The sequence below is a fragment of the Somniosus microcephalus genome, chromosome 8 (assembly GCF_052327205.1).
Source record: "Somniosus microcephalus isolate GS21.2 chromosome 8, FLI_Smic_1.0, whole genome shotgun sequence".
NCBI lineage: Eukaryota > Metazoa > Chordata > Chondrichthyes > Squaliformes > Somniosidae > Somniosus > Somniosus microcephalus.
The window spans coordinates 186,058,169-186,130,257 of NC_140994.1; positions in this window are offsets into that span (position 1 = coordinate 186,058,169).

Genomic DNA, 72,089 nt, shown 5'->3' on the forward strand with positions numbered 1-72,089 from the left:
CTGAAAAGGTTAGATGAAGAGGGGTGGGAGGAGGATCGTGTGGAGCATAAATGCTTTCATAGACCGTTTGGGCTGAATGGCCTGTTTCTATGCTATAGACTTAATGGGCCAGAAATTCGCGGCCAGAAGCGTGAGTACGGTCGGGGTACTCACGCATCTGGCCGTTGAAAATGCCGGCGTTCAGCAGGAACAGCGCATGCGGGGAACGCCGGCATTTCCAGACCCGAGGTCTATTCACAGCGCGTGCGACTGCACAGGCAGCGCTTGCGCAGTGAACTTTGTGGATTTCAATGATGGATTCAGTGAGGGTAAGTCCTCAGAAGTTACACTTGAAAAAAGCAAGTGTAAAGTTGTTCATTGGCTGCGGAGGAAGATATATTTTATCATGGAGCTTCTGAAATGCAATATTTTTGTTTGGGAAAGGGAGGGAAGTTATTTTAAGAAATTTTAAGTAAGTTTTAAAGTTTAAATTTTTTTCTTTTAAAGGGTTTTCAGAACGGTAGGTAGAAGGAGCAATTGTGGCTGTGTGAATGGAATGTGAGAATGAGTTATGTATGTATGTCCACATATATTCCTTTACGTATATGTTAGTATGTTTTATATTCCTTTACTAATGTGTATGAATGTATGTTTTTAATTATGATTTTCCAATAAGTTACTTTCTCTGAAAGTCATAATTAAATAATACATTCATACACATAAGTAAAGGAATATATACATAACACGCAAAGGAATATATACAGACATACATACTTTCAGAAGCTCCACGATAATAAATATCTTCCTCCGCAGCCTCTGGAGCAACTGTACCCATGCTTTTTTCATGTGTAAGTTGTAATGACTTGACCTCACTGAAAGCATTAATGAAAGCGGCGAATTATACTGCGCACGCGCTGCCTGTGCAGTCGCACGCGTTCTGCCTCTAAACCCCTTCGTTCAGAGGACAGGAAATGCCGGTTTTCCCCACATGCACTGTGCATGCTGAAAACCAGCATTTCATCCGGCCAGATGCGTAAGTACCCCGACCGTACTCGCGCATTTGGAAGGGAATTACTGGGCCAACATTTTACATGTCAATAAAATGAAAAATTTAACAATTGCACGACTTGCCCCCTCGCATCTGCGACTGAGGGTCCAAGGAGGTGCATTGCGCAAGAGGTCATCATCGTACGTATCCTCACACTGTTCCCTTTGCGGAACTGTATGAAGTGGTGGAAGGATTTATGGCCGTGATTAACGCTCATTCCGTGACCGTAACCATCTTTGAACCAGCCATTAGGGTGGTTAGTCCTATGGCGGGAGGGTTTTACGGGCTCCCACAACCCATCTGAGGGGGGGGGGCCACCAACACCCACGGACGCAAGTATCCCGCTGGATGTCCACCCAGAATTTAAAGTTGGAGCTCCGACTCCACTTGCCGGGACTGTCTGGAGTGGGGTTCAAAACCCTACTTCTGGCCCAGCGGCGGGGATGCTTACTGCTACGCAAAAGGCCCACTCCGCACAAAAGGTGACACCCATATGTTTCCTGCGCCTTTTCCCTCCCCGTGACTGGAGCCCTATGCTGCCATTTCACGTTGCTAATCGGATTGGGCCTTTGTCATAGCGGTAGGATCCCCGCCGCTGGGCCAGATCAGGGTAGGGTTTCGAACCCCGCTCCAGACAGTCCCGGCAAGTGGAGTCGGAGCTCCGGCTCTAAATTCTGGGTTGACATCCAGTGGGATATTTGCGTCCGTGGGTGTGGGTGGCCCCCCCTCCTTGTATAGCTTGTGGGAGCCCGTAAAACCCTCCCGCCATAGGACTAACCACCCTAATGGCTGGTTCAAAGATGGTTACGGTCACGGAATGAGCGTTAATCATGGCCATAAATCCTTCCACCACTTCATACAGTTCCCCAAAGGGAACAGTGTGAAGACACGTATGACGACGACATTGCGAAATAAATAAATGGAATTTAAAAAATTCTTTTAGGGCTTTTAAAAGTCTTTAAATTGCTTTAATTCTCTTTGAAACTACTTCAGATTACTCAAAATAATGTAAACATTTTAAAAAGTTTATAAAAGTTACCAAAATCTTCAAAAAACTTCCAAAAACCTATTTAAACTGCTGCTTTGCATGTAAAAATGCTTAGCAGCTTGACAGAAACATTGGGGGCGTGTCCAGTGAAACTGAGACCTCAAGGGGCGTGTCTCACTTACACTGCACGCTCCTGGCTTCGCGCTGGCTGCACTCCTGGGCGGCGTGACGTCATACGCTGCCCGGGACTCTTCTTTTTCAAACACCAAGTCTAGGCGTCCCTGGAGCTGATCGGCAGTAGCGCGGGGTAAGTGCATATACGGGGCTTGCACGCGCGGCAAGCCCCGTTCACCAATTTCTGGCCCAATGTAACTCGATGTAAACCTTTTTCACCATATAAAAATAATATGGTGATGTTAGTTGAGGGAGGAATATTGGCCAGTACTTCTGTTCTTTAAATAATGCCGCTGGATCTTTAATGTCCATCTGAACCAAAGAACAGGTAGACCAAATTTTGGCTTAATGTCTTATCCTCTGAAAATACAGCATTCTCTCAGTACCGCACTCAATTGTTTACTCAAGTGTCCAACTCAGAAGGTTATGGGTTCAAGTGCAACTCCATGATTTAAGCACACAAAAACCATGTGCATAAGTCCCAGAGTATGACTTTAATCAAATGACCTCCTGAATCAGGCAATAGTATTGTCAATTGAGCCAAAATAAATGCAATGGGAGCAGGAGGGGAACAGGAGGAGGCAGTTCAGAGGGTGTTAGCCAATGTTTTTGCAGGGAGTAGATTTAGTTGGCTACTGCATACCTGAACTAAAAACTGCTCTCAGTGTAGTCTAGGACAACTTTGAATTAAGGTGCACCAGGTCATTTATGCCCCCATTACTTTACAGGGTATGCTGCAACTTCAAGTGCACAGCTAGAGGCATCCCTGCAGGATGACTGACCCAGTACCAATGTCATTGGAGGCATCATGAAATGTCAATGACAGCAATGATAAATGCCATTGGCACATCTGTCAGATGCATCATTTTCAACACAGACATTGGAAATGGTTCTGTAATATAAACAAGGCATCAGCATTTCAAAAGGATGTCACATTCAGCAAAAAAGCACATCAATCTGATGTCCTTATGCAATGCTAAACTCAGCTCAAAGAAATTCCAGACTTAATTCTAAAGTCTGACTTGGATTCTCTGTATCACTCACAGTATTGGTGTCGGCCGTGGCTCAGCGGGTAGCACTCTCTGAGTCAGAGGTTGTGGGGTCAAGTTCTACTCCAGAGACTTGAACACATAATCCAGGCTGACGCTCCAGTGGAGTACTGAGGGAGTGCTGCACTGTCAGAGGTGCTGTCTTTCAGATGAGACTTTAAACCGAGGTCCAGACTGCCCTCTCACTTTGCCCATTCAGATCCCATGCACTATTTTGAAGAAGCGCATGGCAGTTCTTGGTCAATATTTATCCCTCAACCAACATCTAAAAAGCAGATGATCTGGTCATTTATCTCATTGCTGTTTGTGGGACCTTCCTGTGTGGAAATTGGCTGCAGCGTTGCCTGCATTACAAAAGTAACTACACTTCAAAAGTATTTAATTGGATGTAAAGCAATTTGGGACTTCCAGAGGTTGTGAAAGGCGCTATATAAATGCAAGTCTTTCTTTTTTCTTTCTATTGCTTTGTTTTACTGTAAACATTTATGGGGATATTTCAAAATACACAGAATATATACATTCGAGCAAGAAAGAAAAATTCCAAGGGGAGGACCCACCATCCGTGGTTAACTAAAAAAGTTAAAGTAAGTATTAAAATTAAAGAAAAAGCATATAATTGTGCAAAGATGGGTGGCAGGTCAGAAGATTGGACAGAATATAAAAAACGGCAAAGAATGATTAAAAGATTAATAAAGAGAGAAAAATGAGAGTATGAGAGAAAGCTAGCTAGAAATATTAAAACAGATAGTAAGACTTTCTATAGATATTTAAAAAAGAAAAGAGTTAACCAAGTGATCGTTGGTCCTATAAAAAGTGAGTCTGGGGAATTAATAATGGAAAATAAGGAGGTGGCAGTTGAATAGGTATTTTGCATTGGTCTTCACTATAGAGGATGCAAGTAACATAGAAACATAGAAACTATTGCATCTTGACCGAACAGTAATGAATAGAGGAGACGGAATGTACCTTTTACTATTTACTGAGTAAATGGGTGGACATTACAGCACATTGTCTGCATGGCAGAACCCGAAACTGAAAGTGAAAAACAAAGGCCCCAATTTTCGGCTTGTGTGGGAAATGGTCGGATTTCCCCGAATGTGAGGTTTCTGACACACATAAAAAAGTGTCAGCCAGCCACACGCAATTTTCCCTCAATTGGCCAATTAATTCCCAGCATGTGGGAAGCCTTGCTAATTGTCTAAATCGAGTCAGAAATCCCCACAGTATGATGTCATCATTCGTGGTGCTTTCAAGGTCCATGACAAGCACTGCATCCTCTGAAGGCTTCCAAATGAACCATACAGGATGGCAGAGGAGCCTGCAGCAGCTGTGGGCAGTGCCAGACACTGAGCTGCCTTCAAATTCGACGAGGCTTCACTGCAGGCATTATTGGATGGGGTTAGGGCCCACAGGGAGGTCCTCTTCCTTAGGTCAGGGAGGAAGAGGCCTCCCACTGAGACCAATGCTGCATGGATGCAGGTGTCAGCAGATGCCAACTCGCTGGGAGTCACCAGAGGAACCTTGGCATTACATCTGTAACTCCTTCCTTTACTCCCCCACAGTACCATCCAGAGCCCCCGTCCTCACTGTGGAGGAGGAAGAGGCTGTGCAGCCAGACTCCTCAGAGGAAGCTCCAACCTCTGAGGGTGCAGCGTCAGCAGAAGTAAGCGCACCCAGCACCAGCGCAGACACTCACACCTCGGGGGGACCTTTGGGACATAGAGTAGTGTTGTCACCTGGTGTTTCACAGCTGACAAGTGAGCCTCAGCAGATTCTGGAGACAGGGACAGCAGTGGAGAGTCCTCGTCGGAGGGCGGAGGGCTCTGCCAGCTCAGCTCAGCTGCGCTGCATCTCGACCCTCTGCCTCTGGGTCCATCCGCAAGAGAAGAGGTGATGGATCTCCATGCACAGATGCAGGAGTCTCTGGCAGGTTTTGTCTCCAGGGTCGCTGTGAGTGTGGAGCGAATGGAGGAGTCCATAGCGACCATGAGCAGAGCCTTTGTGGAGTCATTGGTGCATGAACGCAGCACCATGGAAAGGTTGGCAACCTCCATGGAGGTGATAACTTGCCAGCAAACGGAAAACATGGTGAGTGCTCATAAGAGAATGACATCTCTTGAGGAGCGTTGGCCATCTGTTGAACAGAGAAACCAGATCTTCATGGAAGTCCTTCTGAGTAGGACTGCCAGTGCAGAAACGGGTCCTACTGGCCCCCTAAAGCGCAGCAAGGTGCTCTCAAGCCACTTCCAAGCGCTGGCCCCTTCTGGCTTGTGCAGCTTCAGGTGAGTGAGCAACAGCCTGGTGCTCCTGGTAATCATCCTGCTGTTCCTGGTTCTGCTGCTGCCACCTCTGCTGTTGGAGATCCTCTAATGCCAGGAAGGGAAGGTGCCAAAGGCCTCCCATGCTTCTAGCAGATGCCTCGGTTGAGGAGGTCCTGAGTTAGGGTGGTGAGAGGGGCTTCCCAGGAGCTCACACTGAAGAAGTGTGTGAGGCTCCAACTTTCTGCAGTTGCTCCTAAGGCTTCAAATAGTTCCCCCAAGCCTTGATCAACAAGGTCCTGCAGCCTGCAAATGCTGCCTCTTTAAATATCTTCAGCCCTCAGCGACCTGCTGCTGCAAGCAAGCAAGCCAGCTGTTTTCACGCCAGCTCTCATCGGCGGGGTTCCCCGCAGGCGGGTTTCAGGTGGGGAAAGCCCCACAGTCGCAACGGCACGGGAAAATTGTCCTTAACAAGGTGATCATTGGTGATTAGTGTGCCGACGAGCAGTCCCACCAGCGGTGGGCGGGACTGAAGCGGTGCGCGTGGAAACGGTGGTCCGAAAGTCGGACGGGGCGGGGAATCAGGCGGGGGGGGGGGGGTCCCGACCCGCTTTTTCCGCGATTTTCGGACCACGGCCGCATGAAAAGGCGCCCGACAGCTGCCCAAAAATCGGGGCCAAAGTAAAACCGAGCCCCCCAGCACCCCCTTCAGGTAACACCCGGGAACTGGGACAAACTTAATTGAAGCAAAACTCAAAACACAACACTCCTTTCCCCCAGATAAAACCCCTTAGTCCTCCAGGCGTCTGGGACGGAATCTAACCCGACTTGAGCGCCGCTGGACAGGCATAGTCGGGGTGCCACTGCTAGCCGCAGGAAAACCTTCCTCCATGGCTGATGACTCCGTGACACCTTCTGTCGATGTGGCTTTCGTCGTTGTTGCAGGAAGCAGGCCGTCACTGCCTGGCAGAGGTGGCGGAGACAATGGCCTAGCCTGTGACGTCTCTGTTACTCTCACCGGAGTATGACCCCGTAGCTGGTCTACGTGGCGTCTGTGTAGCTGGCCATCAGGTGTACGGACGCTGTATGACAGGGGACCCGTGGCCTGCTCCACCACGGCAGGCATCCATTTGTCTCCTCCTGCATAGCAATGGGCAAACACAGTCTCTGATGGCTCGAATTGTCTGGCGGTGCCCTGGCGCTTCTTAGCCAGCTCTTCTTGCTTTGTGTGCATCTCATCCCTGTAGTCCGGGTGTAGCCGGTCCAGTGCAGTCGCCAGCCGGCGACCCATCAGCATCTCGGCAGGACTCTTCCCCGTTGCTGAGTTTGGTGTGGTGTGCTGTGATAACAGGAACCTGGCCAATCTGGTTTGCCAGTCCCCCACCGATATCCTCACCAGTGCCTCTTTTGTGGTTTGCACCATCCTCTCTGCCTGCCCGTTAGAGGAGGGGTGATAGGGCGCTGTGGTCACGTGGCGGATCCAATTTCTGCCTGCAAAAGCCTTGAACTCCGCTGACGTGAAGGCTGCTCCATTGTCCGAAAGCAGCACGTCGGGGACCCCATGTGTGGCAAACAGCAAACGCAATGCATTGATCACTGCACTGGATGTCATAGAGCTCATGATAGCCACCTCCAGCCATTTTGAATGAGAATCCACCACTATCAAAAAGACCTTCCCCTGAAATGGCCCTGCAAAGTCAATGTGGAGTCTTGACCATTTACGAGTGGCCCACTCCCAGGGGTGAAGGAGAGCCTTGGATGGGCTATGGCGAGTCAGCTGACATGTCTCACAGCTCTTTACCACCTCCTCCATGTCTCGGTCCAACCCCGGCCACCAGACGTAGCTTCTCGCCAACGCCTTCATGTGCACAATCCCAGGGTGTGAGCCATGCAGCATTTTCAGCACCTCCTCTCTTGCGGCGGCAGGAACCACCACACGGCTTCCCCAGAGCACGCAGTTCTTGTGTGCAGACATTTCATGGCGCCTCTGAACGAAGGGCTTGAAATGATCCTCCTGGACCTCGGAGGGCCAGCCATGCAGCAGCCAGCGTAGCACCCGTGATAAGACTGGATCTTTCTGTGTGAGGCTGCCAATCCGCTGGGCATGGAGTGGGGCCTCCGGAACCTCCTCCAGTAGCAGCACCTCCAGGGGTGGTGGCGTCTCAGCCATCGGCTGGTTCAAAGGCAAGCGACTCAGAGCATCAGCATTAGCCAGCATCTTCCCAGGCCTGTAGCAAAGTTCATAACTGTAGGCCCCCAACATCAGACTCCACCGAAGCATACGCGGTGATATGATCTGGGGCATGGGCTTGGAGTGATGCAGGAGCCCCAAGAGTGGCTTGTGGTCTGTGTAGATGACGAACTGTCTCCCTAACAGGTACTGGCTGAACTTCTTTACCCCAAATATGATGGCTAGGGCCTCCTTGTCAATCTAAGCGTAATTACGTTCTGTTGTTGAGAGTGTTCTTGAGGCAAAACTGATAGGCGCTTCCCGGCCATCTGGCTCTATGTGACCCAACAGAGCTCCCAGCCCGTATGGTGAGGCATCACACACCAACACCAATGGCTTGTTTTCATCATAGTGTGCCAGAACCTTATCTGCTTGTAGCAGTTCCTTTGCCTGTCTGTAGGCTGTTTCATGAGCTGAGGTCCAGTTCCACACTGTTCCTTGGTCTAACAGCCTGTGCAGTGGCTCTAAGATTGTGGCTTTGCCCTTGAGAAAACAACTGTAGAAGTTTAACAGTCCAAGGAATGCCTGCAGTTCGGTCTTGTTCTTGGGGGTGGGAGCGCTCCTGATAGCCTCCACCTTCTCCGTAGCCGGATGCACACCGTCTTTGTCCACTCGGAATCCCAAGAACTCCACCCCATTGGCAGCGAACACACATTTCTCCTTCTGAAGGCGTAGTCCTACCTCAGCCAGCCGGCGTAGTACTTCCTGCAGCCGCTCATCATGGGCTTCCTGTGTCTTGCCTGTAATCAGTATGTCATCCAAGTAAGGCTGAACTCCCAGAAAACCAGCCAACATGGTGTCCATGAACCTCTGAAAGATTGCCACAGCAGTAGACACCCCAAACTGCAGCCTTGTGGCTCGGAAAAGTCCTCTGCGGGTGTTGATTGTCAACAGCTCGGCTGACTCTTCATCCAGGACCAGTTGCTGGTATGCTTGCTTGAGATCCAGCTTGGTGAACAGAGTGCCTCCAGCCAGTGTTGAAAACAGCTCTGTAACTGTTGGTAAGGGATACACATCTGGTATCACAGCAGTATTAACCGTACATCTGTAATCTCCACAGATTCGCAGGCCCCCATCCTTCTTTGCAATGGGCACGATAGGGGTGGCCCAATGGGAGTTCTTCACTGGCAAGAGAACCCCTTGGTTCACCAGCTTATCCAGGGCCTCATCCACCTTCTTGCACAACGCAAAAGGAACTGGTCGCGCCTTGAAGAACTTAGGCGCTACCCCTGGGTCCACTTCGATTGAGACTGGCGGTCTCCGACAGGCCCCGAACTCACCAAAAACCTCTTCATAGTTCTCCAACATAGGCACTATGGGCTGTCGTTGTACCGTGTGTACTCCTGTCACTTCAATACCAAGGGGCTCAAACCAATCTCTGCCCAGCAGGCTTGTGCCCTGCCCTGCCACCACATAAAGTGGAAGTGTGTCCTTGACTGCCTGATACTTAACTTCCACATGAATCATACCCAGCACCTGGAGTTGAGCTTGGGACCACTGCCGTAGCACGCCACTGACCTGAGCCATCGCCGGGGGTTCACTTGGCCACAGCCTATTGTAAGTCTCTGCACTTACCAACGAACACACTGAGCCTGAATCCACCTCCATGCAGAGTGGTGCCCCATTCATGATCACATTTGCCGTGTATCCCCACCGTCTGTGGGGTAGCTGCTCAGCTTCCGTGGTATACACTGTGTACTCATCGTTGTCCTCCAGTGTCAGGGTGTGTGTCTGCAATGCTTGTGTTGGCTCTGCTGCAGCAGCCTGAGCTTTCTTCATGCAGACACGAGCTATGCGTCCTCTTTTCTTACAGAAATGACATACCGCTGACACAAATTTGCATGTAGTGGAACCATGGAGAGCCCCACAGCAGAAACATTTTCTTCCTGTCTCTTTAGTTGCCTCCATGTCTCTCGCAGCAGCAGCTGCATGTGTGGTCTTGTGCACCTCCTCGGCGGCCTGAGATGGTGCTGCCTCTGTACGGAGCATACGTGTGTTCATCGATGCAGCCTCTGCTGCTAAAGCCTTCTCCTCGGCCAGCCGGAACATCAGGGCCTTCTCCGCTAACAGCTGTCTCTGCAATGCCTAGTCCAGCACTCCACACACAATCTGATCACGGAGCATATTGTCTAACTGGTCACCAAAATTACAATGTAATGAGCGTTTCCTCAACTCAGCAATGTAACTTGAAATAGATTGTCCAGGCTGTTGTTTACAATTGTGAAAATGGAAATGCTGCACAATCTCTGAGGGTTTTGGGTTAAAATGTTTCTGCAGCTTCTCAATCAAATCAGCACAATCCACCTCACTAGGTTTACGAGGAGCCACCAATGAACGCAGGACGGAGTAAGTAGCAGCTCGGCATACACTTAGCAACACTGAGCGCGTCTTCTCTTCTTTATCAATATTATTGGCCTCAAAGAAACACCCCAGTCTTTCTGTGTATTCCTCCCATGAACTGTCCTTATCCCCAGGGAACTCTTCAATACGTCCCAAGGTCGTCATAGTTTTAATGTGCACTGTCCCTTTAAGATCCACGGACTTTTTTCTTTTTTTAAAAAAATTATTTTTCTCCTCCGGCCAGAGTTACGGTAGCTACACTCACGGTAGTTGCCTGGCCCGCACAATACTCTGTCCGCCATCTACGTTGCAGCTAGCCAACTATCAAAATGCCGTTGAGGTTGCTAGCTGAGTGGCCCGCTCGTCGCAATTTCCAATATCACAGCTGTAGGTTCGCATGTCTATCTCCGTCCTTCTAGAGAGTTCAACAGCCGCCTCATCGCCAGTATTGCATCTTGACCGAACAGTAATGAATAGAGGAGACGGAATGTACCTTTTACTATTTACTGAGTAAATGGGTGGACATTACAGCACATTGTCTGCATGGCAGAACCCGAAACTGAAAGTGAAAAACAAAGTAAAACCGAGCCCCCCAGCACCCCCTTCAGGTAACACCCGGGAACTGGGACAAACTTAATTGAAGCAAAACTCCAGACACAACAGAAACATAGAAGATAGGAGCAGGAGTAGGCCATTCGGCCCCTCGAGCCTGTTCTGCCATTTAATGAGATCATGGCCGCTCATCCAAATTCAGTACCCTGTCCCTGCTTTCTCCCCATATCCCTTGATCCCTTTAGCCTTAAGAAATATATCTAACTCCTTCTTGAATATATTTAATGAATTGGCCTCAACTGCCTTGTGTGGTAGAGAATTCCACAGGTTCACCACTCTCTGGGTGAAGAAATTCCTCCTCATCTCAGTCCTAAATGGCTTACCCCTTATCCTTCGACTGTGACCCCTGGTTCTGGACTCCCCCGCCATCGGGAACATCCTTCCTGCATCTAGTCTGTCTAGTCCTGTTAGAACTTTATAAGTTTCAATGAGATCTCCTCTCATTCTTCTAAACTCTAGCGAATATAAGCCTAATCGACTCAATCTCTCTTCATACATCATTCCTGCCATCCCAGGTATCAGTCTGGTGAATCTTCGCTGTACTCTCTCCATGGCAAGAACATCCTTCCTCAGATAAGGTGACCAAAACTGCACACAATACGCAAGGTGTGGTCTCACCAAGGCCCTGTACAACTGCAGCAAGGCATCCTTGCTCCTGTACTCGAACCCTCTCGCTATGAAGGCCAACATACCATTTGCCTTCTTAACCGCCTGCTGCACCTGCATGCTTACCTTTAGCGACTGGTGCACAAGGACACCCAGGTCTTGTTGCACTTCCCCTTTTCCTAATCTATTGCCCACCCAGCTTTGTGTCATCTGCAAACTTGGAGATATTACATCTAGTACCCTCGTCTAGATCATTTATATATATTGTGAATAGCTGGGGTCCTAGAACCGATCCCTGCGGTACCCCACTAGTCACTGCCTGCCACTCGGAAAAAGACCCATTTATTCCAACTCTTTGCTTCCTGTCTGCCAACCAGTTCTCTATCCAAGACAGTACCATACCCCCAATCCTGTGTGCTTTAACTTTGCATGCTAATCTCTTATGCAGGACCTTATCGAAAGCCTTCTGAAAGTCCAAATACACCACATCCACTGGTTCTCCCTTATCTATTCTACCAGTTACATCCTCAAAAAATTCCAGTAGATTAGTCAACATCCCAGAAAAAGCTTTAAATCAGGAAATGGAAGGGAGGGAGGAACTCAAGAAAATGATAATCACCAGGGAAGTGGTACTGAGCAAATTGTTGGAGCTGCGGGCTGACAGGTCCCTGGGTCCTGATGGACTTCAACCTAGGGTCTTAAAAGAAGTGGCTAGTGAGATAGTTGATGCATTGGTTTTAATTTTCCAAAATTCCCTAGATTCGGGGAAGGTTCCATTAGATTGGAAAATAGCGAATGTAACTCCTTTATTCAAAAAGGGAGGGAGACAGAAAGCAGGAAACTACAGGCCAGTTAGCTTAACATCTGTCATAGGGAAGATGTTAGAAGCTATTATTAAAGACATTATAGCAGGGCACTTAGAAAAGTTCAAAGTAATCATGGTTTTGTGCAAGGGAAATCATGTTTGACCAATTTATTGGTGTTCTTTGAGGAAGTAACATGTGCTGTGGATAAAGGGGAACCGGTGGATGTACTGTACTTAGATTTCCAGAAGGCTTTTGATAAGGTGCCACATCAAAGTTTATTGCGGAATATAAAAGCTCATGTGTAGGGGGTAACATATTGGCATGGATAGAAGATTGACTAGCTAACAGGAAACAGAGAGTAGGCATAAATGGGTCATTTTCTGATTAGCAAAATGTAACGAGTGGTGTGCCACAGGGTTCAGTGCTGGGGCCTCAACTTTTTACAATTTATATAAATGACTTGGGTGAAGGGACCGAAGGTATGGTTGCTAAATTTGCTGTTGACACAAAGATTGGTAGGAAAGTAAATTGTGAAGAGGACATAAGGAGGCTACAAAGCGATATAGATAGGTTAAGTGAGTGAGCAAAGATCTGGCAAATGGAGTATAATGTGGGAAAATGTGAAGTTGTCCATTTTGGCAGGAAGAATAAAAAAGATGCATATTAGCTAAATGGTGAGAGATTGCAGAGCTCTGAGATGCAGAGAGATCTGGGTGTCCGAGTGCACGAATCGCAAAAGGTTAATATACAGGTTCATCAAGTAATTAGGAAAACTAATAGAATGATCAGTAAGTTCGCAGATGACATGAAAATTGGTGGAGAGGTAAATAGCGAGGAGGGAAGCCGCAGGCTACAGGATGATATAGATGGGATGGTTAGTTGGGCAGAACAGTGGCAAGTGGAATTTAACCCTGAAAAGTGTGAGGTGATGCATTTTTGGGAGGACTAACAAGACAAGGGAATGCACAATGAATGTGTTGTGTCCTCTTGTGTTCTTATTACTATGTAATACAGACACTTTTAGCTCATTTTAGTTTACAGCTTTTACTCAGTGCTTTCATGATGTTGCTGCCGCATGGTGCGGAGTGATACAAGATGTCTGACCTTGCCCTGTGCACTGCCTGACACAGTGTGCCACATAGCAGTATAAATGCACTAACCATAGTTCCATATAACAAAGTAACAAGTAGTTCCATTTAACGATGTGATAATATAACGATGTAACATCCCTCTTTCTCAAAACACTAAAACATGAAATTTAATTTAATTTAAAAAAATATTATATCTAAACTATTATTATCAAATACAAAGAATCATGAGTTTTCTTTTCTTATTCGCGATATCGCTCAGGTGGTTGGATGTTGTCCCACCATCTTGTGGATTTGGTGGTGACCACTCCTCTCTGCAATGCTTTGGTGTGTTCCGCTCTTCTTGTTGTTGTTGCTGTCGCACTTGGAGTTGGAATGTGCATGCTCGTGGTTGTTTGATTTGTGGCGCTTGTTTCTGGCATTGTACTGCTTGTAGTAGCTGGTGTTGTCAATGTTGCTGATGTCTGCTGCCTAACCAGTTCTGATGTGGAGTCTGTTCCGTCTGTATTGGTTACCAGGTTCGGTCTCTACGAAGTAGGATCTTGGAGTATCAGCTTTTCCAATGACCTTGGCTGGATTCCAGGTTTTCAACACCGGGTCTTGCACATGCACTGATTGCCCATTCAGCAATTCTGGTAGCATCTTTGCATGTTTGTCATAATATTTGCCCCCGTCGACTTGTGCTTCTGCCAGCTTCTGTCTGAAATCCTCCTGGTCCTGGGGAGGATGTATTTTTGCTGGTAGGGTAGTCTTAAACTTCCTCCCATTCAGCAATTCCGCAGGTGATTTCATGTCTGCTTTCAGTGGTGTTGATCTGAGTGATAGGAGGGCAAGGTCTTGGTCTTCCCCCATCTCACTACTTTTGATGAGAGTTCCCTTGACAGTCTGGATCTGTCTTTCGATGAACCCGTGTCCCCTTGGGAAATGTGGGGATGTGGTAACTATTTTGAACCCATACTTTTCTGCCAGAGCTCTGAATTCGCTCAATGTGAACTGGGTTCCATTGTCACAGATGACCTTTTCCGGGATTCCTTGTCCAGCAAAAAAGCTCTTTGCAATTCTGGTGGTAGTTGTGGCTCTCAGATCTTTCATCCTTCTCACAAAAGGGAACTTGGAATAGTAATCTGCCACTATGAGATACCATTCTTGATTGCACATGAAGAGATCTGCCCCAACATTGTGCCATGGTCTTGACGGTATTTCACGAGGTATCATCTCCTCTTTCTGTTGTGCATTTCTGTATTTCTGGCATATACTACATGCAGAAACCATCTGTTCGATATTTTTGTACATGCCTATCCAGTATACAGCTGATCTGGCTCTCAGCTTGCATTTCTCCATTCCCATGTGGCCTTCATGTATTAGATGGAAAAGTTCTGTCTGCATCGTCTTTGGCACGATGATCCTCGATCCAGCAAGGAGAATACCGTCTTCTACTGCGATATCGTCTCTAATCGTCCAGTATTGATGAATTGTCGCCTGTACCTGCTGGATTCTCTCCGGCCACCCCTGTATCACTTGTTGTGTGAGTAGTTGCAATTCCTCATCTTTGCTAGTCTCATCTCTGATTTGACTGAGCTTTGTAGGGGTAACACTGACAAGGTGGTGGATTTTTACTGTTATACCCTCCACCTCGTATTTCTCATATGGTGACAATCGAGACAACGCATCTGCTAGCACCATTTCCTTTCCTGGCTTATATTTAAGCATGAAGTCATAGCTTTGGATCCTTAGAAGTAGTCTTTGCAGTCTTGCAGGTGCTTTGCACAGATTCTTCTTATAGATCCGTTCTAGTGGACGATGGTCACTCTCTATTGTAAACTGCCTTCCATACAGGTATGTATGGAATTTCTCGCATCCATACACTACTGCTAATAGTTCTCTTTCTATGTTGGCGTATCTCGTCTCGGCTGACATCAAGGCCTTTGATGCAAAAGCTATTGGCTTTCCTTCCTGCACAAGAGCTGCCCCTAGTCCTCTGGTAGAAGCACCTACTTGCAGATTGACTGGTTTTTTTCTGTCATAAGATGACAGACTTGTTTCTTTGCACAACAGTTCTTTAAGCTGTTTGAAATTCCTTTTGTGTGATTCAGACCACTGGTATTCCGCATCTTCTTTCATTAGCTCTCTGAGATTTGTTGTATGTTCCGACATGTTTGGGATGAAAGAACTCATGTATTGTATCAAGCCGAGGTAACTCCTCAGCTCTTTCTTATCTTTGGGTGGTTTCATTTGAGCAATCGCCGCAATCTTCTCAGGATTTGGCTTGACTCCCTCTGGTGTGTAAATCATACTGAAGAATTGGCATTCCTTGACTTTAACTATGCAGTTATCGGCATTTAACTTGATGCCAGCCTTCCTGGTATGCTCCATGGCCTCATGTAGGTGCATAACATGGCCTCTTTCATCTGCTCCATAGATCTGAATATCATCAGCTATTCCTATAGCTCCTCCACAGCCTCTATATGTCTCGTCTACTTTCTGTTGAAAGATATCTTGACTGACCTTTAACCCGAATGGTAGCCGCAGGAATTTGTAACACCCAAATAGTGTGTTGAATGTTGTCAGTGTTGTTGATTCCTCATCCAGCTTCACGTTCCAATATCCATTTCTGGCATCTAGTTTTGAGAAAACCTTGGCTCCTGCCAGTGATGGCATAACCTCCTCTAGCGTTGGGGTGGGATAGTGGTCCCTCTTTATCGCCTGGTTTAGATCTTTGGTGTCCAAACATATTCTGAGACACCCGTTTGGCTTTTCTCGTACCACAATTGAGTTTACCCAGTCTGTGGGTTCAGTGACCTTTACGATCACTCCCTTTTCTTCCATCTCATTTAGCTCTCTTTCATGCTTTGTCTTCAGCTCAATGGGTACTTTTCGTGGAGCATGGATAACGGGCTTTACCTCTGGATCGATGGTGATGTGGTATTGGAAATCTCCAAAACATCCCACTGTATCATCGAAACATTCCGGATACATGTCTATCAAGTCTTTTTTACTCTTGATTTGTTGGTGGTTCTCCAGCGGGGTGTTGCTGTCTATCCTCAGTGACGTTTTCATCAGCTCGTGATTCACTGAGATCAATCTCAACTTCTCACAGCTGTTTAATCCAGGATCGCTGGCCCCTCAGTGTCGGTGACATAGAACATGCAGTTGATGTTCTTTCTTTTATGTGTCCCTTTGACAAGGTTATTCCGAGTTGTTTAATCTCACTCCCCCCGTATGCTGTCAGCGTGACATTACTTGCCTTTAAACAACCGTTTTTCGGGTAGCCATCTTCTCTCAAGTTTTCGGGAAAGATCTGCTGGTACAGTCTCAATGGGAGAACGTTGCTCTGAGCCCCTGTGTCCAGCTTCAACTTTAAGTTGATGGTTGTGGACTGACCTTTGATCCTCTTTTCGATTTGGATGATGGTGTGCAATTCTCTCCTCGGAGTATTTTTCGCTCTGGACATCTCGTGAAGCTGTACCTTTATGGTTTCGATGTTTAGTGTATTGTCGTGACCATATTCATCATCATCCTGCTCATCCATGGCATGGATATTGTGTTTCTTTCTCTGGTTCTGCTGTCTGCCTTTGTTTTTGATGTATGTTCCTTCTTTCTTCATTCTACACCTCTTTCCCCAGTGGTTTAGTTTGCCACATGCATTGCAGCTTGTTCCATATGCTGGACATTTCCTCCTGTCTGCATAATCGTGCGGTCTTCCACAGTTTCTGCACATGTTTCTCCCGTTGTCATATGCATATCTTTGTGTGTTGTACTTTTCTCTCACTGTATCCACTCTGTTGTCCGTCTCAGAAGCCATCCGCATGTCAGCCGTTTGAGAAATCAGCGTTCTCATTTGCTGCTTCATGGCTTCATGAGCTCTCACAGTATCTATAGCCTCTGTTATTTCGAGCTTTTCTTTCCCTAGCAGGGCTTTTTGTACCTCTGCATGCGCTGACCCCCATATCAGCTGGTCCACAAGCCTTTCCTCCATTTCCTTAAATGCACACTTGCTGGCTTCATTTCTCAGCCTTGTTAAGAAATTGTCAACTGTTTCACCGAGTTCCTGTCTTAGACTCTGGAATTTGTATCTGTGTATACGGTAATTGGATTTAAGCTCTAGATAGTTGCTGAATTTCTTAAAGATTGCCGCAGGGTTTTCCTTTTCCTCTTCAGTCAAACTCCAGCTATTATACAAATCTAGACCTTTTTCTCCTGCCCACAACAGAATGTAACTAACCTTTTGCTCGTCAGCAGTACCCTTCAGGAAGCTTTTGAATGTAAGGTCACATTTCTGTTTGAACTTGCGGAATGCTTCTATTATATCGTCGGCTTCCCAGTTCATGAGGGGTTGTATTTGCGCAGTCAGTGCTGTGGCAGCCACCATCTTAGTTGCACGTACAATTCAAACTCAATCACGCAGACACTCATGATCAGCTCATATATTCACTTTTTGTGTTGTTCATAGTTCGTATGGCACAAGTTGTACTCACTTATACCGCTGCCACCATGTTGTGTCCTCTTGTGTTCTTATTACTATGTAATACAGACACTTTTAACTCATTTTAGTTTACAGCTTTTACTCAGTGCTTTCATGATGTTGCTGCCGCATGGTGCGGAGTGATACAAGATGTCCGACCTTGCACTGTGCACTGCCTGACACAGTGTGCCACATAGCAGTATAAATGCACTAACCAAAGTAGTTCCATGTAACAATGTAACAAGTAGTTCCATTTAACGATGTGATAATATAATGATGTAACAGAATGGTAAGACCCTAGGAAGGACAGAGGATCAGAGGAACCTTGGTGTGCATGTATATAGATCCCTGAAGGCAGCAGGACAGGTAGATAAGGTGATTAAGAAGGCATATGGGATACTTGCCTTCATTAGCCGAGGCATAGAATATAAGAGCAGGGAGGTTTGATGGAGCTGTACAAAACGTTAGTTAGGCCACAGCTGGAATACCTTGTGCAGTTCTGGTCACCAAACTATAGGAGGGATGTGATTGCATTGGAGAGGGTGCAGAGGAGATTCACCAGGATGTTACTTGGGCTGGAGCGCTTCAGCTATGAAGAGAGACTGGACAGGCTGGGGTTGTTTTCCTTAGAGCAGAGACGGCTGAGGGGGGACCTGATTGAGGTGTACAAAATTATGAGGGTCATAGATAGGGTAGATAGAAAGGAACTTTTCCCCTTAGTAGAGGGGTCAATAACCAGGGGGCATAGTTTCAAGGTAAGGGGCAGGAGGTTTAGAGGGGATTTGAGGAAAAACTTTTTCACCCAGAGGGTGATTGGAATCTGGAACTCACTGCCTGAAAGGGTGATAGAGGCAGGAACCCTCACAACATTCAAGAAACATTTAGATGAGCACTTGAAACGCCATAACATACAAGGCTACGGACCAAGTGCTGGAAAATGGGACTAGAATAGACAGGGCTTGATGGCTGGCGCGGACACAATGGGCCCAAGGGCCTCTTTCTGTGCTGTATAACTCTATGCCCTCGATTTTCATTGAGCCATGGAGGCAGGCTTGGAGGCATGCGGGGGGTTAAAATCGCAAAAACTGGTGGGCGGGACCCCCCCCCCGGCCTGGTTCCCGACTCCGAGCAATTTTAACTCAGTCACGTCTGATGGTCCCGAGTCCGTCCCGCATCCAACAGGCGGGACTGGTCGTTAAGGCCCTTAACAACCTCTAAATGGCCTCTATAATCGTATTTTGAAAGGCCCTTATGAATTTAACCCTTTTCCCACATGAAACACGCCTGGTGGGAAAAACAAACTTGAAACCTGCTGGGAGCACTATTCGATTGCTGACTATCAACTGCAGGTCAACCATTAAAGAGGAGATTTGATCAGCCATGATTTGCAGGTGGCAGGACTTAGTGGTCTGAAGTCTGGGGCAACTTTTAGAAGGCTTAACCACACCTGTGGAAGGTTGGAGCCTCACACCCATCTCCAGTGTGACCTCCTGGGAAACCCCTCTTGCCACCTTCACTCAGCGCTTCCACAACGGAGGCATATACCAGAAGCATGGGAGCCATTTATTCCCTTCCCATCTGGGCATTAGAGTAGCTCGAGCACCAGCCGCGGCAGCAGCAGAATCAGGAACAACAGCAGCACCAGCAACAGCAGCAGCAGGAGCGCCAGGCTACTGCTTTCCCAGCTGAAGCTGCACAGGCCAGAAGGGGCCAGCGCCTGGAAGCCTGTCGGCGCAGGGGATACCCCCCAAACAGGGTCTACCTCAACATGTGTGAGCAGCAGTGCCAAAGGTGGCTCTGACTTTCGCGAGAGGTAGTGACTGACATCTGCACAATGCTACAACAAGACCTGCTGCCCAGACGACCAGATGGACAACCATTACCAGTGGCCATCAAAGTCACCACCGCAATCAACTTTTTTGCCTCAGGCTCAATCCAGGGATCAGCAGCAGACATCAGCGGCATCTCCCAGGCGGCCACACACACTTACATCACGCAGGTAACCGATGCCCTCTTTGACCTCGCGCACAATCACATCCATTTCACCAAGGATCGAGTGTCACGGCGCGAATGGTTGGATTAGCTAATCTGGCAGGCTTTCCAAGGGTGCAGGGCATCGTTGACTACACACATGTGGCCCTTAGGGCACCCCATTGCAATCCAGGTATTTTTGTCAACCGCAAGGGCTTCCACTCCCTCAACGTTCAGCTGGGGTGTGACCATGAGAAGGAAATTTTGCATTGTTTGTGCCCTGTACCCTGGCAGTTGCCATGACTCCTTCATACTGTGCCAGTCTAGTGTGCCTCCGCTATTCAGTCCGCCAGACCAACTTAGCGGATGGCTACTTGGAGACAAGGGCTATCCCCTGAGGATGTGGCTAATGACGCCGTTGAGGAGGCCAACCAATGAAGCTGAGGAGCGCTACAACTCCAGCCACATTTCCACCAGATCCATTATCGAGCAAACCATTGGTTTGCTGAAGATGCGCTTCAGATGCCTGGATAGATCAGGTGGAGCCCTGCAGTACTCAGCAGCCAGGGTCTCCAGCATTGTCATGGTTTGCTGTGCACTTCACAACATGGCACAGCGTCGTGGCTTACAGATTCCTGAGGACCAAGTGGCTCCTCACATATCCCCCTCAGATGAGGAGGAGGAGGAGGAGGAGGTGAGCGAAAACGAACATCCTGCAGAGGCCCATCAACCAGCGGCAGCATTACGCGAGAACATTGCTGCCCGGGATGCAAGGAATGGACTCATCCTGGCCAGATTTGCTTAGCCTAGTCAATCAAACACTTTTGCCTCACTGATTCTCACCAGAGCTTTGCCAATGGCCAAGAACCAGAGGATTCCTAGCATTCTGACCACCATACTAACAGATGCAAGTATTCCTAAGGCCTCAATGTGGAAGTCCCAATAGCGAAATGACAGACACCACAACTGCAAAATTTGCCATCAGAATTTTTATGCTCAATAATGACGTGATGGCATTTATACAATAAACACAAAATTGCACCCAAGTGACTACCCTTGTGACTATTTGAGCAGAATTTTCCTCTTACGCGTGCTCCTATATGGTGTCTCCCCTGTGGCTTCAGCAGATGTGGAGGCCCCTTGCTCACTTTCCTGCTGCTCCTGTCTCGACACCTTTGGCGAGCATCCTCTGGGGTTGCGAACCTGTGAGGGCTCGTCAACAGTCTGCTGCTCCTGCAGCTGTGCAGTGGCTGAAATGTCTATCTTACTTGGGTGTGGACTCTGGTGGGGCTCTGACCGAGGGCTCTGCAGTGGCATGGAAGTGTGAGTGCCTGGAGAGGAACCCCCACTTCCTTGAGGTCTGCCACCAACCTCCCTCTCATGGGTCAGGTCCCCCTCAGCACCTGCAAGTGGCTGGAGAGCACCTTGCTGCACATCAGGGGGGCCATGGGGACCCGTATCTGCAATAGCAGTCCTACTCAGAAGGACTTCCATGAAGGTCTGGTTTCTCTGTTCAATAGATGGCCATCGCTCCTCAAGAGATGTCATTCTATTCTGAACAATAACCATGTTTTCCATACCCTGGTGACTAAGCTCCACCATGGCCATAGCCATCATCTCCTCTACCGTAGCAATCCTCTCCTCTACGGCAGCCAGCCTTAACATGGAGGTAGCAATCGTTTCCACGGAGGAAGCCATTCTTTCCGTGATGATGCATTCATGTGCCCATGACTCCACAAAGGCTCAGCTCATGTTCACTATGGACTCTTCCATTTGCTCCACACTCACAGCGACCCTAGAGACAAAACCTGCCAGAGACTCCTGCATCTGTGCCTGGAGTTCCATCACCTCTGATCTTATGGATGGACCCAGAGGCAGAGGGTCGACATGCTGCTGAGCCGAGCTGGCAGAGTCCTGCGCCTTCCGAATAGGACTCTCCACTGCTGTCCCTGTCTCCACAATCTGCTGATGCTCCTTGTGAGCTGTGATACACTAGGTGACAATACTACTCTATGTCCCGAAAGCCCCACCGAGTTGTGAGTGTCTGCGCTGGTGCTGGGTGCACTGAATTCTGGTGATGCTGCGCCCTCAGAGGTTGCAGCTTCCTCTGAAGAGTCTGGCTGCTCAGCCTCTTCTTCCTGGCTAGGGGGGATGGATGCTTGTGATGGTCCTGTGGAGGTTTGAAGGAAAGAGTCAGAGATGTGATGCAAAGGCTACATGTACATAGCTTTTTGCACATGCTCATCAGTCCATCTGTTAAACTTCACAATCATTATCAGGGACTCATGCAATCTCAAAGAGAGAGATACATAGAAACATAGAAACATAGAAGATAGGAGCAGGAGTAGGCCATTCGGTCCCTCGAGCCTGCTCCGCCATTCAATGAGATCATGGCTGATCATCCAAATTCAGTACCCGGTCCCTGCTTTCTCCCCATACCCCTTGATCCCTTTAGCCTTAAGAAATATATCCAACTCCTTCTTCAATATATTTAATGTATTGGCCTCTACTGCTTTCTGTGGTAGAGAATTCCACAGGTTCACCACTCTCTGGGTGAAGAAATTCCTCCTCATTTCTGTCCTAAATGGCCTACCCCTTATCCTTAGACTGTGACCCCTGGTTCTGGACTCCCCGACCATCGGGAACATCCTTCCTGCATCTAGTCTGTCCAGTCCTGTCAGAATTTTATAAGTTTCAATGAGATCCCCTCTTATTCTTCTAAACTCCTGCGAGTACAAGCCCAATCGACCCAATCTCTCCTCATATGTCATTCCTGCCATCCCAGGTATCAGCCTGGTGAATCTTCGCTGAACTCCTTCCATGGCAAGAAAATCCTTCCTCAGATAAGGCGACCAAAACTGCACATAATACTCCAGATGTGGTCTCACCAAGGCCCTGTATAACTGCAGCAAGACATCCTTGCTCCTGTACTCAAACCCTCTCGCTACGAAGGCCAACATACCATTTGGCTTCTTAACCGTCTGCTGCACCTGCATGCTTACCTTCAGCGACTGGTGCACAAGGACACCCAGGTCTCGGTGCACTTCCCCTTCTCCCAATCTATTGCCATTCAGATAATAATCTGCCTTCCTGTTTTTGCCAACAAAGTGGATAACTTCACATTTATCCACGTTATGTTGCATCTGCCATGCTTTTGCCTAATCACCCAACCTGTCCAAATCATCCTGGAGTTTCCCAGCATCCTCCTCACAGCACACACGCCCATCCAGCTTTGTGTCGTCTGCAAATTTGGAGATATTACATCTAGTTCCCTTGTCTAGTTCATTAATATATATTGTGAATAGCTGGGGTCCTAGGACCGATCCCTGCGGTACCCCACGAGTCACTGCCTGCCACTCGGAAAAAGACCCGTTTATTCCAGCTCTTTGCTTTCTGTCTGCCAACCAGTTCTCTATCGAAATCAATACCTTGCCCCCAATCCCATGTGCCTTAACTTTACACGCTAATCTCTTATGCGGGACCTTATGGAAAGCCTTCTGAAAGTCCAAATACACCACATCCACTGGTTCTCCCTTATCTATTTTACCAGTTACATCCTCAAAAAATTCCAGTAGATTAGTCAAGCACGATTTACCTTTTGTAAATCCATGTTGATTCAGTTCCAGGGAGCAGCGAGGCGAGGAGCGTGGTATAAAAACCGACATGAGGCCCGACCAGTTCCAGGGAGCAGCCAGGCGAGGAGCACAGTATAAAAACCGGCGCGAGGCCCGACCAGTTCCAGCGAGCAGCGAGGCGAGGAGCGCGGTATAAAACCGGCACGAGGCCCAATCAGTTCCAGGGAGCAGCGAGGCGAGGAGCGCGGTATAAAAACTGGTGTGAGGCCCGACCAGTTCCAGGGAGCAGCGAGGCGAGGAGCGCAGTATAAAAACCGGCGCGAGGCCCAACCAGTTCCAGGGAGCAGCGAGACATACCAACTCAGCAGCGGGGAGAGAGGTAAAAAGTAATCAGTGTGATGTCACCAGGGAGCAGGTAAGTGATTGGTTGGTGAGTAGTTCTCTATTTTTTAAACTTTAACTCTGTGCTTTATAGTTGCTAAGGTCTTTCTGGTATAGCGGGAACTGTTGGTAAACCATACAAGCGCCCTAGAGTTTATCTTTAATTGGTGGTAGTGAATTAATTTAAATTAATTAAAGGGTAAGTCATGTCAGGACAGCCCAGCCCCGTGTTATGCTCCTCTTGCTCTATGTTGGAATTCAGGGGTGCTGCCTCTGTCCCTGACGACCATGTGTGCCAGAAATGCATCCAGCTGCAGCTACTAGCAGACCGCATTGCGGCGCTGGAGCTGCAGATGGATGGGCTTTGGAGCATTCACGATGCTGACAGGGTCATGGAAAACACATTTACTGAGTTGGTCACACCGCAGGTAAGGGCTGCACAGGCAGAAGGGAAATGGGTGACCATCAGGCAGAGCAGTAGAGGCAGGCAGGTAGTGCAGGGGACCCCTGTGGCCACCCCCCTCTCAAACAGGTATACCGATTTGGATACTGTTGAGGGGGATGACTTACCAGAGGAAGGCAGCAGCAGCCAACTTCCTGGCACCAGGAGTGCTTCTGCTGTTCAGGAAGGGAGGAAAAAGAGTGGGAGAGCAATAGTGATAGGGGAGTCTATCGTAAGGGGAACAGATAGGTGTTTCTGTGGCCATAGACGTGACACCAGGATGGTTTGTTGCCTCCTTGGTGACAGGGTCAAGGATGTCACTGAACGGCTGCAGGGCATTCTGAAGGGGGAGGGTGAACAGTCAGAGGTTGTGGTTCACATTGGGACCAATGACATGGGTAGGAAGAGGGATGAGGTCCTGCAGCAAGAATTTAGGGAGCTAGGTAGCAGATTAAAGAGCAGGACCTCAAAGGTTGTAATCTCTGGATTACTCCCGGTGCCACGTGCTAGTGAGTATAGGAATAGGAGGATAGAGCAGATGAATGCATGGCTAAAGAGTTGGTGCAGGAGGGGGGGCTTTAGTTTCCTGGATCACTGGGCCTGCTTCTGGGGAAGGTGGGACTTGTACAAGTCGGACGGGTTGCACCTGAACCAGAACAGGACAAATATCCTTGCGGGGAGGTTTGCTAGCACTGTTCGGGGGTGTTTAAACTAAAATGGCAGGGGGTTGGGAACCTGAGCAGGGAGACAGAGGAAAGGGAAACAGGGATAAAAGCAAAAGATAGGAAGGAGAAAAACAAAAGTGGCAGTCAGAGAAAACAACGGTTTAAATCAAACGTGGCCACAGTAAATAATAATTCTAATAGGTCTAAGAGCATTAACAAAACAAGCCTGAAGGCTTTTTGTCTTAATGCGAGGAGCATTTGTAATAAGGTGGACGAATTGGCTGCGCAAATAGAAGTAAACGAATATGATTTGGTTGGGATTATGGAAACGTGGCTCAAGGATGGCCAAGACTGGGAACTCAACATCCAGGGGTATTCGATATTCAGGAAAGATAGGCAAAAAGGAAAGGGAGGTGGGGTAGCATTACTGGTTAAATAAGGGAATAATACAATTGTAATGAAGGATATTAGCTCTGATGATGTGGAATCTATATGGGTAGAATTGAGAAATACTAAGGGGAAAAAAACATTAGTAGGAGTGGTATATAGACCTCCAAACAGTAAGGTGGAGGTTGGGGATTGCATTTAATGGGAAATTAAAGAAGCGTGCAATAAGGGCACAGCAGTCATCATGGGTGACTTTAATCTACATATAGATTGGGCCAACCAAATTAGTAACAATACTGTGGAGGAGGAATTCCTGGAGTGTTTACGGGATGGTTTCCTGGACCAATATGTCGAGGAACCAACCAGAGATCAGGCCATCTTAGGCTGGGTATTATGTAACGAGAAAGGATTAATTAGCAATCTTGTTGTACGAGGCCCCTTGGGTCAGAGCGATCATAATATGATCGAATTCTTCATTAAGATGGAGAATGAAGTAGTTGACTGAGAGACTAGGGTCCTCAATTTAAATAAAGGAAACTACGATGGTCTGAGGAGTGAGTTGGGTAGGATTGATTGGGGAATGGCACTCAAAGGGTTGACGGTGGATAGGCAATGGCAAACATTCAAAGACCGAATGGATGAGCAACAGAATTTGTTCATCCCAGTTTGGCATAAAAGTAAAACAAAAAAGGTGACTCAACCGTGGCTAACAAGGGAAATTAGGGATAGCATAAGATCCAAGGAGAGGGCATATAAATTGGCCAGAAAAAGCAATAATGCTGAGGATTGGGAGCAGTTTAGGATTCAACAAAGGAGGACAAAGGGATTAATTAAGAAAGGGAAAATAGAATATGAGAGTAAGCTTTCAGGGAACATAAAAACTGACTGTAAAACCTTTTATAGATATGTGAAGAGAAAAAGATTGGTGAAGTCAAGCATAGGTCCCTTGCAGTCAGAATCAGGGGAATTTATAATGGGAAACAAATAAATAGCAGTCCAATTAAACACATACTTTGGTTCTGTCTTCACAAAGGAGGACACAAATAACCTCCCAGAGATGCCGGGGAACATAGGGTCTGATGAAAGGGTGGAACTGAAAGAAATCAGTATTTGTAGGGAAATGGTGTTCGGAAAATTGATGGGACTGAAGGCTGATAAATCCCCAGGGCCTGATAATCTACATCCCAGGGTACTTGAGGAATTGGCCCTAGAAATAGTAGATGCATTGCTGGTCATCTTCCAGAACTCGATAGACTCGGGAACAGTACCCATGGATTGGAGGATAGCTAATGTTACCCCACTATTCAAAAAAGGTGGTAGAGAAAAAGCGGGCAATTATAGACCGGTAAGCCTGACATCGGTAGTGGGGAAAATGCTAGAGTCTATTATAAAAGATGTAATAGCAGAGCACTTGGAAAGCAGTGACAGGATCGGACAAAGTCAACATGGATTTACAAAAGGTAAATCATGCTTGACTAATCTACTGGAATTTTTTGAGGATGTAACTGGTAAAATAGATAAGGGAGAACCAGTGGATGTGGTGTATTTGGACTTTCAGAAGGCTTTCGATAAGGTCCCACATAAGAGATTAGCGTGCAAAATTAAGGCACATGGGATTGGGGTCAAGGTATTGACTTGGATAGAGAACTGGTTGGCGGACAGAAAGCAAAGAGTTGGAATAAACGGGTTGTTTTCTGAGTGGCAGGCAGTGACTAGCGGGGTACCGCAAGGATCGGTCCTAGGACCCCAGCTTTTCACAATATATATTAATGATCTGGACGAGGGAATTGGATGTAATATCTCCAAATTTGCAGTTGACACAAAGCTGGGTGGGAGGGTAAGCTGTGAGGAGGATGTCGTGATACTCCAGTACAATTTGGACAGGTTGGGTGATTGGGCAGAAACATGGTAAATGCACTGTAATGTGGATAAATGTGAGGTTATCCACTTTGGTGGCAAAAACAGGAAGGCAGATTATTATGTGAATGGCAATAGATTGGGAGAAGGGGAAGTGCAAAGAGACCTGGATGTTCTTGTGCATCAGTCGCTGAAGGTAAGCATGCAGGTGCAGCAGGCGGTTAAGAAGGCAAATGGTATGTTGGCCTTTGTAGCAAGCGGGTTCGAGTACAGGAACAAGGATGTCTTGCTACAGTTGTACAGGGTCTTGGTGAGACCACACCTTGAGTATTGTGTGCAGTTTTGGTCGCCTTACCTGAGGAAGGACGTTCTTGCCATGGAAGGAGTGCAGCGAAGGTTCACCAGGCTGATACCTGGGAGGCAGGAATGACGTATGAGGAGAGATTGTGTCGATTGGGCTTATACTCACTGGAGTTCAGAAGATTGAGAGGGGATCTCATCGAAACCTATAAAATTCTGTCAGGCCTGGACAGACTAGATGCAGGAAGGATGTTTCTGATGGCCGGGGAGTCCAGAACCAGGGGTCACAATCTAAGGATTAGGGGTAAGCCATTTAGGACTGAAATGAGGAGGAATTTCTTCACCCAGAGAGTGGTGAACCTGTGGAATTCTCTGCCACAGAGGGCGGTGGAGGCCAGTTCATTAAATATATTCAAGAAAGAGTTGGATATATTTCTTAAGGCTAAAGGGATCAAGGGATATGGGGAGAAGCCAGGGACAGGGTACTGAATTTGGATGATCAGCCATGATCTCATTGAATGGCGGAGCAGGCTCGAAGGGCCAAATGGCCTACTCCTGCTCCTATCTTCTATGTTTCTATGTTTCTATGTTTCTATCCTGTCACTGTTTTCCAAGTGCTCTGCTATTACATCTTTTATAATGGACTCTAGCATTTTCCCCACTACCGATGTCAGGCTTACCGGTCTGTAATTCCCCGTTTTCTCTCTACCACCTTTTTGAATAGTGGGGTAACATTAGCTACCCTCCAATCCATGGGTACTGTTCCAGATTCCATCGAATGCTGGAAGATGATCAGCAAAGCATCAACTATTTCTAGGGCCACTTCCTTAAGTACCCTAGGATGTAGATTATCAGGCCCTGGGGAGTTATCGGCCTTCAATCCCATCAATTTCCCTAACACCATTTCCCTACAAATACTGATTTCTTTCAGTTCCTCCCTTTCATCAGACCCTATGTTCCCCGACATCTCTGGGGAACTTTTCTGTCACCAGCTTGCTGTGTTACACCCGTCTGTCCGTTCCCCATGCGCGAATCATCCTCTATTCCCATAATTTCCAGGACGGCTTCCTCCCAGGGGGTCAGGTGGGCTATTGAGGCTGTCCCTCCTCCTGTCCTGGCTCACTCTCTTTTGTTGTGAGCACTCTTTCCCTGCAATGAGGGAGACAAGTGGAGATTGAGTGGGAATGAAGGAGTGAGTGTAGAGATTGCATAGCATAGATACTTAGAAGGAGACAAAGATGGAGTGAGGTTGCAAGACCAAGGGCCCTCCCTGTGTGTTGTCAGTTGTGTTCAAAGCATCAGAGTGATAGGCAGTATCAGGGCTGCATGGTGGAATAGTTATATGAATGTGAGCATAGAGAGCGAGGGAATGGGTAAGGGTGCATGGATGTCAGTGTCAAGTGGGATGTGGAGGAAGAGATTGCTGAAGCTGAGTGCTGGTGAGGAACAGCAATGGGGATCAGATTGAGGGTGATGGGAAATTCATACTCACTTTTCCAGTGCGCTGAAGGTCATGAAATCTTTTCCTGCACTGTATCCAGGTTCTGCGGGTGACTCCCAAGGAGTTGACCTCCTCAGCCACCTGCATCCACACTGCCTTGGAATGAGTGGGAGGCCTCTTCCTCCCTGATGAAGGGAACAGCACCTCCCTGTTGGTCCTAGCTCCACCCCTAATGCCTGCAGTGCCACCTCGTCAAAGCGAGCAGCTGATCTGGCCCTCCCACTTGTCACATTTGCTGCAGCTCCCTCACACTGCACAGTCAAGAAGCTTGGCAGTCTGCAGAAGAAGCAAGGCTTGCTGTGGACCTTAAATGCAGCAGCAATGATGACATCATTGGATGGGACTTTCAGTCATGAAAAACCCATTTGCAAAGGCCTTCCACACCTTGGAAATCAATTGGCCAATGAAGTTAAAATTGCATCAATCTCCCACATCCATTTAGATTCGTGTGGGAAACACAAAATTCGGATAACACGAAACCATCCCGCACCTGAGTTAAAATCCCCCCCTACGACACTATGGGCTGGATTTTCATTGGGCCGTGGAGTCAGGATTGGAGGCGTGTGTGGGTTTAAAATCCCAAAATCGGGGGTCCTGACCCCATCCCGCCCCCAACCCACCTCCATGCCAGTTTCAAAGGAGGCGGGTACCCGCCCTGCTCTGGGACCCGCCTCCCCGAGGCGGGAAAGTGATTAGTGCCAATTATCTGCATGTTAACAGGTAGTTAAAAGGCAGTTTTTAGCCTAATCCCTATTTTCATTGTTGAAATGTGGGATTCCCGACTGCTCCAAACCACGCCAATTTAGCGAGGCGGGCCGTCGGGATGAAGGGCTTGGAGGGGTCGAGATGTCCGGTGTTCAGGTGAGTGATGGGTGCATGAGTGCAGAGGTAAGTGTGTTTGGTCTGTGTAAAGTGTTTAAAGTTGTTCTACTAACCTTTACTTCCCTTTACAGCCTTCCTTCCTTCAGGTCTCGGGAGTCCCTCATCTCATCGGCCCAGAAAGCAGAATGGCCGCCAGCTGTCAAAATCTGCAGCATTCAGCTTTCTGATCTGGGGAGATCTCCAAATCATCCTGAGAGGAAGGAATTAACCTGGAGTACAGATTGTCAGTGTTTGACAGCTTCAAACAGCTGTGAAACGTTGATATTTCATCTGTCAAAATGTCTTGACAGATGAAATTTCAATCTGTGACGTCACCTGTTGCCAGGTGGCCCTTAATTGGCCTGCTGAGCCCGCTGGGCGAGCTCAACAAGATCAATCAAGTCTAAATCGCGTGGGTTGGCTAGAACTCGATGGAGGCGGGACTACAACCCCAAAAGTTGTAGTCCCGCCTCCTCAATGACAATCCAGCCCTATTACTCTAATGTTTTTGTTTATTGCGAGGGGAATTGAATACAAAAGTAGAGAGGTTATGTTTCAGTTATACAGGGCATTGGTGAGACCACATCTGGGGTACAGTGTACAGTATTGGTCTCCTTATTTAAGGAAGGGTGTAAATGCTTTGGAAGCAATTCAGAGAAGGTTTACTCGACTAATACCTGGAATAGGTGGGTTGTCTTTTGAGGGAAGGTTGGACAGGCTTGGCTTGTATCCGTTGGAGTTTAGAAGAGTAAGAGGTAACTTGATTGAAACATATAAGATCCTGAGGGGTCTGGACAGGGTGGATGTGGAGAGGATGTTTCCTCTTGTGGGAGAATCTAGATCTAGGGTGTAAAGCCTGTGGGTTGTATAGCGAAGTAATACACAGACTACAAGAGTAACTTAAACAGGACTTTACTATTCGAAGGGCAGGGCGAATCTGCCCAATAAATGCTGCCACAGCACTTATATACCGGTGTGGTCACCGTCGGTATTACAGTATACAGCAGCCAGGATAAAGTAGTGCCACACCTAAAATAGTTCTCTTAAAGGTGGACGGTTACATACAATAGTTCTCTTAAAGGTAGAACAGTTACATACACTACAATCCTCCCTTTTTAGCTTACAACATACTTATTCCCCATTAACATAACATCATAACATATCCAACTTCATGTTACAACAGTTCGCAGAGGTAGTCTCTGCGGAAACAGTTCACAGATTCAGTCTCTGTGGGCAACAGTTCACAGATTCAGTCTCTGATCTTCTTGACTCGGTCCGGACCACGCCTCCGTGGTGTAGTTGGGTCACCTTGCTAGAGGGACTCATCCCATAGTCCTTCCCTAGACTTAACAGCTTTACTTCCATCACTTCTGAACCAGCATTGCTGACTTTTTAAAACAAACAAAAAACAGTTGGATTGCCTTGGGAAATTTTCCTACTTTCCAACTGATTTGGCTCCGTTCGGGGGACCACGTGTGTGATCGGGTAGAGGTAATAATGGTTCAGATGGTTATCATCTTCTGCTTCGTCTTTTCCTTTTTTGCTTCTTGGAGACTCTCGGGGCTCCATTGTCAGCTGCCAGCTGTAACGCCACCATCTCCCTATGTCCCTTAGACTTTAAGTGATCCATCCTGATTTCGGCACTTTGGGAGTTCTCGGCACAAGCTGGGCAGACCAGGTCCTCGTAATATTCAGTGTCACTCAACAGATCATGGTAATATTCGGTGTCGTCCTGAGCTAGGCCCGCGAGAGGGTCTTCTATTTCCTCCTTACCCAGCTGGACGTTAGCCGACTTTTGTTCCAAATCCCGACATCTGTCCTGAAGAGACTTCATCATGCGTTCAGATTCATCCCGCTTTTTCTGGGCTTCCTGCAAGTCTTTTACTAATGACCTCATTTGTGATTTCAATACTTCAACTTCATTCGGAGATTGATTGATCGGACTATTCAATCCCTCTACTGAAGTAGCTGTTTCAGTATTCTGTTGTTCTACATTGCCGTGCGTCAGCGTACTTTTGGCATCCAAGGGCTGTTCTGCTGCAGACTTCTCAGTCTGGGTTGCCACCTCAGCTCTTCCAATGACTTTTGAGAGCTCCCTTCCCTTTGAAGATTGAGGCTCGTATTTAAGTTTTTCCCATTTTAGAGTTTTATCCCTCAGCATATGAATGAGTTGGCTGACTGTTAACTCTTCTGCCATCATCCCTTTTCCATTAACTACAGGGCTGTTTATAACCTTGCCCTGGAGGAGTTGGCTGACTGTTAATTCTTCTGTCCTCAACCCTTTCCCATTAGCTGCAGGGCTGTTTAGAACCTTGTCCTGGGGCTCCTTTGCTGCTTCTACTTCGCCATCATCCGCAGCCCCCATCATTCGAATTTCCACAAATGAATCGTCCGGTGATGCTGCACCCAACTTCAGTAGGAGCTCGGAAGTCATGTCGACCAACTCAGCTTTTTCTGCCTGCAACCTGCTACCCAGCGCCTTCAGTTGCGGCACATCTTGTTCCATCGGATTGGAGCACGCCCCTTCAGAAGCCGAATCAGCTTTGATTCGTTTGGCCTCCTCGTGCAGACGGTTTGTGTGCTCCTGCTCCCTTTTCTTCCCCAGCTGCTTCTGTTGTCTTTCCAGATTCTCCCATTCGGTATCATAGAACATTTTCATTGCTTTCATCTCTTGCTCGAGACGGCAATTCAATTGTTCTAATTGCTGTCGTAATCTGAAATAAGTTTGCGTTCGAGCTCGATGTTCCTCAGTAATATATATGTCTGTAACTTGAACAGACTCAGAATTCTCTGTCAAGCTATGTTGTTGTTGTTCAGAGGAATTCTGTTCTGAAACTTTGTTCTCCTCTGGAGCATAAGCCTTTAGGCCCACATTCGTTCTACCAACCTTAGTCAGCAAGTTCTTTTTAGACTTGTCTTTCATGCTTGGGCTGGTCTTATCGTCATCCGTTTCAGAGTCTGAGCTGACTGTCTGCCCCGAGTCCTCACTCGTTATTTCTTTGAGGTAGTGCCATTCCATGTCTATTTTTTTGATCCACTCCCGTCCTAGAAGTGGTGGTCCTCCCTCAGGTAGTACGTATAAGTCCATTCCGGGGTGTTCTTTGCCCCTGTCTCTCACCTTGACTCTTATCTTTCCCATGGGGTATACTTTATGCCCCGTGTATGTCTGCAATACGAACTTGGTATCTCTCAAGGGTATATGTGAGAATAGCCGGTTGTAATCCCTTCGATTTATGACTGATAGGGCTGATCCAGTGTCCAATTCCATTCTCACTTGGACTCCGGCTATTTTTAGCATGACCCAGATAGTTTGTAGGTCAGCTTCCTTACTCACATTATGAATTCTCAGACTACCCAGTTCCTGGCTGCTTGGGTCTGAATCTGAATTCTGTTCATCTGAACTCTTCTCAACCACCTTGTGTACTTTGTTGTACTTTTCCTGTGATGGCTTTTTTTTTTTGGTTGTTGGTCTTCTTCCCTGACCGGCATACTTTGGCTATGTGACCCAGTTTGCCACATTTCCTACAGTCCTGGTTTTTAAACCAGCATTGGTTCTGGTCGTGTGTTGTCTTCCCACAACGATAACATTTCGTTGCACCCGAAGTAATTTGATCCACACTGAGGACTGCTGCCTTCAGCTGCATTTCCGCAGTTCCTTTCGCTGCGGCTTCGTGCGATGCTGCAATAAGGACAGCCCTATCCAGTGTAAGGTCGTTCTCTTCGAGCAGTCGCTTTTGCATTCCTTCCTTCGACAACCCACACACGAACTTGTCTCGCAATGCCTCTTTCAGATTTCCTCCAAACTGGCAGTATTTCGCTAGCCTATGCAGTTCGACCAAGTATTCCGCGTTGCTTTCCTCTTTCCGTTGCGTTCTCGCATAAAATTTGAATCGTTCCGCCAACATCAGCGGTGTGGGGTTCAAGTGATCCTTCAGAACAGCAACAATATTATCGAAGGTTTGATCCGTCGGTTTAACTGGTGCTAGAAGATGCTTCAATAGCCCGTATGTCTTCGCCCCCATCGAGTTTAGCAAGGTTATAGCTTTATCATCATCCTCTATTTTATTGGCCTCACAATATATCTCAATGCATTCTACATACGTGGCCCAATCTTCTACCTCGGAATTGAAATCGTTGATGTTACCATGCTTAGGCATCTTCACCTCCCTGATAAACAACAACAAAATATTTCTTTAACTCTTTTTTTTAAATTTTTTTTTTTTCAAGATGGCGGTTTCCCCGCGCTTATCTTCTTTCCCTGCCCCTTTCAAAATGGCGGTTCCCGCTTCTGTCTTTTTCTCCGCCTACTGGCGGCTTCCCGCGGTTTCCCGCGCTTACCTTCTTCCCCCGCCCACTTTCAAGATGGCGGTTCCCGCTTTTCTTCCCCTGGCGGGAGGGGTAAGCTTTTCCCTCGGGCGACGGCCGCTGGCTTTCAGGGTTCGCAGCCTGCGCTTCGGCTTCAGCGCGTTCCCTTCTCTTGGCCGGGCAACCAGCTCTGGGTACAACCCGTTGACGGCGAACGGTCTCAGCCGCTGGCTGGATCTCGCTCAGTCTCCCTCGCTCGGGCTCTGTCTCTCCGGTGCTGGGTACAACCCGTTGACGGCGAACAGTTTCAGCCGCTGGGCTGGATCTCGCTCAGTCTTCCTCGGGCTCTGTCTCTCCCGCTCGCGCGGCTCTCGCTCGCTCTCTCTCGGGCTCTGTCTCTCCCGTTCGCGCGGCTCTCGCTCGGGCTCTGTCTCTCCCGCTCGCGCGGCTCTCAATCGCGCCTCCCAGCCCTCTCGCAGTCCGGTGCTTCCCTCCCCGGCTGTGGCTGAGTTCTCCGCGATTTATTTATTTTATCTCTTCCCGCGCCGTACGATCCCGGTCGCAGCGCTTCGTGGCCTCGGTCACTGTCCGACCTTTTTCACCCAATCGCTCCTCCCAGCCTCTCGCAGTCCGGTGCTTCCTCCCCGGCTGCGGCTGCGTTTTCTGCGGTTTATTTATTTTTATCTCTTCCCGCGCCTTACGATCCGGTCGCAGCGCTTCGTGGCCTCAGTCACTGTCTGGCCTTTTTCACCCCAATCGCACCTCCCAGCTTCTCGCAGTCCGGTGCTTTCCTCCCCGGCTGTGGCTGAGTTCTCCGTGGCTTATTTATGTTTATATCTTCCCGCGCCTTACGATCCCGGTCGCAGCGCCTCGTGGTCGCGGTATTTGTCCGGCCTTTTTCGCCGTCGCGCTCTAGTCGTCTCACGACGCTCCCCAGCCCGCTTGTACCGCGGCTTCTGCTCCACGCTGCCCCAGTCTCAGCGCCTCTGGGCCCGACTTCTGTCCGGCTCCTTTCCCCCTCGACCGTGGTCGAGTGCACCGCCCTAATCCTCCGTTTATTTGTTTCTATTTTCCCTTTACTCACAGTCACCGAGGCCGACTTGCTTCTCGTGTTGATCGGCTCACTCACCACCGTGGCAGAAGGGACAATCCGTGCCTGTTGCTGATGGAAGACTTTGTGTTTGAAATCTTCCTCCTTTCTTGGTCTGCAGACTCGAGTTTTCTCTCAGCAAAACGACGAGGGCGGGTGCCTCTTCTCGATGCTCGTTTACTTCTTCAGAAGTATTGTTGCCGCAGGGTAAGATCGAACTCGTCGCCACTGTAAAGTCTGTGGGTTGTATAGCGAAGTAATACACAGGCTACAAGAGTAACTTAAACAGTACTTTACTATTCGAAGGGCAGGGCGAATCTGCCCAATAAATTCTGCCACAGCACTTATATACCGTGTGGTCACCGTCGGTATTACAGTATACAGCAGCCAGGATAAAGTAGTGCCACACCTAAAATAGTTCTCTTAAAGGTGGACGGTTACATACAATAGTTCTCTTAAAGGTAGAACAGTTACATACACTACATAGGGGTCATTGTTTAAAAATAAGGGGTCGTCCATTTAAGACAAAGATGAGGAGAAATGTTTTCTCACAGAGGGTCGTGAGTCTTTGGAACTCTCTTCCTCAGAGGGCAGTGGAAGCAGAGTCTTTGAATATTTTTAAGGCAGGGGTAGATAGATTCTTGGTAAGCAAGGGGGTAAAAAGTTATCGGGGGTAGGCGGGAATGTGGAGTAATCGGATCAGCCATGATTTTATTGAATGGCGGAGCAGGCTCGAAGGGCCGAGTGGCCTACTCCTGCTCTTAATTCGTATGTTCGTATGTAAAGTCAGTAAGCAATATTATATAATGGTCAAAGAAAGAATAGATTGGATTCTCATCTTCTCAAGGAATGTTGATTAACATTGTTCAAGATGGGGCATTTGAACTTCCTAAATCCAAGATGAATTGACCTAAATTTTAAAGTACCAATGCAAGGTCCATGCTGCCACAATAAATATTTCTAGGTGAGTTCAATGCCGGCCAGCGGAAAGCTTTACTTATCTTCTACTCAACTGGGATTTGCACAACACAAGCAAGCTTGAGGAGTTATGAGTACAGTTGATGGAAATCTACCTTTGAATATAAGTCGGAGAGAATTATTTAGTTAATATTGGTCCAAACAGTAAAATCCAAACATATTTTAAAAAGCAATTAAAACATTGAATGCTGTATAATTGAACCTAAAACAGAGTCAAAATTCACTACAAGTGACTTGAAGTGGGCCACTTTGGGTTAATATATAAATTTAGCCACATTTCTAGCGCTTGAAGTTCTAGTCACCATAGAGAATAGCAGTAAACATATAAGGAGGGAGAATGGCTCCTCTGTGCAGGTTAGTCCTTTGCATTATGATGAGCTACAGACTTGTAGCTACTATCTATCACTCAGGCTATAACAACAAAGGGAATTGGAAGTGTTTTAATTTATTTTTGTCACTCACTGCTGATTCCTGCTGGTCCAACGGTTTCTCAGTGCAGTATGTACAAATTTTACATCCATGTTGTTTGGAAACAGGATTGCCTGTGTGTGGGAGGGTATCTACAACCAATCCACTGGATTACATATGCCAGTATGTATCTGCTTTCCCAAATTGTAAAATGAGTTTGAATGTGAAGCCTTGTCTGTGTGTGAAGTCTGCATGTCACATTTCTGTCTTTGGGGGTGGAGGTTGGGGACAGTGTGAGACGGAACTGTAGTATTTGAGTGTAAGATGTTTCCTCAGAAATTGGCCTTTGGAATTAGAAATAGATCTACCCAAATCTAATGACATATAAAGTAAATTCTTTTGCGTTTGTCATAAATTGAGAACTAATTGGTACAGACCGGCTTAAAGACATATCACAGACTCACCCTGCTTTGTTTTTGCATCTTTTAATACTACAACTGCCAGTTGATGGCCAGTCATAACAATAACCCCAATACATAGATATGGCCAATCATAATAACATCCCAAATAAATAACACTTTCTCTCAGGTTGTTAGCACATACGTATATATTTTCCCAACCAATAGGTGGGAAGCACACGGTCTAAACTAACCAAGGGGAAACATCCTTTACACAAACATTACTGCCCTCCCTTTATCTGGGAACACTTGATAGGTTTTATTCTATTATTCATTCACAGGATGTGGGCATCACTGGCAAGGCCAGCATTTATTGCCCATCAGTGTTCCCTCTAAGCTGTGTGGGTGCATGGCCACGCAGAAATCTGCAAGGTCCCATGCAGGCCGCTCACAAGCTTTTCCATTTGAAATACCGCGCATGCGCAGATATTTAAAGGAACTGCGCATTGAAATAAACAGGTCACGCACAACAAAGGCAATTTAGAGGGAACATTGTTGTCCATTGTGGTAAACCACTGTATTGTATATTGCCACCTCTGGGTGGCGCTGTGTATGGAGGCATGCCTCAGCTGACTCCACCCACCACTGTGTGGGTTTCGTTCAGACTTGTTCAGTCACTCACGAAGAAGCATGGTCTCTTCTTAGCTAATAAAAGCCTTATTCATCTCTTCTTTCGACTCATCATCTCTTCTTCGACTCATCACCTTTTATGAAGTAATTGATAAGCGTATCAATTTTATTAGCTAAAAGTTAAATGGCGACACCTGAGGAGCAACAACAGCAACGGATACAGCAGACATTGCTGAGAGCCCTCAGACCACCACGCCTGGACCTCGACCCTCAAGATGTGGGTGCATCAGCCAAGTTTGAACACTGGCTGAGCTGCTTTGAATCCTTCCTCGCAATCTCACAGGTTACAGAGGAGGATCACAAACTGAAAATTTTGACCGCCCAGGTGAGCCATCAAGTATATATGCTAATCCGGGACTCTAATACGTACGTGGCGGCCCTCGAGCTACTAAAAGGGCAATATACGCGCCCAGTGAACACAATTTACGCCCGACACCTCTTGGGATCCCGCAGGCAGCAACCGGGAGAATCGGTAGGGGCATTTGCACGGGCGCTACTGGCACTCTGCAGAGACTGCGATTGTAAAGCGGTAACGGCTGTGGAGCATGCGCAGGGACTCGCCTGTGATGCCTTCGTCAGGGGCCTCCAGTCAGACCACACCCGGCAGAGACTGCTAGAAAGCAAGGAACCCGACCTGAAGACGGCCATTGCCCTTGCGCTCTCGTTAGAGGAGGCCCACCGAAACCTCGAGGCATACCCCCGTAACGGCGCCGAGACATGGCAATCGAAACCGTGGGACACGGGACCGCCGCCCCCGGCACCAACCGCTGCAGCGACCCAACCGAGACAGCAGCCTCCGGTAAGAACTGCTTCGATGCCCAGTAACCAGGCCCAAAAATGCTATTTCTGTGGCCAGTTAAAACATCCCAGAGCGCACTGCCCAGCTAAGACAGCTACCTGCTCGGGCTGCGGGAAGAAAGGCCATTACGCTAACGCCTGCAAGGGGAAGCCAGCCAGCAGCGCAGCGTGCGGGCCGTGGGAGCAGCCATCTTATCCGCCATTTTGTGTACCCCCGGCCGCATGGCATCCGCCGCCATCGTATCCAACGCACTCAACCGCCATTTCGTCACCGGAACCGACCACCGTCTCGGCGGATGACTATAGTGACTCACTAAGCCACATACTGGCCTCCGTGACGCTGGATCAAGCCCTCCCTCACCATCTATCCAGCTCCATGATGGATATCGCGGTAAACGGCCGCGCCACCAGTTGCCTGATCGACAGCGGGAGCACAGAGAGTTTCGTCCACCCCGACACGGTACGTAGCCACTCCCTCACGATTCTGCCAACGCACCATCGCATTTCTATGGCGTCCAAGTCCCAGTCAATGGACATCAGCGGCTACTGTGTGGTGACCCTGTCAGTAGGGGGCACTGAATATCAAAAATTTAAACTGCTAGTCCTGCCCCGTCTTTGCGCTGCCGTCCTGCTAGGGTTGGATTTTCAGTGCCACCTTAAGAGTGTCACACTAGCATACGGTGGACCCCTCCCCCCACTCACAGTCTGCAACCAACAACTTTTAAATCGCCCGCTGCAAACCACCTGCAGCCTTTCCACATTAAAAGTCCCCCCCCCTCCCCTGTTCGCTAACCTCACCCGCGACTGTAAACCCATCGCTACCAAAAGCAGGCGGTACAGTGCCGGGGACAGAGCTTTTATCAGCTCTGAGGTGGAGCGGCTCTTGAAGGAGGGCATTATCGAAGGTAGCACTAGCCCCTGGCGAGCCCAGGTTGTAGTCGTTAAAACCACTGCAAAACGCCGCATGGTAATCGACTACAGCCAAACCATAAACCGGTACACCCAGCTGGACGCGTACCCCCTCCCTCGCATATCTGATATGGTCAATCAGATTGCGCAATACAAAGTATTCTCCACCATCGACCTTAAGTCAGCGTACCACCAGCTGCCCATCCGCCATGAGGACCGCCAGTATACTGCCTTCGAGGCAAACGGCCGCCTCTACCACTTCCTTAGGGTCCCCTTCGGCGTCACCAACGGGGTTTCAGTCTTCCAAAGGGAGATGGACCGAATGGTTGACCAGAACGCGCTGCGGGCAACCTTCCCCTATTTGGATAACGTCACCATCTGCGGCCACGACCAGCAGGACCACGACGTTAATCTAGCAAATTTCCTCCGTACGGCCCAACGGCTGAACCTAACGTACAATAAGGAAAAATGTATGTTTCACACCAAGCGCCTGGCCATCCTCGGCTGCGTGGTGGAGAACGGAGTCATCGGGCCCGACCCCGACAGAATGCGCCCCCTAATGGAGCTACCCCTTCCCCACTGCCAAAAAGCACTGAAGAGATGCCTGGGGTTTTTCTCCTACTACGCCCAGTGGGTGCCCCTCTATGCAGACAAAGCCAGGCCCCTCATCAAAGCCACCTCCTTCCCCCTGACACCAGAGGCGTGTGCAGCCTTCACTCTTATCAAGAACGATATCGCGAAGGCCGCAATGCACGCGGTGGATGAGTCCATCCCCTTCCAAGTGGAGAGCGATGCCTCCGACTTCGCCCTAGCCGCGACCCTTAACCAGGCGGGCAGACCCGTGGCCTTTTTCTCAAGGACCCTCCAGGGCCCCGAGACGAGACACTCCTCCGTCGAAAAGGAGGCCCAGGCTATTGTAGAAGCGGTGCGTCACTGGAGGCATTACCTGGCCGGGAAACGATTTACCCTGCTCACTGACCAGCGTTCAGTAGCTTTTATGTTTAATAATAAGCAGAGGGGTAAAATCAAGAACGACAAGATCTTGAGGTGGAGAATCGAACTCTCCACCTACAATTATGATATCTTGTATCGGCCAGGGAAACTCAATGAGCCCCCAGATGCCCTATCACGTGGTACATGCGCCAACGCGCAGAGTGATAGGCTGCAGTCCCTCCACAATGACCTCTGCCACCCGGGGGTCACCAGGTTTTTCCATTTTATCAAATCCCGTAACCTGCCCTACTCCATCGAGGAGGTCAGGACCATGACCAAGAGCTGCCAAATCTGCGCCGAGTGCAAACCGCACTTCTATAGGCCGGACAGAGCAAGCCTGATCAAGGCCACCCGCCCCTTCGAACGCCTGAGCGTCGATTTTAAAGGGCCCCTCCCCTCCGCTGACCGCAATGTGTACTTCCTCAACATAGTTGATGAGTACTCCCGTTTCCCCTTTGCCATCCCTTGCCCAGACATGACCAGTACCACGGTCATCAAGTGTCTGAATGACATCTTCGCTCTGTTCGGGTTCCCCAGCTATATACATAGCGACAGGGGCTCATCGTTCATGAGCGACGAACTTCGGCAGTACCTGCTAACAAGAGGTATCGCCACGAGCAGGACCACCAGTTACAACCCCCGGGGGAACGGCCAGGTGGAAAGGGAGAACGCGACGGTTTGGAAGGCAGTCCTCTTAGCACTAAAATCTAAGGGCCTTCCGACCTCCCGCTGGCAGGAGGTCCTCCCTGCAGCGCTTCACTCCATTCGGTCACTGCTTTGTACTGCCACTAATGCGACCCCTCATGAGAAAATGTTCGTTTTCCCCCGGAAGTCTACATCAGGAACCTCGCTACCGGCATGGTTGACTTCTCCTGGGCCCGTCCTACTGCGGAGGCACGTGAGGACGCATAAAACGGACCCCCTGGTCGAGCGGGTGCACCTCCTACACGCCAACCCCCAGTATGCCTGGGTGACATACCCAGACGGGCGGGAGGACACGGTCTCCATACGAGATCTCGCACCCTCGGGTACCCCTGAATTACCACCGTTATCCCCCTTACCACCGTTATCCCCCTTACCACTGTTATCCCCCACCACCCCTCCCAACCCAACCCCTGCAGACGGCATGCCAAAGCCCCAGGAATCTTCGCCAACCACCCAGACACCAGACCCGACGTCGGATGCTGCAACACCACCGCCGCCACCACGACGATCAGGACGTCAGACAAGGCCTCCTGATAGACTTAACTTGTAGTACCCTTCACCCCGCCGGACTTCACATTAAACAAGGGGTGAATGTGGTAAACCACTGTATTGTATATTGCCACCTCTGGGTGGCGCTGTGTATGGAGGCATGCCTCAGCTGACTCCACCCACCACTGTGTGGGTTTCGTTCAGACTTGTTCAGTCACTCACGAAGAAGCATGGTCTCTTCTTAGCTAATAAAAGCCTTATTCATCTCTTCTTTCGACTCATCATCTCTACTTCGACTCATCACCTTTTATGAAGTAATTGATAAGCGTATCATCCATCACTAGTTGCCCTTGAGAGGGTAGTGGTGAGACTGTAGGACTTTCTCCTACTACCGTTTGGACCCCAAGAATTACAAATAAGCGTGACAATAACAGATAAGTTTGTTACCAATAAAATGGACTTTATTCACACTACAGTTTACTAATTCATGCATACATACAAGTACCCCAGCAATATATATATGCTCTATGCCTGACTTTCATACATACACTCCTTCCCAGGTGATCAGTCTGAGCTGGTCGTAGGCTCTGAGAGTCGACTGGCCGATCAAGCACCTCCCTTTGTTCTGAACTTTTCATGCCATTTCTCTTCTCATCATAGTGTTCCCCTGAATGGGCCCCTTGTACTTTCTTCAGTTACCTCCCTCTGATAGGTCAGTTTCACTTCCAACTTCCCCTGATTGGTGTTTTTCCTGCATGATACGCTTATGTTCCTGTGATGTGTGTGGGAGGCAGGGCCTCCTCTTCACTCTGTGTTTCAGCCTGCCCATGTGGTCTTACAAACAAATGATTACACACTGACCTCCTCCATTTTGAATCCGTCCATTATCATCTCAAAATTTGTTCGCAATTTAAATCTCTACACAGCAGCAGTGGCTTTTATTATGTGTATAGCAGCTTACAGAGACACCGTCTTGAACCGCTGCAGTCCGTGTGGTGAAGGTACTCCCACAGTACTGTTAGGTACAGAGTTGCAGGATTTTGACCCAGTGATAATGAAGGAACAGTGATATATTTCCAAGTCAGGTTGGAGGGGAACTTGGAGGTGGTGGTGTTCCCATGAACCTGCTGCCCTTGTCCCTCTAGGTGGTAGAGGTTGCGGGTTTGGGAGGTGCTGTCGAAGAAGCCTTGGTGCGTTGCTGCAGTGTTTCTTGTAGGTGGCGCAAACTGCAGCCACAGGGTGCACCAGTGGTGGAGGGAGTGAATGTTTAAGGTGGTGGATGGGGTGACAATCAAGCAGGCTGCTTTGTCTTGGATGGTGTCGAGCTTCTTGAGTGTTGTTGGAGCTGCACCCACTGCTATTACATATTACTGGCACTAGTAGAATCCGGGTATAAAAGGGGAGGGGCTAGTGCGGTGCACGGAGTGCTTTGTGCATTGAGTGCTGCTGGAGTTTTGCTAAGTGGGAGAAAAATCATTTAAGTGTATTTTGTGAATTTTAGTGTGTTAAGAAGTCAATTATTTGAAGTAAGTTTAATTTTTAAAGGGTTTTTTAAACTCTTGGGCAGTTCAAACCGGAAGTAGAATCCGGGTATAAAAGGGGAGGGGCTAGTGCGGTGCATGGAGTGCTTTGTGCATTGAGTGCTGCTGGAGTTTTGCTAAGTGGGAGAGTTTGGATAAGTGGGAGGTGAGGGTGTATTTTTTGCTCTGTTTTGTTCCCCACTCCCAGGCTTAGACAGCACTGCGGAGGCGGAGCAGTGAGACGAGTCAACCAAACAGGCCCCACAGACAGTATTCAAGGAGGAGGTTGGTGATCAGCTGGTTGGTTGGTTTTCTTCCTTCTCTTCTCTTTTATCCCTTTAAGTTGGTAAGTCCTATTGAATAGTGGTGTGATATTATCATATATATCTGGGCAGGGTCTTCATAGCTAATAATAAGAAATTTAATTAATTATATAGAATGGAGCAGGTGATGTGTTACTGTTGCGAGATGTGGGAGCCGGTGAACCCCATTGAGGCTCACGGTGATTACATCTGCAACAAGTGTTTGCTGCTAGAGGAACTCAAGTTCCATGTTATGGAGCTTGAGACCGAGCTTCAGACACTGCGACACATCAGGGAGGGGGAGAAGATCCTGGACTCTATGTTTCAGGAGATGGTCGCACCTATGAAGTTAATTACTGCAGATGTAGTCCGTGGCCAGGGACAGGATGGTGTGACTATGAGTGAGGAAGGTACAGGGATCCAGGATGTAGTGTTGAAGGAGACGCAGCCCTTGTTCTTGTCCAGCAGGATCGAGGTTCTTACTCCCTGTGAGGGCAGGAGTGGGGACTGCAGGGAGGATGAGCAACCTGGCCACAGCACCGTGGTACAGGGGGCCATTCAAGTGGAGGGAGTAAAAAGAAATGTTGTAGTGGTAGGGGATAGTATCATTAGGGGGATAGATAGGGTTCTCTGCAGTCAAGAGCGGGAGTCCCGAAGGCTGTGTTGCCTGCCCGGTGCCAGGGTTAAGGACATCTCTTCTGGGCTGGAAAGAAACTTGGAGTGGGAGGGGGAGGATCCAGTTGTTGTGGCCCATGTTGGTACAAACGACGTAGATAGGACAAGGAAGATGGTTCTGTTAAAGGAGTATGAGCAGCTAGGGGTCAAATTAAAAAACAGAACCTCAAGGGTAATAATCTCTGGGTTATTACTTGAGCCACGAGCGAATTTGGCTAGGATAAATAAAATTAAAGAGTTAAATGCGTGGCTCAAAGACTGGTGTGGGAGAAATGGGTTTTGCTTCTTGGGACACTGGCACCAGTACTGGGACAGGAGGGAGCTGTTCTGTTGGGACGGACTCCACTTGGCCAGTGCTGGGACTAGAGTCCTGGCGAATCATATAACTAGGGCTGTAGAGAGGGCTTTAAACTAATTAGTGGGGGGGAGGTTTCTAGAGAGCAAATAATAGAAATGACAACAGAGAAGGTCATAGACTTAGGTAGCAGTGGGGGAATTAAAAAACAGAATGTGTCAGGAAGGGACAGAAGGTATGGAGTAAAAAGTAAAGTACTAAAAAGGGAAAAAACAGGAACTAAGTGTTACAAAACATATTTGAAAGTTCTTTATCTGAATGCACGTAGCATTCGTAACAAAATGAATGAGTTAACGGCACACATAATGACATATGGGTATGATCTTGTGGCCATTACAGAAACATGGCTGCAGGGTGACCATGACTGGGAATTAAACATACCAGGTTATTTAACAATCAGGAAGGACAGGCAGGAAGGGAGAGGAGGTGGGGTGGCTATGTTAATAAAGGAAGGAATCACTATAATACAGAGAAATGATATTGGGTCAAAGAAGCAGGATAGTGAAACAGTTTGGGTGGAGATAAGGAATAATAAGGGGAAAAAAACACTAGTGGGTGTAGTCTATAGGCCTCCGAACAGTTGCAACTCTGTTGGACGGAGTATTAATCAGGAAATAGTTGAGGCTTGTAATAAGGGAACAGCTATAATTATGGGGGATTTTAATTATCATATTAACTGGACAAATCAAATTGGGCAGAGCAGCCTTGAGGATGAGTTCATTGAGTGTATTAGGGATGGGTTTCTTGAGCAGTATGTAACTGAACCGACCAGGGGGCAAGCAACCTTAGATTTGGTCCTGTGCAATGAGACAGGATTAATTAAAAATGTCCTAGTAAAGGATCCCCTTGGAATGAGTGACCATAACATGGTTGAGTTCCATATTCAATTAGAGGGTGAGAAGGTTGGATCTCAAACAAGCGTGCTGAGCTTGAATAAAGGAAACTATGAAGGTATGAGAGCAGAATTAATTAGAGTGGACTGGGAAAATAGATTAAAGGGTAAGACGGTTCATGATCAGTGGTGTACATTTAAGGAGTTATTTTACAACTTCCAAAAAATATATATTCCACTGAGGAAAAAAGGGTGTAAAAGAAAAGATAGCCATCCGTGGCTAAGTAAAGTAATTAAAGATAGTATCCAACTAAAAACAAGGGCATATACGGTAGCCAAATCTAGTGGGAGGATGGAAGATTGGGAAGTCTTTAAAAGACAGCAAAAAATAACTAAAAGATTGATTAAGAAAGGGAAGATAGATTATGAAAGTAAATTAGCAAAAAATATAAAAACAGACAGTAAAAGTTTCTATAGTTATATAAAAAGAAAAAGGGTGGCTAAAGTAAATGTTGGTCCCTTAGAGGATGAGACCGGGAAATTAATGGTGGGAAACATGGAGATGGCAAAAACACTGAACAATTATTTTGTATCAGTCTTTACAGCAGAGGACACTAAGGCCTAGAAATTCAGTATAGCCACTTTTGGGGCGGTAAAGTCGGGCGGCCGCTAAAGTTTGCGCCCGCCGGAAAGTGGAGGCCACTTCGCCGAAATTCAGTAGCTTTGGCCAAGGAATTTGCTCGAGCGCTAAAACTGGCGATGCACGGCTATCTGTAGGCGCTAAGCCGGCGGTGCAGACTGACACCGCCGAGGCCGGGCGCAGCGCAGGTGCGGTCATGTCTTGATTGACAGCAGACACCCTGGCGCCGGCCAGCTCTTAAAGGGGGAAGGGTCGACTTGGTCTGCTGCCACGCCCTGGATACTGCAGCCCTCCAGCTAGGCCTAAACACTGCTGCTGGAGAGAAATAGCGCCAGGAAGGATGCAGAGGGCCCGTGAGCGAGCGCAGCGCTTCTCTGCCCATGATTTAAAGGTGCTGGTTAGGGATTTGGAGAGGAGACGCCATATCTTGTTCCCGGACAGTGGCAAGAAGCCTGCCACCAGGGTGTACAGGAGAGCCTGGAGGGATATCGCCCAGAGGGTCACAGCCACCTGCGATGTCCCCAGGACTGGTGTCCAATGCCGGAAAAAGTTTAACGACCTCACTCGCATTGTCAGGGTGAGTACCCTTTCCAGTGTCCTCCTCATCCTTGCATGTGCACCTCACATTATGGGCAAAGGGACCTCAAAGCCCTAATGGCCAGCCCTCATCCAGCAGCTATGGCACTGGCATGAACATCCATTGCACTTTCTGCACTTTACACACTGGCCAAGCTATTCCACCATGGGAGGCAGTGCACACAACAACAGGGCACCACACTGGCCAAGCTATTCGACCATGGGAGGCAGTGCACACAACAACAGGGCACCACACTGTACTTAGAGGCCGTCCTTTCTCTTGCAGGCCAAGCTGGCCCAGAATCTGAAGAGCCGGACTGTCACTGGGGTTGGCCGTCCCCAGTTCCAGCAGCTCAGTGACCTGGAGGAGCGCGTGGGTCGACTCATGGGTGGCCGGCTGATTGGCCCCGTTGCATGTGGAGATGCCGACCCTGTGCTGGGCCCCAATGGTAAGGACATGACCTTTTGGACCTCTCTCGTTCCCCTTGCGCTTCAGATCTACATCCTTTGCCACTGTCCGACCAATGCGCTGAATGCCACCACTCATGCCTCCCTCGCTGACGCCCTGTCCTCACTCTAAAGCTACTCTTGTGCCTTCCTGCTTTCAGCTGGTGAGGAGGAGGTACCTGAAGCTGCCAGTGCCAGTCCCTCGGAAGAGGAGGACGAGGAGGAGCAAGAGGAAGGCGGCCCATCGGGGGAACCCTCATCCGCGCCAGGGGATGGCAATGGAGGGGACACGTCTTCCCTGGAGGAGAGCCAGGGGGAAGTGTTGCAGGGGGGTGTAGCTCCTGTGCCCAGTGGCGTCAAGCCACGCGGGAAGGGTCGGCCAGGTCGGCTGCCTTCTCCCCAGAGGGAGAGTCCGGCCTCCAGTCCGGAGACGGTCCTCGCCCAGGAGGTGCGCCTCCTCGATCAAATGTCCGCGGACTCGGATCGCCGGCACACCGAGTTCATGGGGGTTGTGGCACGTTTGCCTGAGGCCATCGAGTCCCTGGCTCATAGTGTGTCTGATTTCGGGGCATCACAGGCCAGGGGTTTCGAACAACTCGCGGCAGCACAGGCCAGGGGTCTCGAACAATTCGGGGCAGCACAGGACGCGAGTCGGGCCGAATTCAGGGCAGCACAGGACGCGAGTCAGGACGACTTCAGGGCAGCACAGGCAGCGAGTGGCCAGTTGATCAGTGGTGCCGTGCAGTCACTGGCTGGTCTAATGCGGGCACAGACCAGGGCAGTACGGGCACTCACTGCTGCCACACTCGCTGTCTCAGCCAGGCATCAACAGGGCACCCGCCGCGCTGCATCAGCACAGCGGTCTGGCCTTCAGCAGATTGCTGCGCTTGCTGCAGTGCCAGCCCGGCCGAGTGCCAGTGTCTCAGGTGAGCAGCGAGCGCCTGGCATCAGCCAGCTTGCCCACATTGCTGCAGCCGCCACTGCCACTCCCCCAGCGAAGCTGCCACGAGCTGCTGGAGAGACTGATGCTGCCCAGCCACAGCTGCAGCAGTCAGCAGCCGGCCCCTCGAGGGCCAGAGCTCATCTAGGCCGACCCCCAAGGGCATCTGCCGTCACGCAATGTGCCCCTCAGGAGCCTTCCCCCAGCCTTGCAGCACCCACAGGGCCCAGGTTGAGGCGGAGCAGCAGGTCGGCCAGGGGCCGGAAAAGGCTGGACAAGGACTCGCCGTCTCGGCACACAAAGTAGAGTGTGTTGCCAAATGTTTTTTTATATGGGGGTGGTTGTGTTGTCTATGGGGGGGGTTCTTTTGGTAAGGCCGAGGATGAAGGCCATTTGGATGGACAAGTTTTGTTATTCCTCCCCAGGTTGTGGGAGTGAGATATGTTTTTGACTGTTTTTTGGGGGTGTTGTCTGTTTTTGGGTTTCATGTGGGAAGGGCCCTGAGTTTGTTCAATAAAGCTTTTTCTTTATTCAGCTTGTCCATGTGTGATGTTTCAAGTGGTTGTTGCGTTAACCGTCTGAGGGCTTGCGGAGCGGCTGCATTCATGTCCCTTCAGTGCCACAAGCCATTCCCTGACAGGGGGCCTTAGAAGTGTCATTCAATAAGCCGCCGACGGACGGCCCTTGGACCTTGTGGCTCCCTCCTGGGCTGGTACTCCTCCTCCTCCTCCTCATGGTCCTCCTGCTCATCCTCCTGAGGTGGTGGTCCAACGTGAGGTGGCAGTGCCTGAGTCCTGCGGATAGCCAGGTTGTGCAGCATGCAGCAAACGACGACGAACTGGGACACTCTATCCGGCGAATACTGCAGAGATCCGCCGGAGCGATCCAGGCAGCGGAACCGTTGCTTGAGGATGCCAATCGTTTGCTCTATGATGTTCCTTGTGGCTTGATGGCTTTCGTTGTATGCCTCCTCAGCAGGGGCCCTGGGCGCGCGGAGCGGGGTCATGAGCCATGTACACAAAGGATAGCCTTTGTCCCCGATAAGCCATCCTCTTGGGGGAGGCTGTGCCTGGAACATGTCAGCCACAGTAGTCTGGCGCAGGATAAATGCATCGTGGCTGCTTCCTGGAAAGCGGGCATTGACAGCTAGGATGCGCTGCCTGTGGTCACACACCTGCTGTACATTGAGGGAATGGTAGCCCTTCCGGTTGCGGTAATCCTCGGCATTGTCGATAGGTGCCCGCAAAGCCACATGCGTGCAGTCAATGGCGCCCTGCACCATGGGGAAGTCCGCGATCCTCGCAAATCCGACTGCACGCTGCTCCTGCCTCTCCAGGGTCATGGGGAAGGAGATGAATTGGTGACTCCTTGTGAAAAGGGCATCGGTGACCTGCCGGATGCAGCGATGCATGGCGAACTGGGAGATGTTCGCTATGTCCCCAGCAGTGGCTTGGAAGGAGCCGCTTGCATAGAAGTTCAGAGCCACCATGACCTTCACTTCCACCGACAGAGACGTCCTGCACATCAGCTGTGGACGCAGATCTCTGTGAAGCAGCTGGCAGATCTCTGCAACCACCTCCCTTCTGAAGCGCAGCCTCTTAACACACTGCGCGGCAGTCATGGTGAGATAGGACACCTGCTGGCGGTATTCCCTGAGTGGGTAAGGCCTACGTTGCCGACGCCTGATGCCCCCTCTGCGTCTAGGCATGGCTGCCCCTCTCACACAGCGTCTGCGAGCCCTTCGCACATAATGCTGGAACTGAGGGTTGGAACCCCATGCAGCCCCCATAATATACTTGCAAACAATGAAATCACAATGAGGCAAATTTCCAAGCTCTGGCCAGAAGCCAAAAATACCTCTCCTATGTTGGGCCAAATCAGTAAGGTCTCTTCCTTGGTCTCTGTCCAGAAATCCGTTGCACAAAAGTCATTGCAGCAAAATGGCTGGCCTTTATAGTTCAGTGTAAGTGCCCTTTAATTAGCGCTCCCCGAGGCCCGCAGGGCCTCTGCTGCGTTCCACTTCACAGTTCTTAGCACCGCCACGCCCACATTGGGCGGGCGCGACTGAAGTTCCGGTTTGGGGCGCACAAAGGGCGTTGCACGACGAAATGACGTCATAAGCTGCGCGCGCAGCTGAGCGCGCGCAAACACTTTGCGCCGGTGCTAAATGTCTACTGAAGTTGGGGCGAGGCGCAGATCGCACTGCGCCCGGGTGCTAAGCGCCTAGCGCTCGAGATCTACTCCTCCTAAGGCGCTAACGGCTGGCGCACGCTACTGAATTTCTAGGCCTAAGAATATCCCAACACTGGACAAACAGGGGGCTCTAGGTGGGGAGGAACTAAATACGATTAAAATCACTAAGGAAGTGGTACTTGGTAAAATAATGGGACTCAAGGCGGATAAATCCCCTGGACCTGATGGCTTGCATCCTAGGGTCTTGAGGGAAGTAGCGGTAGGGATTGTTGATGCATTGGTAATAATTTTCCAAAACTCACTGGACTCAGCAAAGGTCCCGGCAGATTGGAAAACTGCTAATGTAACACCCTTATTTAAAAAGGGTAGTAGGCAGACGGCTGGAAACTATAGACCTGTTAGCCTAACATCTGTGGTTGGTAAAATGTTAGAGTCCATTATTAAGGAGACAGTAACGGGACATTTGGATAAACATAATTTAATAGGACAAACTCAGCATGGTTTCATGAAGGGGAAGTCATGTTTGACAAATTTGCTTGAGTTTTTTGAGGAAGTAACGTACAGGGTGGATAAAGGGGAACCAGTGGACGTAGTGTATTTAGACTTCCAAAAGGCATTTGACAAGGTGCCACACAAAAGATTATTGCTCAAGATAAAAAATCACGGGATTGGGGGTAATATTCTGGCGTGGGTGGAGGATTGGCTCTCTAACAGAAAGCAGAGAGTTGGGATAAATGGTTCATTCTCAGATTGGCAACCAGTAACTAGTGGTGTTCCGCAGGGGTCAGTGCTGGGTCCCCAACTCTTTACAATCTATATTAACGATTTGGAGGAGGGGACCGAGTGTAACATATCAAAGTTTGCAGATGATACAAAGATGGGACGGAAAGTAGTGAGTGAGGAGGACATAAAAAACCTGCAAAGGGACATAGACAGGCTAAGTAAGTGGGCAGAGATTTGGCAGATGGAATACAATACTGGAAAGTGTGAGGTTATGCACTTTGGCAGGAAAAATCATAGAGCAAGTTATTATCTTAATGGCAAGAAACTGGAAAGTACTGTAGTACAAAGGGATCTGGGGGTCCTGGTGCACGAAACTCAAAAAGTTAGTATGCAGGTGCAGCAAGTGATTAAGAAGGCCAATGGAATGTTGGCTTTTATTGCTAGGGGGATGGAATATAAAAACAGGGAGGTATTGCTGCAGTTGTACAAGGTATTGGTGAGACCGCACCTGGAATACTGCATACAGTTTTCGTGTCCATGCTTAAGAAAAGACACACTTACTCTCGAGTCAGTACAAAGAAGGTTCACTCGGTTAATCCCGGGGATGAGGGGGTGGTCATATGAGGAGAGGTTGAGTAGATTGGGACTCTACTCATTGGAGTTCAGAAGAATGAGAGGCGATCTTATTGAAACATATAAGATTGTGAAGGGGCTTGATCGGGTGGATGCGGTGAGGATGTTCCCAATGATGGGTGAAACTAGAACTAGGGGGCATAATCTTAAAATAAGGGGCTGCTCATTCAAAACTGAGATGAGGAGAAACTTCTTCACTCAGAGGGTGGTAGGTTTGTGGAATTTGCTGCCCCAGAAAGCTGTGGAAGCTACATCATTAAATAAATTTAAAACAGAAATAGATATTTTCCTAGAAGTAAAGAGAATTAACGGTTACGGGGAGCGGGCAGGAAATTGGACATGAGTCTATGTTCGGAATGGTCATGGCCCTGTGGGTAGTGGAGTGGGCCCAGGGGCCGTGTAGCATTGTTCTGCTCCTACTGTGTTCTAATTCTGTGTTAGATTTCAGGAGATGGTTTTATTCCTGTTCCTGGCTGGGGTGGAGATCGCCTTTACAGAAGGTAAGTACTGTAGAAAATATAGGGACAGAGTGATCTCCTGGAAGAATTTCGATCGCCTAGATGGGTCGGAGAGGAATTTCCCAGATTTTTTTCTCCCAAATTGGCCATTGGGTCTTTATCTGGTTTTTTGCCTCTCCCGGGAGATCACATGGGTTCGGGTGGATGCAGAGTGATAGAAGATTTGAGGTTAGGATCAGATCAGCCATGATCTTATTGAATGGTGGAGCAGGCTCGAGGGGCCGATTGGCCTACTCCTGCTCCTATTTCTTATGTTCTTATGTTCTTATGTAGTACGTTCCAAAGTGAAAAAATGCTCCATTCAGGAGCACTACATTCCCTCAGCTTCATGAACATACATTTTGACGAAAAAAAGTGTAAGGATTTTGAACCTTTATTGTATCCTCATGAAGAAACTGCCCTCAATTTCCATCAAAATAGAGTTATTTTATTTGTGCCAATAATATGAGACTCAGTATGATATATAAATAGATTGCACTCCTTATATTTTGCATTTGCCTGCAATGCTATCTTGGGCTACCTCAGTTTTAAATGCTGTCAGATCTCTGATGTTAGACTATCACCAGAAGATCAACGAACAAGGCTCTAACTACCAGATGCTCTGACTGTAGGGAATAATATATAGCGTAAGGAATAATATATAGCGAGACACAAACGTATTATATTTTTTAGGTCAACGTTCCATTAGATTTTGCCTAAAGCCTACTACATTTAAGATTATGGCTCTTCCCCAGCACCCTTGGAGCTCAAATAGCAAAAAAAAAAATCAGTCAGTTGCCTTATTTAAAATGCAATTGGGGCAATACCAGGGGAGAAACCTTGTTACACAAGAACTATCAGGAAAGTAGTCGGGAAGATGTAATGAAAAAGACAGATGCTGGAAGCAAAGGAAGAGAAGCTCGGAGGAAAACCAGGAGTAGAAAGAGACATGTGATGATTAAAAACAAAAGTTCAGAAAAGCCTCTTGGCAAACCTGTCACAAATTAAAATTAAAATCTTCATAAATTAAAGCAAAACTGACATCATGAATGGTAGTATTAAATAGAAGGAGCTGCCGGGGCAGCAAATGGGAAGCAAGACAAATATCCAGAGCTCCAAGACACAAGAAAGGTCCAGCAGCAAAGGCAAAGAAAGGAGTCTTAGGGCAAATCGAATAAATACAATTCTCTTGGAGCTATTTACACAGTTGCAGAGTATATTTTGGTAATTTAAAATAAATCTAAAGAAATATGCTTTCAGGGCCAAAAAAACCCATCAAGAGTTAAACTTTGCTAATGTTACATTCCACTTTTATGCAGCTCACAGTGCAGAATTATAAATCAACACATTGTGGATGTGCATTGTGGGACATTTATTTATGTCCTGAGTTGAATATATCCAGATTTGCACAAGCGTCGCCTTCAAAAGCATGTAGCATTTAAATAGAGCAGAAATTAGGCAGGGATATATGCTAATTGTGTATGCAGCTCAATAAAGTTAGCTCTGGGCTCTTCAGAATATGATGAGGTGCCAAAAAATTCTGATAACAGTCAGAGCAGTGGGACTCAGACAATAAAGTGATGCGAAGTGCACTTCAATAACTTCAAATTAGACTTATTGTGGCTGAAGTGTTGAAAAATAAAAATCAATTACTTGACAGTGCCAAAGAAATGGGTCATGAGGTCAAGTATTTGCTATGACATTGACACAAAGTTAAATGCATGCTGTGAAGTACTGAGGATAAAGAAACACATTGATAAACATTGGAACAATTGAAACAGCAGGCAAAGAAAAATTGGTCTATATCAAGAGAAAGTTGGTTCAGGTTACTCAATTTAATTATCACCAGCGGAGGAAGAGGTACTCTCTGTGATAAATCCAGTATTAAGGAAGCTGATTGGCTTGCTGCTTCACCAGGACCAATCACAGCAGGCTTCATATTTCCTGCTCTTATGAGCTACTTGGTAGATAAGGTGTAGTGGTTATGTTACTGGACGACTAATCCAGGGGTACTGCGATAATTAATCTCAGAGATGTGAATTCAATCCTACCATGGCATTTTGTGAACTTAGGTTTTTTTTTAGAAGAAATTAAATAAAAGCTGGAATAAAAAGCTAGTATCAGTAATGGTGGCAATGATGCTATCTGATGGTCGTAAAAACCCAACTGGTTCACTAATGTCCTTTAGGGAAGGAAACCTGCCATCCTTACCTGGTCTGGCCTACATGTGACTCCAGACCCAGAGCAATGTGGTTCTCTCTTAGCCACCCTAGCAATGGCCTAGCAAGCCACTCTGTTGTGTCAAGCCGCTACAAAGAAGTACAATAAGAATAAAACCGGATGGACCACTCGGCTACGACAAAGGCAGTCCCAGCCTAGTTGAGCCTGCAAAGTCCCCCTCACTAACATCTGGGGACTTGTGCCAAAGTTGGGAGAGCTATCCCACAGCCTAGTCAAGCAACACCCTGACATAGCAAAGGGTAATGGTCGAAGGGTGTTTTTGTGACTGGAAGGCTGTTTCCAGTGGGATTCCACAAACCTCAGTACTAAGTTCCTTGCTTTTTCTGGTATATATCAATGATTTAGACTTCAATGTAGGGGGCATGATTAAGAAGTTTGCAGATGATACAAAAAATGGCCGTGTGGTTGATAGTGAGGAAGAAATCTATAGACTGCAAGAAGATATTAATTTACTGGTTAGGTGGGCAGAAAAGTGGCAAATGGAATTCAACCCGGAGAAGTGTGAGGTAATGCATTTGGGGAGGGCTAATAAGACAAGGGAATACACAATAAATGGTAGGATACTGATAAATGTAGAGGAACAGAGGGACCTTGGAATGCATGTCCATAGATCCCTGAAGGTAGCAGGACAGGTCGATAAGGGGGTTAAGAAGGCATACAGGATACTTTCCTTCATTAGCCGAGGCATAGAATACAGAAGTGCAAGGCAATGACTATTTCCAACAAGCAAGAGTCTAAACATTGCCCCTTGACATGCAATGGCATTACCATCACCGAATCCCCCACCATCAACATCGTGGGGGTCACCATTGACCAGAAACTTAACTGGACCAACCACATAAATACTGTGGCAAAAGGAGCAGGTCAGAGGCTAGGTATTCTGCAGTGAGTGTCTCACCTCCAGACTCCCCAAAGCCTTACTACCATCTACAAGGCACAAGTAAGGAGTGTGATGGAATATTTCCACTTGCCTGGATGAGTGCAGCTCCAACAACACTCAAAAGCTCAACACCACCCTGGACAAAGCAGCACGCTTGATTGGCACCCTCTCTAGCATCTTAAAAATTCACTCCCTCCACCACCGGCCTACTTTGGCTACAGTGTGTACCAGCAACTCGCCAAGGCTTCGGCAACACCTTCCAAGCCCGCGACCTCTTCCACCTAGAAGGACAAGGGCAGAGAACGCATGGGAAGACCACCGCCTCCAAGTTCCCCTCCAAGTCACACACCATCCTGACTTAGAAGTATATCGCTGATCCTTCATCGTCGCTGGGTCAAAATCCTGGAACTCCCTACCCAACAACACTGTGGGAATACCTTCACCACACGGACTGCAGCGGTTCGAGAAGGTGGCTCACCACCACCTTTTCAAGGGCAGTTAGAGGTGGGCAATAAATGCTGGCCTTGCCAGTGATGCCCACATCCCATAAAAATGAATTAAAAAAACAAGAGCAGGGAGGTTATGCTAGAAATGTATGCAGCTAGAGTACTGCATACAGTTTTGGTGACCACATTACAGGAAAGATGTGACTGCATGAGAAAGGGTACAGGGGAGATTTACAAGGGTGTTGCCAGGATTGGAGAATTTTAGCTATGAGGAAAGATTGGATAACAACAACAACAACTTGTATTTATATGGTGCCTTTAATGTAGTAAAACGCCCCAAGGCGATTCACAGGAGCATTACAAAACAAAATTCGACACGAGCCACATAAAGAGAAATTAGCGCAGATAGCCAAAAGCTTGGTCTAAGAGGTAGTTTTAAGCAGCGTCTTAAAGGAGGAAAAAAGGTAGAGTGGGAGAGAAGTTTAGGGAGGGAATTCCAGAGCTTAGGGCCTTGGCCACTGAAGGCACGGCCATCAATGGTTGAACAGGGGTGTCGTCAGGCGATATTACGGAGGTGGAAATAGGCGGTCTTAGTTAGGCTCGAACGCTCATTTCAGGGTCAAATATGACACCAAGGTTGCGAACAGGCTGGTTCAGCCTGAGACAGATGCTAGGTAGAGAGATGGAGTAGGTGGCTAGGGAATGGAGTTTGTGGTGTGGACTGAAGACAATGGCTTCGGTCTTCCCAATATTAAGTTGGAAATCTCTGCTCATCCAGTACCAGATGTCGGACAAGCAGTCTGACAATTTAGAGACAGTGGAGGGGTCGAGAGAAGTAGGCTGGTGTTGTTTTCTTTGGAACAGAGGAGGCTGAGGGGAGATTTAATTAAGGTGTATAAAATTTTGAGGGGCCGAGATAGAGTGGATAGGAAGGATTATTTCCCTGAGCAGAGAGGTCAATAACCAGGGGGCATAGATTTAAAGTAATTGGTAGAAGGAGTAGAGGGGGGTTAAGGAGAAACTTTTTCACCCAGAGGGTGGTGGAGGTCTGAAATTCACTGCCTGAAAGGGTGTAGAGGTAGAAACCCACATCGCATTTAAGTATTACTTGGCTGGGCACTTGAAGCCTACAAAGCTACGGACTAAGAGCTGGAAAGTGGGATAAGGCTGGATAGCTGCCAGCACAGACATGATGGGCCAAATGGTGTCCTTCTATACTGTAAACTTCTACGATTCTATGATTCTATGACGATAGACAAAATCGTACCTATCATCCAACATCCCAGACTCCTCCATCCCCTTCCCTGTGCATGTCCTGGCCCACTGGCAGGACAGGCCCACCAGATGTGGTGGCACAGTGGTACAAAGTCGGGGCTATAATGGCCCTGGAAGACCTCAACATTGACTCCGGACCCCATGAAGTCTCATGACATCAGGTCAAACATGGGCAAGGAAACCTCCTGCTAATAACCACCCTCCCTCAACTGATGTATCTGTACTCCTTCATGTTGAACACTACTTATATGAGGCACAGAGGGTAACAAGGGCACAGAATGTACACTGGATGGAGGACTTCAGCGTCCATCACAAAGAGTGGTTCGGTAGCAGCACTACTGACGGAGCTGGCCAAGTCCTGTAGGACATAGCTGCCAGGCTGGGCTTAACAGATGGTAAGGGATCCAATACGAAGGAATAACCTACTTGACCTCATCCTCACCAATCTAACTGTTGCAGATGCATCTGTCCATGACAATATTGGTAGGAGTGACCACCGCATAGTCCATATGGAGACGGAGTCCCGTCTTCACACTGAGGACACTCTCCATCGTGTTGTGTGATGCTACCACTGTGTTAAATGGGATAGATTAAGGATAGATCTAGCAGCTCAAAACTGGGCATCTATGAGGCACTGTGAGCCATCAGCAGCAGCAGAATTGTATTCCACCACAATCTGTAACCTCAGTTCCCGGTATATCACTGACTCTTCTAATTCCATCATGCTAGGCGATCAACCCTGGTTCAATGAGGAGTGTAGAAGAGCATGCCAGTAGCAGCACCAGGCGTACCTGAAAATGAAAACTGGTGAAGCTACAACACAGGAAAACATGCATGCTAAACAGCAGAAGCAGCATGCTATAGAGAGAGCTAAGCGATCCCACAATCAACAGATCAGATCAAAGCTCTGCAGTGGACATATACACAACTAACAGGAAGAGGAAGCTCAACGATGGCGGAGCCCAGCAAGTGAATGCAAAAGACAATGCTAAAGTGATCACAACCATCTTCAGCTAGAAGTGCCGAGTGGATGATTCATCGCGGCCTCCTCCTGAGGACCCCACCATCACAAATGCAAGTCTTCAGCCATTTTGATTCACTCCATGTGATATCAAGACACTGCTGAGTGTATTGGATACAGTAAAGACAAAGTGCCCGACAATATCCCGGCTGTAATGCTAAAGACTTGAGCTGCGCCTCTAGCGAAGCTGTTCCGGTACAGCTACAACACTAGCATTTACCGACAAAGTGGAAAATTACCGAGGTATGTCCTGTCTACAAAAAGCAGGACAAATCCAATCCAGCCAATTACCGCCACATCAGCCTACTCTCAATCACCAGTAAAGTGATGGAAGTAGTTATCAACAGTGCTATCAAGCAGCACTTACTCACCAATAACCTGCTCATCAATGCTCAGTTTGGGTTCCGCTTGGACCACTCAGCTCCAGACCTCATTACAGACTTGGTCCAAACATAGACAAAAGAGCTGAATTCCAGAGGTGAGGTGAAAGTGACTTCCTTTGACACCAAGGCAGCATTTGACCAAGTGTGGCATCAAGGAACCTAAGTAAAACTGAAGTCAATTGAGACCAAACTTAGAAGAGCACTCCCACCTCACCAGTGTGAATTTTTCCATTTCTCACTTTAGCCATCCTCATTGCCTCTCTGACTGAGTTTGTCAATTTAGTACTAATTTCTAGAAAATTATGGGTAGTTTTATGTTGTTGATTTCTACTCACAAGAAACTAGGTTAACCATGTGCCTTTAACCATGTAATAACTGACAGAGATGGGACACTTTTATTTTATAAGTCTGGTTTCTAATTAAACCCAATGCCACAAGAAAAAGAACAGGGTTCTTTGTGAGGTTTTTCAGTGGTCGTACTTTAGCCTCTGAGTCAGAAGGTTGTGGGTTCAAACCCCAATCCAGAGATTTGAGCACAGACTCTAGGCTGCCAGTGGAGTGCAATGCTCCCACTCAAGGTCCAGCGTAGGCCGCTCACCAGCTTTTGCATTGTAGATAGCGTGCATGCGCAAAAATTTGAATGGGCCGAGCATTGGGGAAGACAGGCTGTGCAGGAGGCAGTGCAGCTTATGGGGGATGTTGGCTGGGAGTCATTGACATACATGTGGAAGCTGGCCCCATGTCCATAGATGATGTTGTCAAGGGACGCAATGTTGATGAGGAAGAGGAGTAGACTAAGGATAGATCCTTGGGGGACTCCTGAGGTGATGGTACAGGGGTGCGAAGAGAAGCCATTGCTAGAGATACACTGGCATAGGATTGGAAACAAATGAAGACAATCCCTCGAATCTGGACAACAGAGGGAAGTGTAGTGTATGTACCCGTCTACCTTTAAGAGAACTATTGTATGTAACCGTTCACCTTTAAGAGAACTATTTTAGGTGTGGCACTACTTTGTTTGGCTTCTGTATACGGTAATACCGACGGTGACCACACCAGTATATAAGTGTTGTGCCAGGAGTTATTGGGCAGATTCGCCCTGACCTTCGAATAGTAAAGTCCTGTTTTAAGTTACTCTTGGAGTCTGTGTATTAATTAACTAAACAACCCACAGACTTTACAGTGGCGACGAGTCCGATCGTACCCTGTGGCAACAATACGTCCGAAGCAGTTAACGAGCGTCGAGAAGAGGCAACCGCCCTCGTCGTTCTGCTGGGAAAAAACTCGAGGCTGCAGAACTAGAAAGGGGGAAGAATTTAGAGACAAAGACTTCCATCAGCAACAGGCACTGACTGTCCCTTCTGCCACGGTGAGGAGTGAGCCGATCAGCACGAGAAGCAAGGCGGCCATGGTGACTGTGAGTAAGGGAAAAGTAAAAAGAATAACCGGAGGATAAGGGCGGTGCACTCGACCACGGTCGAGGGGGAAAGGAGCCGGACAGAAGTCGGGCCCAGAGGCGCTGAGACTGGGGCAGCGTGGAGCAAGGAAGCCGCGGTACTAATAGGCTGGGGGACGCAACGGCAACGTGAGACAGCTAGACCGCGACCGGCGGGAAAAGCCGGGCAGCGACCGAAGCCACGAAGCGCTGCGACCGGGAGCGTAGGCGCGGGAAGAGATAAACTCAGCCGCAGCCGGGGAGGGAAGCACCGGACTGCGAGACGGCTGGGAGAGGCGTTTGGGAGCCGAGCGAGCGGGAGAGGCAGAGCCAACCAAGGGAGACTGCGCGAGAGCCAGTCCAGCGGCTGAAACTGTTCTCCGTCAACGGGGTGTACCCAGCGCCGGTAGAGCCGAGAGAGCGGGAGAGAGACCGAGCCCGAGCAAGGGGAACTGAGCGAGAGCCAGCCCAGCGGCTGAACCTGTTCGCCGTCAACGGGGTGTACCCAGCGCCGGTTGCCCTGCCGAGAAAAGGGAAGCCCTGAAGCCGACACGCAGGCTGTGAACCTGAAAGCCAGCGGCCGTCGCCTGTGGGGGAAAGTGTACCCCTCCCGTTAGGGAAGAAACGCGGGAAGCCGCCATTAGGCGGGGAAGAAGACAGAAGCGGGAAACCGCCATTGAAGTGGGCGGGGAGAGAAGATAAGCGCGGGAAACCGCCATTTTCGCGGGAAAACCGCCATCTTAGAAAAAAAAAATAAGTTAAAGAAATAATTCAGGGTGTTATCAGAAAGAGAGGAAGATGCCTAAGCATGGTAACATCAACGATTTTAATGCCGAGGTAGAAGACTGGGCCACGTATGTGGAACGCATTGAGATCTATTGTGAGGCCAATAAAATAGAAGAAGATGACAAAGCTATAACCTTGCTAAACTCGATGGGCGCGAAGACATACGGGCTCTTGAAGCATCTACTATCGCCAGCTAAACCGGCGGATCAGACTTTCGATGATATTGTGGCTGTTCTGAAGAATCACTTGAACCCCACACCGTTGATGTTGGCGGAACGATTCAAATTCTATGCGAGAACGCAACGGAAAGACGAAAGCAACGCAGAATACTTGGTCGAACTGCGTAGACTAGCGAAATACTGCCAGTTTGGAGGGAATCTGACAGAGGCATTGCGAGACAAGTTCGTGTGCGGGTTGGCAAAGGAAGGAACGCAAAAGCGACTACTCGAAGAGAACGACCTTACACTTGACAGGGCTGTCCTTATTGCAGCATCGCACGAAGCCGCAGCGAAGGGAACTGCAGAAATGCAGCTAAAGACAGCAGCACTAAGTGTGGATCAAATTACCTCGACAACAACAAAATGCTATCGTTGTGGGAAGACAACACACGACCAGAACCAATGCTGGTTTAAGAACCAGGAATGTAGGAAATGTGGCAAACTGGGTCACATAGCTAAGGTATGCCGGTCAGGGAAGAAGACCAACAACCAAAGGACCAACAACCAAAGGAAGCCATCACAGGAAAAGTACAACAAGGTACACAAGGTGGCTGAGAAGAGTTCAGACGAACAGAATTCAGACTCAGACCCAAACGGCCAGGAGCTGGGTAGTCTGAGAATTCACAATGTGAGTAAGGAAGCTGACCTACAAACTATCTGGGTCATGCTAAAAATAGCTGGAATCCAAGTGAAAATGGAGTTGGACACTGGATCAGCTCTATCAGTCATAAATCGAAGGGATTACCACCGGCTATTCTCACATATACCCTTAAGAGATACCAAGTTCGTATTGCAGACATACACGGGGCATAAAGTATACCCCATGGGAAAGATAAGAGTCAAAGTGAGAGATAGGGGTAAAGAACACCCAAGAATGAACTTATACGTACTACATGAGGGAGGACCACCACTTCTAGGACGGGAGTGGATCAAGAAAATAGACATGGAATGGCACTATCTAAAAGCCATAATGAGTGAGGACTCGGGGCAGACAATCAGCTCAGATTCTGAAACGGATGACGATAAGACCAACCCAAATATGAAAGACAAGGCTGAAATGGACTTGCCGATGAAGGTTGGAAAAACAAAGGCATGCATAAAGGCTTATGCTCCAGAGAAAAACAAAGTTTCAGAGCAGAACTCCACCGAACAACGACAACCTAGTTTGACAGAAAATTCTGAGCCTGTTCAAGTTACGGACATATCCATGACGGAAGAACACCGAGCTCGGACTCAAACTTATTTCAAATTACGACAACAATTAGAACAATTGAGTTACCGTCTCGTACAAGAGATGAAAACAATGAAAAAGTTCTATGACACCGAATGGGAGAATCTGGAAAGACAACAGAAGCAGCTAGCTCACGCAGAGAGCGACCATAGAGCCATCGTGACCAATTACCGATCACATCTCCCTTATGCTGTTCAGGAGTTAGAATATTTGCAGGAAGAAGCAAATGAAGAGGAATCTTCAGGAAGCCAGGATTTTATTCCAGTTCTTCTCTACGACTCCTTACAAGCAGAGTGTGAGAAGTTGAAAGAACAGTATGAACAGGCCCAGGCTACAATTCTGGAAGGGGTTAACTCGGCAACCTCCGAAAAGCTAGTTTCAGTGGAAGCATATGAGCAACTGAAGGTTGAACATGAGCAAGAATCCAAAGGCTGCAGGAAATTCTTGATGAGCTCAAGGCCAAGACAGACTCATCGGTAGAAGTTCCATCCATAGATGAGAAATTAGAGGTGAAAGACATGGCAGAACATGAAAGACAAGATGTACAAGAACTCATAAAAATATTAAAGGAAACCCAAGACAAATATGGGGCGGCAATGACCGAGATTCAACAACTTGAAGAACAGATTCAACTGGGAATCCGTTCAGTGGGAGAAAAGGGAACTGTAAGAAACACAGAGACTGTAAGAATGGCCTCTGAACATGAGCTAGAGAGCATCAAGGCGCAACTTCTCCGAGCGCTGGAAGCCAAAGTACAAGAGGAAAAGAAGGTGAAAGCATTGGAGGAAAAGGTGGATGAAATGGAGAAGACTCTGACCCACAGTGTTCCCGTGGAAGAGTTAACGGTCAGCCAACTCCTTCATATGCTGAAGGACAAGACTCTACAATGGGAACAATTTGAACACGAGCTTCAATCTTCAAAGGGAAGGAGTTCGGAGCTCTCAAAAGTTATGGAAATAGCTGAGGTTGCAACACAGATTTTACAGGGATGCCAAAAGTACGCTGAATCATGTCAATGTGAACAGCAGAATGTTGAAACAGCTGCTCCAGTAGAAGGATTGAATAGCCTGATCAATCAATCCCCGAGGGAAGGGGAAGTATTGAAATCACAAACGAGGTCATTAGTGAAGGATTTGCAGGAAACCCAGGAAGAGCGGGATGAATATGAACGCATGAAGAAGTCTCTTCAGGAAAGATGTCTAGGGAGGGAACAACAGTCGGCTAACGTCCAGTTGGGTACGGAAGAAGTAGCAGGCCCTCTCGCTAGACTAGCTCAGGACGACACCGAATATTACCATGACCTGTTGAGTGACACGGAATATTACGATGACTTGGTCTGCCCAGCTTGTGATGAAAACTCCCAAAGTGCAGAAATCAGGATGAAGCACTTAAAGTCTAAGGAACATAGGGAGATGGTGGCGCTACAGCTGGCAGCGGATAAGGGAGCCCCGAGAGTCTCCAAGAAGCAGAAAAGAAAAAGACGAAGCAGAAGACGATAACCATCTAAATCATTATCACTTCTATCAGATCATGCACGTGGGCCCCACGAAGGGGGCCAAATCTGTTGGAAAGTAGGAAAAATTACCAAGGCAGTCCAGCTGTTTGTAAAAGTCAGCACTGCTGGTTCAGCAGGTTGGAAGTTCAAGCTGTTAAGCCAAGGGAAAGACTATTGGATGAGTCATGCTAGAAATGTGAACCGGCTACACCACAGAGATGTTGTTCGGACCGAGTCAAGACCAGAGACTGAATCTGTGAACTGTTCCCGCAGAGACTGAATCTGTGAAATGTTTCCCGCAGAGACTATGTCTGTGAATTGTTTTACATGAAGTTGATTATATGTTATGTTTAATGGGGAATAAGTATGTTGTAAGCTAAAAAGGGAGGATTGTAGTGTATGTACCCGTCTACCTTTAAGAGAACTATTGTATGTAACCGTTCACCTTTAAGAGAACTATTTTAGGTGTGGCACTACTTTGTTTGGCTTCTGTATACGGTAATACCGACGGTGGCCACACCAGTATATAAGTGTTGTGCCAGGAGTTATTGGGCAGATTCGCCCTGACCTTCGAATAGTAAAGTCCTGTTTTAAGTTACTCTTGGAGTCTGTGCATTAATTAACTAAACAACCCACAGACTTTACAGGAAGGTGTTGGAGGAGGATTCCATGATCGACCATGTCAAAGACTACAGAGAGGTCAAGATAGACAAGGAGAAATAAATAAACATGGTTATAGTCATAAAGGATGTTGCTTGTGACTTTGGGGAGGACCATTTTGGTGCAATGGGAGGGGTAGAAACCTAATTGAAGTGATTCAAACAGGGATCTGCAGGAGAGCTAACCATAGATCTGGGAGCCAAAACCTTGAGGAAAAAAGGGGAAGTTGCAGATGGAGTGGTAGTTTGTAATGGTAGGGGGGTCAAGGGTGGATTATTTGAGGAAAGCTTGATGATCGCAGTTTTGAAAAATAGGAGAATAGTGTGTGAGGAGAGGGAACTACTTATGCCACTGGTGCTTTCCAGGCTTCAGGAAATGATCATGTAGACATCATTTTGTCAGCTACATCCAGGGAGTCTCCTAATGCATTCACTTCACACATACCAATAAATATTTGGTTGGAAATGGTTTTGAAGATAATTGGGACAAGCAAGGTACATATTTTTTTCCAATCATCCACACAAACTTAAGCTATAATTCAAAATAATCAAAATTCTTTTTAGAAAGTGTTCATTTAGCCTTTCTAGGGATTCTGCCAACTGCTAGTAGAGTCAATTCCTGTCAATCAGCCAATGTAACTTCCATAATTTCAGAATAACGAGCAAGCTGTTCACTTCAAATACATTTGCAAGGAAGCATCATTGTGTTTCAGAAATTGATGGATAGTTTCTATTATAACAATGATTTATTCTATTTTTGCTCACACAGAATTGAATAAGGCAGGTTGGATAAGATCATAAATCAACACTACTTCCAGTTGCAAAAATAAACTCACTGGAGCGAGTTTAAACCAGCAACACGGCATTTTTTAACATAAAACAATACTGTAAAGAGAAAGTACTTTCAATACAGACTATTGTCCCTGTAATGTTTCAAACTGAAGTCTTGAAACAGAACCATCTATCCGTGATAATAAATCATGACTTCTAACCGTGTGCCACATCGCTAAGGGGGACACTATACTTCAGGTAGGGTAAAGAGCCTGGTTCACACACATCTGACATTGATCACCAGTTATGTCAGTGAGTACAGCGAGGACCTCCCAAATCTTTCAATACACATAGAGTATGAATTATTGAAGTGTCAGTGGAGATAGATATTGTGGAGTTTTCCTCGAATATCTTTTGGGGGCAAGGAGAAACATTACAGAATTTCCCTTCAGGTGATTAGATAAGTTGATAGAGTACTTGCCTCAGCACATTGTACCTGGTGTAGGGCAGCAGCAGGTTGGATGGTGGAAAATGTCATTTCTTACACCCTGACAATGCACATGAATAATCCACCTATGGATGATGTGGGAACTCAATATTGCTCTACAGACACTGGCCAAGGTTTTCCAGTCTCCTCCCGCCAGGATTCTGGCAAAGCTGGGGGCAGTCGGGCCAGAAAAGTGCTGAGCAATGCATTCCCCCACATCCCCGCCTCCACCCACCCACCTTCCCACCCCCTGTTTCTTTCCATGTAGCAGGCTTGGAAGCATAAAATGCTCCCACCCATATGTGGGTAGGCACATGGAAAATATATTGAAATGAGAGAAGCAATCTATCTCGCCATTGGCTCTGGCATCTAAATTTCAATGATTGGTGGAGGGGCCGAGATATTTATTTGCAGGTTGGCCTGTGGGATGATTCTCAGAGTGTGACCATCCACAGGCTCCAGGAGCAGCAGTGATTTTCTTTTAAAAATGCCTCCATTTCTCAGGCAGTTCAGAGGCTGTCACTTTCCTCTGAGGCCTGCTGCAGACAGGTTCTGGGCCTACTCTGGCATGGCTGACCTGCAGAGGCCAGGGAGCCCTCTCCTCCAGCATGCAAACAATCCCAGAGCCAGAGATTCAGACAGAGCTGGGAAAAAAAAATTGGAGGGTGGGGGGGAGGTGGGGGTGGGGTTGGTGGAAGTCCTGCCCTGCTGGAGAGTTGACCCAACTAGAAAGATTAGACCACTTGACTGTACGCACATTGTAAAGGGATATTTTCACCACACAGCTGGTTCTCTATCTTGCATTTGAGAGAAGATAGAACTGCTGATTCAAGAAATGCATCTTTGAATATTTAATGCAGTCAGGAATTTATTTTAAATGGGTTAGTTTAGATGTAAAAATAGCATGTACAGGAATGTAGTATAACAACAACAACTTGTATTTATAGAGATCCTTTAATGTAGTAAAATGCCCCAAGGTGCTTCACAGGAGCGTTATCAAACAAAATTTGATACCGAGCCACATAAGGGGATATTAGGGCAGATGAGCAAAAGCTTGGTCAAAGGAATAGGTTTTAAGGAGGAAAGAGAGGTAGAGATTACATTAAGTGTTCATACAAGAAGTTCATCCATCAGAAGTTCTACTCGGAGGTGACAGATTTTTCACAGGGAGTAAGGACGAGTGAACTTATGTCATATATGTACCACCTATACCACTAAAACCAGTCTAACTGGTCACCCATCTCGATGATGATTGGATGTCGCTGTGCACAAAATGGCTCCTGCATTTGCCCACCTAACAACAGTCACTGCACTTCAAAGCCATTTTCTGTGAAGTACTTTGGAACATTTGAGAGTTGGGTAAAGGTATGAAATAATTGCCAGTCTTTCCTGCCAATTTCTATCTCAGCCTTTTGCCTCATAATGTTTCCTACATTACAACAGCGACTACACTTCAAAAATACTTAATTGGCTGTAAAGTGCTTTGAGACGTCTGGTGGTTGTGAAAGGCGCTATATAAATGCAAGCCGTTCTTTCTTTCTTTCTCTCTTTCTTCCTTTCTTTCTTTCATATTATGAAAAGCCTGTTACAGAATGGAATGATGAACTACCATTATAGGATTGTGTGCTGTAAGGAAAACCTAGAGGGCAAAAAATAATTCTAACTGTGTGGGCACATTTATAAAAGGGTCTTCCTATGCTTTAAAGCTTTTAACTTCAAACAAGAAAACTCATCAGTTCAGAGCAAACTGCTGGATGTAATTTGATTTTCTCCAAAAACATATTTCTCGTCTGATTTAAAATACATATCTTATCAAATCAGAGGTTTTACTGAGTTGAGATTTGAACGTAATGCAAATCAGGGACACACATATACATAATTTAGCTACATCAAACCTTAATCTTTCATGCAGCTTTGAATGCAAGTAAAATTAGTTTAAATAATGCAATAATATAAAATAGAGTCGAGGAAGTGCAGTTGTTCCTTTATGATCTTCTTCAAAGAAATCTTGTATTCCTGTTAATTAAAAAAGATTTCTGCTCCACATTCATTTAAATGACTTACATACACTCTGACATATTTTCATTAGTTCATTTTATTGGTGCATAGCACAGTGCAGTTATTAATTTTGTTGTTCAGACGACTTCTGTCCAATTCAAATACAGATGTATTATTGATGAATTTACTAGTTATTGATGAGCTTACTAGTTATTAATCACTTTACTAGTTGCTATTGGAAAGCATAGGTCAGCTCTTGGAATTAAATACAATGGGCTATAAATTCAGCTTGGGCGGCATCACAAACAGGCGATAGCAAATCGGCAGCCTATTTTACATATTGCCCTATTTGCTTTTCCATTGACTTCAATGGGAAAGATAATGGGGCGGAGTGTAAAATGGGTTGCCTACTGCCTATTTTGCGCTACCGGCCAAGACAAATTTCTACCCGAATGAATAGAACTTTCCCCATAATTGATGTAAATGCGAGCTTTAGCGCACACAATGCAAATTCAATTAAAGTTTGAACACACATTCGACCAGCTCAGCCTGGCCAGATGCAAGGCCTTGGGTTACAGAAAGGAACACTGGCTGGCAAAGAAACAGGTCATCAACCCTATCCCCACTGTGATGCTAGTACAGTCAGATGTTAGTACATGCAAATGTAAACTAATTAGGGGAAATACAAGACTCAAATCCTTTATATTAAACAAGTTAATCAATTATTCTTTAATAATTCATGAACTTACACAGTATAAAGGCAAAAGTTCTATTACAGAAAAAGAACAATTAATTTTGTGAAACCCATGCAGATTGCAGTCACATTAAGGTATGTATAAAGGATACAAATTTCAGAGCCATTACTCATGAGCCCAATGGACATGTAAGCTAACTCACTAAGGGCTTTATTTCCTTCTTTTTCTTGAAAAAGGGAACACATGCACTTTTACATTGTAACTTATGACTTACCAAATTCATGGGTATGTGTGTTTTTGAACTTGTGGTTTGTGTGAATGAAATTTCATCAGCAGTGATGAAAACTAACAGCCAATCAGGAAACACTTCCAATACAGATTCTTTAGTGCTTCTCAAGCAGCTAACAAACATCAGTATCGGTGGCAAAACAGTTATTAATCCAGCAGTGAAACATCCAATATTTCTGTAGAATGGCTTGACAAAGATTGAGAAATCGCACTTTAGTAACTTGGCCTTGGGCTTGCCAGTAACTGCAGTAATGGAGAAATGTGAACAGAGTTCTTTAGGGGAAGATGGCCTTCAAATATACTAAGGATTCATTATGTACAACAGTATGGCGTTGAAAGAGTGAAGTCAGTACCAGTGACTCAGAGGACCTTGCAAGAGATCCAAAAGTTGCTTCCCCAACAAAGGGATGAATATTACTGTAAAGTAATAGTACAGGACCAATTCAATGACACCAGCATAAAATAAGGTGACAGGATCACTGCATGCCACGATCCATCATGCAACTGGAGAGGGGAGCAGACCTCTCTAGATTCAGCAAGGTCTGCTTATTATAATAATTTGAATGTGCTCCCTGCATGTTTTTGTAAGTATAGGTGTACCAGGTAGAATAATCATAGTAAGATTTTGTTCATATAAAATATATATCCACATAGCAAAGATTGAATCTGCAGTGGTTGTAATGGCTACTCAAGGTCAGGTGTGAATGCTACAGAGAACTAATGAGCACTCATGTGTGGAGTGTCCAGAGTGTAATAAACTACTCAAGACATCAAGACCATGTACAACAAATAGTATCAGGTATCTTTACCACTAAACAAGCTTATGTGTCAAAGGCATACACATAGAATGTGATGTCATATGGTACCCACATTTCCTACATAATTAAACCTATAAAAGGTACAACACACTGGAGCTCCTGGGAAACTTCAGTAGTGTTGCTGAGGCTAGTGAAAGCAGTAAAGATGACATGCATGCGACCTCCTGAAGGAGTCCTTGGTATGTGAGTTATAATGTTATAATTGGTACCTATATCTTATATGCACTGCATGTAGGGGGTTGTGTTTTATTATCTCATTGACTTGATTGAGTAAAGTGTATTAACCAGATTTTTCAGTGTTTGATAGTCTTTGAACTTGTATTAGTGCTACAGGATGTATAATAATATCCTATAACACCTCTGTTATGTCTGACATTGGTGACAGGTACTCGATTGCCTTGGCCTGAGCACATGGAGTTTGATGGTGCTGTTATCATTGTATTGTGTATAGGTATTCGATTGCTTGTGCCTGGAAGTGTGTGTGTGTGGCAGCCATTATAAAAGCAGCATGAACTGAACTCTGCTTACGGTCTCTGGATTATCTTTGCAAACGCAACATTTGGCGACAAGGATGGCTGAAATCTCTCTTCCACCACCTCCTCCCTTCCTTGCACTACCAGGTGAGCCCCTGATCCCATGGGTTCGCTGGTTACAGTCCTTTGAAATCTACCTCATTGCTCTTGGACTAGAAACTGTGAGTACGGCTCAGAAAAAGGCACTGTTATCCCGTTGCTTGGGAGCGGAGGGCCAGCGTGTTCTTGGGACATTATGCACAGCAGACTCAATTCAAACATATGATGAGGCTGTGGCTCTGTTTAGCACACACTTCTCTGCCCCACAAAGTGCCCTCCTGCGGTGATTCATTTTTAGACAGCGTCACCAACTTCCCAGCGAGTCGGTGCATCAATACGTGGCTATGGCTAATTTGAGGGGGTTAGCTAGCTCGTGCAAGTTCGGTGCGCTGCAAGATGAGATGGTGCGTGATCAACTAATAGAGCACACCAACAACGTGAGAGTGCGTGAAAGACTGTTATTTGAGTCTGACGATCCGTCGTCACAGGCAGTCAACATTGCCTTTCAAGTGGAGTCTGCAGCCGAATGTGCAGCGAAACTAGCACACACACCCAGTGACAGCGCCCTCAGCCCCGACAGCCCTGACACTGTAATGATCGCGCGATGGCAGCAACGCGCGCTACCGCAGCAACAGTGTGGAAACTGCGGATCTCGTTCACATGCTACCAGAGCGCAGAATTGCCCCACGCGTGGCCAAGCCTGTCGCAATTGTGGAAAACAAAATCACTTTGCCAAGGTCTGCCGCTCTGCCCCTGTTGCTACAGATGAACACTCTCAGTCCTCAAGCAGTTGGCCTATAATTCACAACGTGAGCTCTGGGCCAGTAGTGGCTTTCAAGTCATGCACAATTAACCTGAATGATGTGTGCATCCCTCTGTTATTGGATACCGGTGCCAGCGTCTCACTGCTGAATGTGGACACATTCAAACGCTTTTTCAGCTCCCTGCCACTCTCTGCGCCCTCCACTGCCCTTTGCGGGTATGGTAATTCGAAAATTGGACTAGTGGGCTCAGTCAACCTCACTGTACGCTATGGAACAAAAGTTTTGCCAGATTTTTGTTTTCATGTGGCACGCCAAGGAGCTAACCTGATGGGACTGGATCTTTTCACTGACCTGGGTTTTTCTCTCTTGGACACCCGCGGGTCTGTGATTCTGCACGTCGCCTCACCGTGGCGCCAAACATGGCCAGCACTCTTCGAGGGTCTGGGCTGCCTGACTGCCTTCATCCACCAGCCCATGGTTGACTCCACCATTACCCCTGTCATTCAGCCATTGCGCCGCATCCCGCTTGCTCCCCATGATGGGGTCACAGCTGAACTAAAGCAGCTACTGGAAGCTGGCATCATCGAACCAGTTGATGCCTCCCCATGGGTCTACAACCTGGTGGTCGCAACAAAAAAGTCAGGTGGTCTACGCGTCTGTGTCGATCTTCGAGCAGTGAATAAGGCCGTAATCCCTGACAAATATCCACTGCCCATGTCAGAGGAACTCACAGCGCAGCTCTATGGTTCCATCCTGTTCTCGAAACTGGACATTCGACAGGGCTATCTACAGGTTCCCCTCCACCCCAGCAGCAGGGACCTCACTGCTTTTGTGACACATGCTGGCGTCTTTCGGTACACCAGGATGCCATTTCGACTTAGCTCTGCACTTAGCTGCTTCCAAAAGGTGATGTCCTCTGTGCTCGCGGGCATTCCTGGGGTGGCCATCTACCTGGATGACATCGTGGTGCATGGGCCCTCGACCTCCACTCACGACGAACGCCTTCGCAGAGTTTTCACGGCTCTAGCAAAACACAAGCTCACACTGAATGGCGAAAAGTGTGTCTTTGCTGTTTCAGAGATCGAATTTGTGGGGTTTCGGTTGTCTGCTGACGGTATATCCCCACTCCAGTCAAACGTGGATGCCATTCACAGCATCCCAGAACCCAGCTCTGCAGCACAGGTTGCCTCCTTCCTTGGCATGACTGGGTACTACCTGAAGTTTTTACCCCAGTACTCAGCCACCACAGCCCCACTGCGCCAGCTCCTGCGAAAGGATGAGCCCTGGGTGTGGTCACAAGCCTGTACGGAAGCTGTTCGCCTCCTCAAATCGCAGCTCACGTCGCCTCCAGTGTTGGCTCACTTTGACGTCGCCAGCCCCAATCTCGTCACCTGCGATGCGTCCACAGCAGCTGTGGGGGCGGTGTTATCACAGATACAGAATGGAGTGGAGAAACCAATCACCTTTGCCTCCCGAGCCCTCAGCCCCACCGAACAGAAGTACTCAGTAGGCGAGCGTGAGGCACTGGTGTGCGTCTGGTCATGTGAGCGGTGGCACCTGTATACGTATGGCCGTGCCTTCACCCTGCGAACCGATCACCAGGCTCTCACTGCCCTGCTGTTGACATCCGGCATGGGCCACAGACCACTGCGTCTACACCGCTGGTCTGACCGCCTCCGCCAATACAATTTCAGTCTCCAGTTCACACCAGGACGTGACAATGTTGTTGCAGATCTGCTCTCCCGCACTGTCTCTGCCCCAGCCCCATGTGGAACGGGATATCGTCCAGATGCTGCACACGCCTCTCCAAACCACAGTCTCTCTCCAGGAGCTCAAAGAGGCCTCTGAACAGGAACCGGCCCTCTCCCAACTGTGCACCTTCATCAGAGATGGCTGGCCTCGCAAGGTGCATGAGGAACTGTCTGCCTACTCCAGAGTTAAAGAGGAGCT